General features: G+C 40.6%; 3 protein-coding genes across 4 annotated transcripts in view; 1 reads left to right on the top strand and 2 right to left on the bottom strand.

The window, feature by feature from the left end:
- Positions 1–2551, top strand: part of LOC133554899 (dynein axonemal heavy chain 12-like) — a 55934-nt gene extending 53383 nt beyond the window's left edge. The window contains exon 75 of the mRNA XM_061904165.1: positions 2055–2551. Within this exon, the coding sequence (XP_061760149.1) occupies positions 2055–2245 (191 nt within the window). The 3' untranslated portion in view covers positions 2246–2551. The remainder of the gene's footprint in view (positions 1–2054) is intronic.
- A 7449-nt stretch (positions 2552–10000) lies between these two features.
- On the bottom strand, positions 10001–23409 carry asb14b (ankyrin repeat and SOCS box containing 14b). 2 transcript variants are annotated; one of them, XM_061904163.1, is made up of 11 exons: positions 23363–23409; positions 22989–23080; positions 22779–22906; positions 22647–22699; positions 17450–17581; positions 17217–17375; positions 16901–17146; positions 12335–12503; positions 11705–12239; positions 11470–11623; positions 10001–11383 (listed from the first exon to the last, which is right to left on the bottom strand). In XM_061904163.1, exons 3-11 carry the CDS (start codon positions 22904–22906, stop codon positions 11211–11213), a joined length of 1749 nt encoding a protein of 582 aa, XP_061760147.1. In that variant the 5' UTR covers positions 22989–23080; positions 23363–23409; the 3' UTR covers positions 10001–11210. The 2 variants fall into 2 exon arrangements, with proteins under 2 accessions (XP_061760147.1, XP_061760148.1); XM_061904164.1 differs by lacking the exon at positions 16901–17146.
- Positions 23410–31826: 8417 nt separating this feature from the next.
- Positions 31827–68068, bottom strand: LOC133554897 (dynein axonemal heavy chain 12-like). The gene is given in 71 exon segments (XM_061904162.1): positions 31827–32639; positions 32803–32870; positions 32968–33059; positions 33191–33328; positions 33397–33601; positions 33677–33780; positions 33904–34092; positions 34161–34394; positions 34470–34607; positions 34697–34837; positions 34924–35177; positions 35252–35547; positions 35628–35786; positions 35869–36009; positions 39816–39988; positions 40073–40265; positions 40341–40533; positions 40613–40827; positions 41196–41341; positions 41438–41585; positions 41657–41898; positions 41985–42125; positions 43536–43625; positions 43717–43848; positions 43924–44100; positions 44196–44276; positions 44760–44922; positions 47923–48056; positions 48216–48410; positions 48624–48785; positions 49003–49195; positions 49375–49553; positions 49722–50018; positions 50112–50367; positions 50459–50625; positions 51006–51144; positions 51251–51402; positions 51485–51892; positions 51995–52183; positions 52291–52374; positions 52452–52592; positions 52691–52874; positions 52977–53086; positions 53194–53313; positions 53412–53657; positions 53771–54010; positions 54096–54248; positions 54326–54498; positions 54607–54763; positions 54946–55065; positions 55177–55323; positions 55397–55532; positions 55611–55732; positions 55835–56029; positions 59957–60157; positions 60254–60439; positions 60519–60759; positions 60840–61033; positions 61324–61458; positions 61543–61668; positions 61754–61889; positions 61998–62176; positions 62248–62339; positions 62431–62584; positions 63218–63406; positions 63540–63735; positions 63839–63997; positions 64071–64140; positions 64209–64398; positions 67830–67856; positions 67948–68068. Coding segments are annotated over 71 exon segments (11814 nt in total). The 5' UTR covers positions 68044–68068; the 3' UTR covers positions 31827–32448.
- Positions 68069–72089: the final 4021 nt, after the last annotated feature.

The raw sequence follows: 72089 nt of genomic DNA, 5'->3' as shown, positions 1-72089 counted from the left end.
GCCGGAGTACCCGGAGGGAACCCACGCATTCGCGGGGAGAACATGCAAACTCCACACAGAAAGATCCCGAGCCTGGGATTGAACCCAGGACTGCAGGACCTTCGTATTGTGAGGCAGACGCACTAACCCCTCTGCCACAATACTTACCAATTCCATCCATCCATTTTCTAACGCTTGTCTCTTTTGGGTTCGCGGGGGGTGCTGGAGCCTATCTCAGCTACATTCGGGCGGAAGGTGGGGTACAACCTGGACAAGTCGCCACCTCATCGCAGGGCCAACACAGATAGACAGACAACATTCACACTCACATTCACACACTCGGGACAATTTAGTGTTGCCAATCAACCTATCCCCAGGTGCATGTCTTTGGAGGTGGGATGAAGCCGGAGTACCCGGAGGCAACCTACTCAGTCACGGGTAGAACATGCAAACCCCGCACAGAAAGATCCCGAGCCCGGGATTGAACTCAAGACCTTCGTATTGTGAGGCAGACGCACTAACCCCTCTTCCACAATACTTACCAATTCCATCCATCCATTTTCTAACGCTTGTCTCTTTTGGGTTCGCGGGGGGTGCTGGAGCCTATCTCAGCTACATTCGGGCGGAAGGTGGGGTACAACCTGGACAAGTCGCCACCTCATCGCAGGGCCAACACAGATAGACAGACAACATTCACACTCACATTCACACACTCGGGACAATTTAGTGTTGCCAATCAACCTATCCCCAGGTGCATGTCTTTGGAGGTGGGATGAAGCCGGAGTACCCGGAGGCAACCTACTCAGTCAAGGGTAGAACATGCAAACTCCACACAGAAAGATCCCGAGCCCGGGATTGAACTCAAGACCTTCGTATTGTGAGGCACATGCATTAATCAATCAATTAATCAATCCATGTTTACTTATATAGCTCTAAATCACAAGTGTCTCAAAGGGCTGCATAAGCCACAACGACATCCTCTGCTCAGGACCCACATCACGGCAAGGAAAAACTCAACCCAATGGGACAATGAGAAACCTTTGAGAGGACCGCAGATGCGGGGACCCCTCCTGGGCGACCGGTGCAATGGACGTCTAGTGGATCTAGCATAATATTGTGGGAGTCCAGTCCATAGTGGATTTAACATAATAGTGAGATTCCAGTCCATAGTGGGACCAGCAGGACACCATTCCGAGCGGAGACAGGCCAGCAGCGCAGAGAGGTCCCCAACCGATGCACAGACGAGCGGTCCACCCCGGGTCCTGACTTTGGACAGCCAGCGCTTCTAGCGTGGCCACCGAAGCCCCCCCCCACGAAGGAGATCGGGGCATTGCAGAAAAAAGAAACGGCAGATCAACTCGTCTAAAAGGGGGGTCTATTTAAAGGCTAGAGTATACAACTGAGTTTTAAGATTGGACTTAAATGCTTCTACTGAGGTAGCATCCACCGTGCTACTCTACTTACCAATTGGTTACTGATAAATATGACAAAATTGATAAGCACAAAAGTGTTTACCTTTTAATTTAAGAAGGAGTTTGCATTTTGCCCTGTGATTGGGCATAAATGTAGCTGTTGGACTGTGGTACTCCACGTCACTGGTGAGAGTGTTTTCTTCCCTCAAAAACATCTGGGGCTTGAATCCTACTTGCCACCCTCTAACACCGCCCCTGGTAGCAAACACAGTAAGTGCCCTCTTTGCTGTTGTTAAGTTCTTGATGGAACAAGTGTTTGTTGCTATGCACTTTGTTAAATCAATGGGCATAGAAAAGAAATTACAGTAATGCTTAAAAGGACCAGAATACTGCAGTATTATATGTTATCATAAATGTGCCTGTTACTACTAAATGTTTTTAGAAGGCTTTATGAACGGAATAAATCGTATCCCCAGGATGTGCATTCTCAGCTATAGCAATTTTTCACTATTTAGAAAAGTGAAATATGTTTTTTGTCCCACATAGGGATTGTTGATGATAGGCAAAATTGCAAACAGTGCAGTTTTTCTTTGACGCAATGCTATTTTTCACTAATATTTTCTGTCATTATATTTACTTTGCCTTCTTTTACCTGCCATGCAGCTAAAGACATCCCAGATGAATTTGACGGTCGCTATCTTTCTCCTCTTTACAAGACCAGCGAGAGGAGGGGAACCCTTTCCACGACAGGACATTCCACAAATTTTGTCGTTCCTATAATTTTGCCCACCATCAAGAGCCCTAAGCACTGGATCAAACGTGGTGTAGCGCTACTGTGTCAGCTTGATGACTGATACCATCACCATACAGCTGATTCTAAAAGTTATGCATTTTGTGATTTTGTGATTGCAGCCATTGTATCATATGGTTACGATTATGGTTATGGTGTTGGTTTATTTCAGACATACATACAGTTACAGTATGGTTCATCACATATTTCCAATTTTGGCATTAGAACATGTTTGAAAAGAAGTCGGAAGAAGCAGAGCTTCTTTAATCTTACCCATTTTCTGTTTCATTACAATTTCCAACACATTTGTTGGTTAATTTCCTGTGCCCAATCTGTAACATAAACACATGAATAAATAAAGTACTCAATTTATTTAAGATGCCCTATGTTGCTCTCATGTTTTTTTGTTCATGTCTGATAATTGACTGTAATATTTTTTCCTACATGCTTGTAAAAAATTAGTTAGATTGTTTTTGTAGGTTTTGTACCGTCATTTCCAGTCTATAAGTTGGTACTTTTTTCCAACGCTTTGGACCATGTGCTTTATACAAAGCTGCGGATACATCTCTCAGATTTCTTGGATCATTCTTAAAAGCATGCATACTTTTCTCTGCATATTCTTCGAAATGTCTTTTTGTCATCCATGTATCTCTTGTCGTGTTTTCCGTCTCAGTGTGTGAAAACTGCGAAATGATCACTGTTTTTTGTCAACAGTACTTATGAATATATTCTACATAGTATATACAGTATACTGTATATTACATATATATATATATATATATATGTATATATATATATATATATATATATATATATATATATACATATATATGTATATATATATATATATGTATATATATATATATATATATATATATATATATATATATATATATATATATATATATATATACAGTGGGGCAAAAAAGTATTTAGTCAGCCACCAGTTGTGCAAGTTCTCCCACTTAAAATGATGACAGAGGTTTGTAAATTTCATCATAGGTACACTTCAACTGTGAGAAAATGTGAAAAAAAAATCCAGGAATTCACATTGTAAGTATATTAAAGAATTTATTTGTAAATTACGGTGGAAAATAAGTATTTGGTCAACCATTCAAATCTCTCACTGATGGAAGGAGGTTTTGGCTCAAAATCTCACGATACATGGCCCCATTCATTCTTTCTTTAACACGGATCAATCGTCCTGTCCCCTTAGCAGAGAAACAGCCCCAAAGCATGATGTTTCCACCCCCATGCTTCACAGTAGGTGTGGTGTTCTTGGGATGCAACTCAGTATTCTTCTTCCTCCAAACACGACAAATTGAGATTATACCAAAAAGTTCTGTTTTGGTTTCATCTGACCACATGACATTCTCCCAATCCTCTGCTGTATCATCCATGTATCCATTTTGGTACAAACTCAACTCATCTTTGTAGCATATTCAACTGAATATGGGTTGAAAATAATTTGCAAATCATTGTATTATGTTTATATTTACATCTAACACAATTTCCCAACTCATGGAAACGGGGTTTTTACTTTCTGAGATATTGTGTGTGTATATACACATATACATACACACACACACACACACACACATTATATACATATATATATAGCTTACTAGTAGTTGTTTCTTTTATTCGTGTTCAATGGTTATACTTTCTGAGATATTACTAATAGCAGATTACATATTTTTCAACTTTTTATTGTTCAGATCCTTCACCACATACATTGCTACTATTACTTCACTCATGTTGGCTCTGTTGATTCAGTTCATATCCTTTCACATCAAAATCAAATCCTTTTTTTACTAGCCAGTCATGTTTTTGAGAACGATAACTTTAAAGGATTTGTTGAACTCTTCCAAGTTATGCTTCGTGATGTTGTGGTTTGTTTAGAACGTTTTCTTTTAGAAATTAATAATTGACAGTTTGTCCGACTTAATGTTGCTCTTGCATTTATCTTCTATAATTATCCCTGATGTGAGAGGAACACAAATGTTTGTGTGTTAGACTGCAGAGAATGATGGACGAACTCATTTCCTGTGCAACATTTCTTTTTGAAAAAAAAAAAAAACATGTAGTCATATCTGGTTCAATTTCATTCTCAAATTCCTGACCTTTATCTTTCTTTTCAGCAGTCTTCAGTGTTTCTTTATGAATGTCAATAAATGGTGAAGCTCCTAAATGCAGGTAATCTTTTTCAGTGATTCTTTGCAACCTTGTCGTTAAATGTACTGTGGATGTTGTTCATCATATTTGTTTACTACTTATGTCCTCCATTATTAGTGGTGCAACGGATCAACATTGATCCGTGATCCGTTCGGATCAATATATTCGCTTCGGCACACAAGTGATCCAAGATTTGATTTACGAAAAAGAATGTTTTAAGTTTGCGTGTTCAGTCCATGCACCGCGTGGTCATGGCGAGCGGAGTAACGGAGGACCTTGAACGCCCCGCAACATTTAATCAATGTTTTTGTAGGTGCAGACATGAGGCAATATTTGCTTGTGCAAAACGATGGTTTTAAACACTTGCTGAAAGTGCTTGAGCCACGTTACGACATCCCGTCGTGCACCGACTCTTGCGATAAGATTGTGACAGATATTTATGAGCAGTAGAAGAAAAACGCTGTGGATGAACTATCCCGAGCATCATCTGTTGCGCTCACGACAGAAGGTTGGACGTCCAGGGGAACTATGTGACGATAAGCAACACACATCAACAGCAGTCAAGTTTTCGTCTACAGTAAAGCAGTTTGTGTGCCATAAACATCAATGTTGTGACACTCTTAAATAGGTCAATACTGCCATCTACTGTACATGCATATGTGACAAAAACATCTACGGCTTTTAAGAGTGCAGTGCACAACTGCGCACACAAGGAGACGAAGCAGAAGAAGAGGAAGATACAGCCGTGGTAACGCCAACGACTAGTAAGATAAGGAAATACGCTTGTAAGTTCCAAGCCGCAGCTGCGATTGGACCTGGATAGCCTCCGGGAAGAAGTAGTGGACTACCAAGTGCTTGGCAGTGAAGATCATCCTCAGGAAGCAAAGATTGACCGGTTTTGGGTCATGCTAGGGAGAGATGGAAGATTCCAGACTCTAGAGCATTTGATGAAAGCACTTTTGTCCTTGCTACACAGCAATGCATCATCAGAGAGGGTGTTCAGCATGGTTAGAAAAATAGTGACAGAGAATAGAACAAGGTTGGACAATTCAACCCTCAACTCAACAATGAGTAGATTGAGTGTAATGTGTGTGTATACAGTATGTGTAAAAAAATTAACACTAAGTGATTCCTCTCTATTTGACAGGTATAGTGACAAGTATTATATATATATATATATATATATATATATATATATATATATATATATATAGCTAGAATTCACTGAAAGTCAATTATTTCACATATATGTATATATATATATATATATATATATAAAGTCAAGTATTCATCCATCCATTTTCTACCGCTTATTCCCTTTTGGGGTCGCGAGGGGCGCTGGCGCCTATCTCAGCTACAATCGGGCGGAAGGCGGGGTACACCCTGGACAAGTCGCCACCTCATCGCAGGGCCAACACAGATAGACAGACAACATTCACACTCACATTCACACACTAGGGCCAATTTAGTGTTGCCAATCAACCTATCCCCAAGTGCATGTCATTGGAAGTGGGAGGAAGCCGGAGTACCCGGAGGGAACCCACATATTCACGGGGAGAACATGCAAACTCCACACAGAAAGATCCCGAGCTTGGGATTGAACCCAGGACTGCAGGACTTTCGTATTGTGAGGCAGACGCACTAACCTCTCTGCCACCGTGAAGCCCATAAAGTCAAGTATTTCATATGCTGTATATATAAAGTCAAGTATTTCATATATATATATATATATATATATATATATATATATATATATATATATATATATATATATATATATATATATATATATATGAAATACTTGACTGAAATATATATGAAATATATATATATATATATGTCTTGATTGGATTATCCGGAGAATAGTGCTCGATACCGTGGTAGAGCGCAATATGTAGTTGTGGGAAAAAATCACAAGACTACTTCATCTCTACAGATCTGTTTCATGAGGGGTTCCCTCAATCATCAGGAGATTTTAATGGAAGATTCACATACAATGGTTTATATAGAGCACAGAGTGGGTGGGTACAAGCAGGCGTAGGGTGTGGTGATTGGCTCATGTGTTACCTAGGAGGTGTTTCCGCCTGTGGCGGCATGTTGAAATGATTTCACTGCGCTTGTTGAGGGATGATAGCTCTGGATGATATATAATAAACAGTTTCTCTTTTAAGCATAAGTTGCATCTTTTATTACCACTGTTGTAAGGTGTGCTGGATGCAAGAATTTGCCATGTTATTGAATATTCAACATTATTGTCTTTGAGGTTCCAAATGTGTTTGCTGAGTTCGGTAGAATTCTGCAAAGTCTGGTTTCTAAAGGAGGCGTTGTGATTATTCCATCTTGTTTTGAACGCTCCTTCGGTTAATCCTACGTACGTGTCGGATGTGTTAATGTCCTTGCGTATTACCTTTGCTTGGTAAACGACTGATGTCTGTAAGCACCTTCCGTTGAGAGGGCAATCAGGTTTCTTGCGACAGTTACATTCATTATTGGTTTCAGAGTCGTTTAGTCTGGGGGTAGGCAGTCCTTTTGCAATTGCTTTGTTGTGGTTTGAAATGATTTGTTGCATGTTATTCATACAGCTGTAGCTCAATTTAATGTTGTTCTTGTTGAATATTTTTCTTAGGGTGTTGCCTTTGGGGAAGTGTTTGTCGATCAGAGTGAGGAACTTGCGGCCGATGTTGGTTGAGACGTCTTTGCTGAATGGCGGATTGTACCAGATGATGTTGTTTCGTTTTCTGCTCTTTTTTGGTTGGTTTCCTGGGGTGGGTTCATAGGTGAGGGTGAAGTTGTATCCGCTTTCATCAAGTGCTTTCTGGTACGGGGGGGTTGTTTGGTCGAATTCAGCTTTGCTGGATGACAGCATCGATAGCCTTTTATTAATTCCGGTAGGTATTCTTTTCGTGGTGGTGGGTGGGTGGTTGCTGTCGTGGTGCACGTATTGGAGTGTTGTGTTGGGTTTCGTGAATGGTTGGTAGCTGTTATTTCTCAGGTTGAAAGTGACGTCGAGGAAGTTGACGGTTTGCTTGTTGGCTTCAATCGTGATCCGTAGGCCGTTTTCTTTGAAGATTTGGCATATGCGCTTCTTGGTGTTCTCGCTGCTCCTTGGCGAGGCGCGGCACACTGCCAGTCCAAACAACCCCCCCGTACCAGAAAGCACTTGATGAAAGCGGATACAACTTCACCCTCACCTATGAACCCACCCCAGGAAACCAACCAAAAAAGAGCAGAAAACGAAACAACATCATCTGGTACAATCCGCCATTCAGCAAAGACGTCTCAACCAACATCGGCCGCAAGTTCCTCACTCTGATCGACAAACACTTCCCCAAAGGCAACACCCTAAGAAAAATATTCAACAAGAACAACATTAAATTGAGCTACAGATGTACGAATAACATGCAACAAATCATTTCAAACCACAACAAAGCAATTGCAAAAGGACTGCCTACCCCCAGACTAAACGACTCTGAAACCAATAATGAATGTAACTGTCGCAAGAAACCTGATTGCCCTCTCAACGGAAGGTGCTTACAGACATCAGTCGTTTACCAAGCAAAGGTAATACGCAAGGACATTAACACATCCGACACGTACGTAGGATTAACCGAAGGAGCGTTCAAAACAAGATGGAATAATCACAACGCCTCCTTTAGAAACCAGACTTTGCAGAATTCTACCGAACTCAGCAAACACATTTGGAACCTCAAAGACAATAATGTTGAATATTCAATAACATGGCAAATTCTTGCATCCAGCACACCTTACAACAGTGGTAATAAAAGATGCAACTTATGCTTAAAAGAGAAACTGTTTATTATATATCATCCAGAGCTATCATCCCTCAACAAGCGCAGTGAAATCATTTCAACATGCCGCCACAGGCGGAAACACCTCCTAGGTAACACATGAGCCAATCACCACACCCTACGCCTGCTTGTACCCACCCACTCTGTGCTCTATATAAACCATTGTATGTGAATGCTTCCATTAAAATCTCCTGATGATTGAGGGAACCCCTCATGAAACAGATCTGTAGAGATGAAGTAGTCTTGTGATTTTTTCCCACACCTACATATATATATATATATATATATATATATATATATATATATATATATATATATATATATATATATGAAATACTTGACTTAGTAAATTCTAGCTGTATATGTACTCCTCCCCGCTTAACCCCCCACACCCCCCACCCCCCGAAATCAGAGGTCTCAAGGTTGGCAAGTATGCTGTTGGATCACAGTACGTCTACTATAGTAGCCGTAATGCGGCGAAAATCCATCAAGCAGTGCGGCTCCTTAGCTTATCGAAGTTGTATTAAGACATTTTGACACATTTTTGAGCGCGATGTGTAACGATGTATATTCTCAAAGGAAAATGTTATGTTTTGATGTTGTTTACTGGCGTCATCTTGCAGTCTACTTGTATTTTATGTGTGACGACCATCTACTGGTAACACTTATCATTACACCATATACCAAATAAAATAGCCTGGCGGTTGGTACGCACAACCAGAATGATTCTGTACTTTAGGCGCACCGGGTTATAAGGTGCACTGTAGATTTTTCAGAAAAAAATATTTTAAGTACACCTTATACTCGGTAATTAAAACATTATAGACTGCAGATGGATATTAGCCGTTAGCTAGCTATGTTTTAAAGCAGTGTTTATGGCTTCACATTTATTTTGTGTTTTTGGTGTAATATCAGGAAGAAAAAAAGAGAATAGCATTATGTCTCAGAGGCATTATAGTATTGTTTTTAATTCATTAGAAACATGGTACTGTATTAATATACTGTACAATTGGTAGCTACTGCGGCTCCTGGGGTATACCAACCGTTTTATGGGTGCCACCTCTGAAAAAAAGTCTGGACACGTGACTGGGCAGAGCTCCAGTTGGAGGTGCCAGCCTTTATTTGAGAAAATCCGGTGTTATCAGAAATCTTTAAATCTGTCCAAAAATCCCGCAGTCTAATAACGTCCAGGTTGCTAGGCAACTGCTTTAAACTAGTGTTGGGGCCAGTTAGCCTCAACGGTTAAATTTGCTTGTTTCAGCTAAACAGGATTCAGGTTGAAGATGTCAGCAAGCTCTCCTGTAGCTGTGATCACAATAAGTGGTCAGGAAAACTCCAAATTTACTCAAAACTCCAGTAGTGAGGGCAGAGCTTTGTGCATTTTGATTCCTTTCCATTTGACAGGTATAGTGACAATAGAGAATTATAAAAATGAATAGAGACTTTTTTTTTTAACGATATGTCTATACTAGTATTCATATCAAATTAATTGCCATCTTTAATTATGTAGACTAGTGTCATTATTTACACCTGACTTTTTTTTTTTTTTACCTATCTTGTCTAGCTAAGTGGGCAAATCCTCTAGATTCCTACAGCCGCTGTAGAGCTTTGGACCATTTTAAAAGACACTGTGATGGCTGGTGAGAGTGTTGGATCCTGAAGCATCAGCAGAGGCAAGGAGCAGGTGCAATGAACAATAATGTATTGCTCATTCAATTTAAGAGTCACAGGACAGGAAAACAAAACAAAAAAACTAAGGAAGCGGTCCAGGGTGAATAATAGGCACATGGTGGAAAAAAAGCAAAGAAAACTTACAGAAAGGATTGAATGAACTCTTATGAAATGAAGCAAATATGTTTATTTTTTCTTCTCTAAAAAGGTTTGAAAAACCAACCCGCAACTCAAAAAATATATTTGTTGGTTGCATTTTCATTTACATCAGTTTGACTCCTTAAGTTCAGACACAAAAACAGACACCTCCATTTTTCTTGTTTTTAGTAAATCAATGTTTTTTTGTGAAACTTTTCATAAAACAGCCATCCCGCTGATTCGGGGTTGCAATTGATTTGTTTCTATTAATCAAAATAATAGTCTCAATTTGAAAATGCACACTTATTACAAAACTGGAATTTGGCCTTTATCGTTTTTGTGCCTGAACTCTGCAGATCAGATATGCCTTGCTATTGATTTGTGACCATGCGGTCCAGTGTACACCTCTTCATGCCCAAAGTCAGCTGGGATATGCCCCAGCTGAACTTTACAGAAAAAACAATATGAATGGCTTAACTACTAAAAGCCTACCTGTATAATTAAACAATCAATCAAAGTTTATTTATATAGGCCTTAATCACAAGTGTCCCAAATGGCTGCACAAGCCACAAAGACATCCTCGACTCAGATCCCACAAACTCAACCCAGTCGGATACAACAAGAAACCATGGACTGGTGCAATGAATCTTGCGCAATGTGGTACGTAACTGATTTCTTACATTAATTTAAAAAAAAACACAGCGATTGTAGATTTGTAGTTTTGTTCAAACTTATTTTGGTTATAAATACACAATCCACTCATAAAAAAAATTATGTCCAAGAATAATGTCTTTGCACGCAGTTGGCCCGATCAATCAATGCCCATTCACAGAGCAACGCGTAACTACACACTTGGGCAAGAGTGTATCCCCAGGTGCATGTCTTTGGAAGTGGGAGGAAGCCGGAGTACCCGGAGGGAACCCACGCAGTCACGGGGAGAACATGCACACTCCACACAGAAAGATCCCGAGCATGGATTTGAATCCAGGACTGCAGGAACTTCGTATTGTGAGGCAGACACACTAACCCCTCTGCCACCGTGAAGCCCACGTTGTCATAATTCCTCTGAAATCTGTCCAGAACACGGTCAACAAAGCAAAGGAGTGGATGGATCCCTTTTTAATGGAGGGGCCACAATGATATGTAAGGTTTTGAGTATGTGACCATGTTTTTTTTAATACAATAGTATAATGTAACTGAAATACAAAATGATTTGATACCGTGTATAGTATGTTATCAAATAGCTACGCTGCCCCTGTTGTACACATCAAACTCCTTGTAAAGTAGGTAATCTTTCAGGGGAGTTGGTAGCGGGAGGAAGTTGATAAAAATTGAAGCTCTCAAGCCTAGGCAATGAAGATGCTCCCGAAGCTGCAGCCGGCACAGGTGCTTTAGGTTTCGTGCATTTCCTGAAACACAATACATATAGGAATCACAAAAAGTCAACAATACATATGTGCGGAAAAATAAAGGGAGGAATCAATAAAGTTCAAACTTTGAATGTTGCAAATCTCCAGCCATTGCGTCTGATTCTGTAAAGCCTCTCTGAGCTTGGCACAAAGGGAGACGTGATCGGTGTAGTCAAGCATGATCCGCACCACCTGAGCAGATAAGTGCCTAAGCCATGACACAGTTATCACCTCACAGAACTAAAAAAAAAAACACAATCACATTACATGCTTACATCTCAAAAGTAGTAGTTTCCTGACTTTATATTTGACCCATCTCACCACCATATCTTTGATGACCGGTGTTGTCCAGGGAGCAAAGTTGTGGCAACTGTCACCATAGGGACAGTCAAAGCAACGCTTCACATCGTAGCCATAATTCAGAATCATTCTCAACATGACCTCATCGTTTATTGCATACTGCAGTGCCGAAGGAAAATGGGTGGTGTTGACTCTGGAGTAGTAATTCACATTTGCCCCAAATCTCAGCAAGGTATTGATGAGCTCATAATGGCCGTGTCTAAGAGCCACCTGCAAACAACTGATAGGGTCCTGGTTCACCATTGCCCCGGCCTCCAATAGCAAACGGGTGGATTGAAGATCATCGTTGGACACGGTGAAGAAAAGTGCAGACTTGCGTTCATCATCGTAGTTGCGTCGTACTCTCGGATGCAGCATTAAGTTTGGGTCAAAGCCAGCTTTGAGTAGCAATTCCACACAATGAGAGTGCCCTCCAGCGGCTGCAGAGTGAAGCGGACTCATGCCACTCTCCTTTATAGCGCAAGGTTTGGTCACTGGGATAAGGTGCTGCAGTGCCCTATCAAAGAATAGTCCTAATGTCACAACAAAGCACTGGTTCATACTATAAACCAGAAAGGCACAATTTTGGAGGAGATTGTAAAGATTGCTTACAGTATGTGTCCATGATATGCCACACGGTGAATAGGCAGGTGGCCACTGTGCAAAGGCACGTTAACTTCTGCTCCATGATCCAGCAACAAGGAGATTATGTCGGGGTTTCCTGATGCTGCTGCGTCAAACAAGACCGTGCCGTACTCTGATTCACACTCCACGTTTGCACCTACCAAACAAGACAATATCAGTAAGTTTTCCAAGAAAAGGCATTGAATACATAATAAATCTGAGAATTTCCAGGTCCATCTATCCATCCAATTTCTACCACTCGTCCCTCTCGGAGTAGCGGGGGTGCTGGAGCCTATCCAATCTGTATTCGGGCAGAAGGCGGCGTACACCCTGGACAAGTCTCCACTTCATCGCATCATTTCCAGGTCCTATTACCGTAATATACAGAGTGACTATAAGCCATTACTTTTTTCCCATGCATTGAACTCTACGCTTTTTACAATATTGTTGCTAATTTATATATATTTCACAAACTTCACCTGCCGCATAAACAGATACAGTGGGGAAAAAAGTATTTAGTCAGCCACCGATTGTGCAAGTTCTCCCACTTAAAATGATGACAGAGGTCTGTAATTTTCATCATAGGTACACTTCAACTGTGAGGGACAGATTGTGAAAAAAACTCCAGGAATTCATATTGTAGGAATTTTAAAGAATTTATTTGTAAATTATGGTGGAAAATAAGTATTTGGTCACTTCAAACAAGGAAGATCTCTGGCTCTCACAGACCTGTAACTTCTTCTTTAAGAAGCTCTTCTGTCCTCCACTCATTACCTGTATTAATGGCACCTGTTTGAACTAGTTATCTGTATAAAAGACACCTGTCCACAGCCTCAAACAGTCAGACTCCAAACTCCACTATGGCCAAGACCAAAGAGTTGTCGAAGGACACCAGGAAAATAATTGTAGACCTGCACCAGACTGGGAAGAGTGAATCTAAAATAGGCAAGCACCTTGGTGTGAAAAAAAATCAACTGTGGGAGCAATTATCAGAAAATGGAAGACGTACAAGACCACTGATAATCTCCCTCGATCTGGGGCTCCATGCAAGATCTCATCCCGTGGGGTCAAAATGATCGTGAGAACGGTGAGCAAAAATCCCAGAACCACATGGGGGGACCTGGTGAATGACCTGCAGAGAGCTTGGACCAAAGTAACAAAGGTTATCATCAGTAAAACACTACGCCGACAGGGAATCAAATCCTGCAGTGCCAGACGTGTCCCACCGCTTAAGCCAGTGCATGTACAAGCCCGTTTGAAGTTTGCCAGAGAGCACATGGGAGAATGTCATGTGGTCAGATGAAACCAAAATAGAACTTTTTGGTATAAACTCAACTCGTCGTGTTTGGAGGAAGAAGAATACTAGGTTGCATCCCAAGAACACCATACCTACTGTTAATCATGGGGGTGGAAACATCATGCTTCGGGGCTGTTTTTCTGCTGAGGGACAGAATGTTTGAGCCATGTTAAGGAAAGAGTGAATGGGGCCATGTATCGTGAGATTTTGAGCCAAAACCTCCTTCCAACAGTGAAAGCTTAAGTGGACCAAATACTTATTTTCCATCATAATTTACAAATACATTCTTTAAAATTCATACAATGTGAATTCCTGGATATTTTTTTTTCACATTCTGTCCTTCACAGTTGAAGTGTACCTATGATGAAAATTAAAGACCTCTGACATCATTTTAAGTGGGAGAACTTGCACAATCTGATTAAATACTTTTTTGCCCCACTGTATTTATAAAACTGCAATTTGGTTTGGATGTATGTTGTACTGAGACCATTCACAGAATCACATTCATACAGTGGCACACATACAAGACAGGCTAAAATGCACCTACGGTATATGTATTGGGGGAGAGAGAGAGAGAGAGAGAGAGAGAGAGCAAATTTGCTCGAAAATGTGTTAGCCTTAGCATTAACACATAAAACTAACACAGACATATAAAAATAAAATAAATGAATAAGATAAATTAGTGCATGATGTTTCTGGATCCATCATGTGCATTACTAAGTCCGACAGCTTCTGGCAGAAAAGACTTGTTTGCTTTAACGCTCCTTCTGACATTTGATTTGCAAAAGTCTGTTCATAGTGCTGTATAGTTCTATTAAAAACAGAACTTCAAGTAAGATCAAGACAATTATGGGAAATACTTCTCACCGCCTGTACAGCACTAAGAACAGACTGAGAGGTATTTCCCATAATTGTCTTGATCTTACTTGAAGTTCTGTTTTTAATAACCTCCTTTAGTCTAGCCAACTTGATGCCCACGACTGACTCAGCCCTTTTGATGATCTTTGCCAGCTAGTTTTTGTCCTTCACTTTCACTCCCATTCCCCAACACACCACGGCAAAAAGGTGGAGCTGGCCCACTAGTGACTGGTAAAAAAATGTTGAGAATTTTGTTGGAGACATTGAAAGACTATTAAATGAAATACAGTCAACTGAGACCCTTTTCAAAATATTTTTGAGTGTTTTATGTGCAATGACAATAAAGCCCATTCCATTCTAGACCACTCAAGCTCGCAGTCCAAATTGACACCGAGGTATTAACGAGATGTTACCTGCTCCACATCTCTGCCAGTGATAGAGATTGATAGAGATTGGCGTGCCCTTGTTACAGCTGAAGTTGATGACCATTTCTTTACAAAGTCATCCACCAGTGTTCTATACTCCTCCTCATGTCCTCTCTAGACACACCCCACTTTGTACATGTCATTTGAATATTTTTGCATGTGACACAGCTTCAAATCCCCAGTGTAGATAATAAACAACAAGGGAGAAAGTACTGTTCCTTTAGGGGCCCCGATGTTACTGATCACATGGTCAGACACACCTATGCCGCCCCATATACTGGGGTCTGCCTTTCAGGAAGTTGGTAATCCAGGTGATTATAGGAACTTCCACATCCATGCTCTTCAACGTCTCCCCTCGCAGCCTAACCGAGGCTTGATGGTGTTGAAGGCCACAGAAAAGTCAAAGAAGATGATGCAAACAGTAGTGTTTGGTCTGTCTAGGGACGAGTGGGCTATTTATATAGCCTGCGCTGCGCATACATACTGAAGGAATATGATGGTGTGAAAGATCTCAGTACTTTATACACCTGACAGCTTACTCTGTTTTTCCCTCTTGCACTGCTGTTTGTATTTTCTATTTATGTATTTATTTTTAACATGTAATTTATTGTTTTTCTTATATTATTACTGCACCTAACAGAGTAGCCACCATGTTAGATAACAATGAGGTGTTCTATTCTATAACACAAATTAAATGATTCACATTAAATCAAACTCAGTCACGCATTTATTCAATCAGCCATTTAGCATTTTATGGGCTCAATCTCACCATCTCCATAATTGCCAACCCTCCCGATTTTCCCGGGAGACTCCGGAATTTCAGTGCCCCTCCTGTAAATCTCCCGGGGTAACCATTCTCCCGAATTTCTCCCGATTTCCGCCCATACAACAATATTGGGGGCATGCCTTAAAGGCATTGCCTTTAGCGTCCTCTACAACCTGTCGTCACGTCCACTTTCCCTCCATACAAACAGCGTGCCGGTTCAGTCTCATAATATATACGTCCTTTACACTCACATGAGTAAATGCAACGCATACTTGATCAACAGCCATACAGGTCACACAACTTTAACACTGTTACAAATATGCTCCACACTGTGAACCCACACCAAACAAGAATGACAAACACATTTCAGGAGAACATCCGCACTGTAACACAACATAAATACAACAGAACAACCACCTAGGACCCCTTGCAGCACTAACTCTTCCAGGAAACTACAATATACACCCCGCTACCACCAAACCCCGCCCACCTCACACCCCTATCTCCCAAATTCGGAGGTCTCAAGGTTGGCAAGTATGACCATCTCATACGCGACAGAATGCACACAACACAATCCTAAAATGGATGTTAATCAACCCAGCCACTGAAAATGGGAACAGCCGTAGAACGGAGCACAAGTCCACCACCAAAGCAGCATAAAAAAAAGACGACTTTAGCAGTTTTAGCAGGCAGGAGGAGAAGGACAAACACCACGGTCAGTGACCACTCCGAATGCTGTGTTACAGGCACTATATTTTGTTAAATTTGAGAGATCTAAAGTTTTAATGTGTACGCTTGTGGCTTGTAGACTTGTGCCGCCAATATATCCGCAAAATAAAATCGGTTCAAAAATTCGGTAGGTCCATTCATCCATTTTCTACCGCTTATTCCCTTCGGGGTCATGGGGGGCACTGGAGCTTATCTCAGGTACAATCGGCGGAAGGCGGTGTACACCCTGGACAAGTCGCCACCTCATCACAGGACCAACACAGATAGACAGACAACATTCACACACTAGGGCCAATTTTAGTGTTGCCAATCAATTTATCCTCAGGTGCAATCTTTGGAATTGAACCCGTGACCTTCGTATTGTGAAGCAGACGCACTAACCCCTCTTTCACCGTGCTGCCCAAATTAGGTAGGTGTGTCTTATACTTAGGTGCACTCGATAGCCAGGAAATTGTGGTGCTTGACTTCATGTTGTATACCTTTCTGCAACAATAACTCAATCACACTAAGATGTCCATTTTGTGCAGCCAGAGCCAGTGGAGTTTTCCTTTTAGTGTCACATGCATTTGGGTTGGCACCAGACTCAAGAAGCAGATAGACAAAATTCTCCAGGCCTAGAAAGGCAGCCTCGTGTAGTGCCGTCCTGTTAAGAGGCCCTATCTGATCCACTTGAGCATTGTAGCGAAGCAGTAGTGTTGCCAGGTCATATTGGTCATTAAGAATAGCTGAGAAATGAGGAGTGAGAGAAACGGTAAATGCCAGACAAATGCAGAAAATGTGTGTTGCGTGGAATACCTGCCACTAAAGGAGAATCCTGCTCATCGTCCTGGAGATTAGGATTACATCCATTCTGTAACAAAAATGTGGCATTCTGTCTGCGGCCGTAAACTACAGCTAAAAACAATGGTGTCTCTCCCTTAAGTGTGCGGCACTGGGCTGTCCCTGAAGGAGATGCTGAAACACATTTGACATCAGAATCATGTTACTCTGGGGTTAAAAAGTCATCCTTAAATAGAAAACCTAACCACCTGAAAAGATTATATCAAGTATGTGTTTACTCTCCTGCACTGCAGCTTCATGCAGAGGAATCCATCCATGTTCATTAACTCGAGATAGAATCTCTGGGTGGGCTGTTAGTTGCTGAATTGCATCCTCATCACCTGCATAAAGATAAAACATTTATACATGCATACTGTATCTCCAAAATGTTGGAATTCTATATTGATATAAAAATTTAAAGGAAAATTCAAGTTTATACCAGTTTAGTACTTTTTTTTTTTGCTCGCAGATTTTGGCACACTTTTTACAAAAATCTATGAGACAAATAAGTTCTTATTCATCCAAGTCATTGAATTCTTAGGCCATTCAATTAAAGGCCTACTGAAATGAGATTTTCTTATTTAAATGGGAATAGCAGGTCCATTCTATGTGTCGTACTTGATCATTTCGCGATATTGCCATATTTTTGCTGAAAGGATTTAGTAGAGAACATCCATGATAGAGTTCGCAACTTTTGGTCGCTAATAAAAAGGCCCTGCCTTTACCGGAAGTATGTGCGCGTGACGTCACGAGTTGCAGGGCTCCACACATATTCACATTGTTTTTAATGGGAGCCACCAACAGTAAGAGCAATTCGGACCGAGAAAGTGACAATTTCCCTATTAATTTGAGCGAGGATGAAAGATTCCTGAATTAGGATATTGATAGTGAAGGACTATAAAACAAAAATTTTTAAAAGCGACGGCTCCGGGCGGCGGCAGTGTGAGCGTTTCAGATGTAATTAGACACATTTACTAGGATAATTCTGGAAGATCCCTTATCTGCTTATTGTTTTAATAGTGTTTTAGTGAGATTTTAAATATTGTAAAGACATACCTCGAGGTCGGATGGCTGCGGTGAACACGAAGTGTCTCAGAGGGAAGCCAAGGAGCCAAGCTTACAGCTGCCTTTTAAACAGCTGCTGCAGGACGATGAATAATACAATGATTTCTCCGGTATGATATATATCACAATTTCCCCATCCAAAAACATGCTGGTTGACATAAAGAAAACATGTTCGCGTGACTGCTCCGCTTCACAAGAAACAAACACCAGCTGTGTCTCGGTGCGAAAGACAGCTGCAATACACCGCTTTCCACCAACAGCATTGGTTTTCATAGTCTCCATTATTAAATGAACAAATTGAAAAAGATTCAGCAACACAGATGTACAAAATGCTGTGTGATTATGCGGTTAAAGCAGACAACGTTTAGCCGCGAGTGGTGCAGTGCTGATATTTCCTGAAAGTCCGTGACGTCACGCATACGCGTCATCATTCCGCGACGTTTTCAACAAGAAACTCGCGGGAAATTTAAAATTGTAATTTAGTAAACTAAAAAGGCCGTATTGGCATGTGTAGCAATGTTAATATTTCATCATTGATGTATAAACTATCAGACTGCGTGGTGGGTAGTAGTGGGTTTCAGTAGGCCTTTAATGACAACTGGAATGTTCAGTTTTGTCATAGAATATGTTTACCTCTCATTTGAGCAGGCTTCATCAGATACACTTAGATTGGTCAGATATAAATGATAAATGGGTTGTACTTGTATAGCGCTTTTCTACCTTCAAGGTACTCAAAGCGCTTTGACAGTACTTCCACATTTACCCATTCACACACACATTCACACACTGATGGAGGGAGCTGCCATGCAAGGCGCCAACCAGCACCCACCAGGAGCAAGGGTGAAGTGTCTTGCTCAGGACACAACGGACGTGACGAGGTTGGTACTAGGTGGGATTTGAACCAGGGACCCTCGGGTTGCGCACGGCCACTCTCCCCACTGCGCCACGCCGTCCCTAAAGTATAGTATATATATAGTCAAAATGCTGATGCCAAAGCCCCAACTAAGGGTGAAACTCAAAAAAGTTGAATATCATGCAAAGGTCCTTTCATGTCAACAATTCAACTTCACATGTACAACTAACAAGTGACAGTGAACTCCATTCATCCAACAATTGTCTATCGCTTGACCCTTTCGGGGTCGCGGGGGGTTCTGGCGCCTATCTCAGCTACAATCGGGCGGAAGGCGGGGTACACCCTGGACAAGTCGCCACCTCATCGCAGGGCCAACACAGATAGACAGACAACATTCACACTCACATTCACACACTAGGGCCAATTTAAGTGTTATCAATCAACCTATCCCCAGGTGCATGTCTTTGGAAGTGGGAGGAAGCCGGAGTACCCGGAGGGAACCGACGCAGTCACGGGGATAACAAGCAAACTCCACGCAGAAAGATTCCAACCACAGGATTGAACCCAAGACCTGTGTATTGTGAGGCATACGCACTAACCCCATTACATGTAAAGTGAGATATGTTTATTTGTTATAATTTTGATGATTATTGCTTACAGTTTTTGAAAACCTAAACATCTTTTTGATATTTTTACTTTGAAGTTTTCATACAATGTGAGGTGTAAAAATCAACATTATATCTAAAGATTTAATGTTAATAATGGGGCAACATGGTAGAACAGATATTTGTGCATGTGCCTCAGAATACGGAGATCCTGAGTTCATTCCCGGGTTCGGGATCTTTCTGTGTGGAGTTTGCATGTTCTCCCCGTGACTAAGTGGGTTCCCTCCAGGTACTCCAGCTTCCTCCCACCTCCAAAGACATGCACCTGGGGATAGGTTGATTGGCAACACTAAATTGGCCCTAATGTGTGAATGTGAGTGTGAATGTTGTCTGTCTATCTGTGTTGGCCCTGCGGTGACGTGGCGACTTGTCCAGGGGGTACCCCGCCTTCTACCGGATTTCAGCTGAGATAGGCACCAGGCCTGTATCCCCAAAAGGGACAAGCGGTAGAAAATGGATGGATGGATGCATCTAAAGAAGGCTTGAATCCATATATTAGTTTCACCCTATTAAAATAATTACTTAAATAAACAAACTCTTGCACTCTATGCAAATTGTTTGAGTTGTATATTTACACTCTAACAAGCTCGACCTGGCTGATAGGGAGCATTTTAATAGTGATCATTTTTCTATCTGGAAGGTGTAATTTTACAGCGATTAGTTTTGCTGCACAATACTTCAGTGGTAATGAGAGGGAATGCAATTTTAAAAACTGTGGTTGACATTGACAGAGTGATCCCTCTTTTGCATCGTAACAGTTTTTCACCATAATAGGCCCAAACCATCTTTGCCTGAGTACACTATCTTCTTTTTAGAGAGTAAATAGCATCGAGACTAAATCTGAGCAATTAAAGTCTATTAGCATAAATTGATTCTGCCTGTTAGAATGAGGAAAAATGTCTTTGAAGACAAACTGAACAGTCCAGTAGCGATCGAGTGAATGCCCAGAGACTATCAAGACAATTAAGCTTGTACCATTACAAACCTTGTATATGAGGAGGTTAGGAATATCAATAATGACAATATAAATCTGTGAATTTTTGCTTTTGATGGCTTCCAAAAGCAGAGAACCCCACCATGCCCTTCTGGGACATCAAATATTGTTGGAGATAGGGTCAGAGTATGGCGGGACCGCATAAAGTATTTGATTGAGAATGACATTTTAATCATGTGTGTTAATTTGTCAATGACTTCCATCAGAAGTTATTGTGACCCTGAGCTATGGCAAGCCTTAAGTCATTACTTCTTGTTACAAGTTGCCATGGCACAGCTTGCCAAATTGGTTGTTTATTGCCATATTTGGGAGTATTGGCGTAGTGGGTAGAGCGGCCGTGTCAGAAACCTGAGGGTTGCAGGTTCGCTTCCCACCTATTGACATCCAAATCGCTGCCGTTGTGTCCTTGGGCAGGACACTTCACCCTTGCCCCGGGTGCCACTCACACTGGTGAATGAATGATGAATGAATGATTGGTGGTGGTCGGAGGGGCCGTAGGCGCAAACTGGCAGCCACGCTTCCGTCAGTCTACCCCAGGGTAGCTGTGGCTACAGATTCCCACTTCGCTGTGAGTGCTTTGAGTATCCAACAATAGAAAAGCGCGATATAAATCTAATCCATTGTTATTATTATTATTATTGGAACTGCCTTAGTGCCGATTTTAGCATAAATATAAGATTAATGCTGCTCTAGCCGAAAAGGCTAATGTGAGTACTTGTGTCCGTCCCTGTCCTATATCTTGAATGTGGCCGTCATGTAGTGATTGAAAGAGCGCAAAAACTTGCTCAGCGCACAGTGAAATGGTGCAACTAACATTCAGAGCTTTTATTTATACTTGTTGTATACATTTTACTCTTACTCATTTCTTGTGTATTTTTTCTGGATTGTTAAAATGCATTTGTGCTACAAAGTTTTTAAGGTGAGGGAAATTTTAAATAACAATTTCACAGTCAAAGCATATGGGACCACCTTAAGGAATGTTTACAATGGAAACTAAACAAAAAACATTCTAGTATGTGTAATGTATAATATATAGTATATATAATGTATAATATATAGTATGTAATATTTCAGAATAATTACCACCAGGTAAGTAATATATTTGTGTAAATTTGAATTATTCTGTTCCACATTTTCTTATATTATTACTGCTACCAGTGATTGTTTCCGTTATACAACAAAATAAAAAAGAGTTACACAAAAAAGAACTATAATAACAAACCAGTCTTTTGAACAGCTCTCCGAAATGAACGGCTCCCTTGAGACACGGCTCCGTTCAAAAAGCCATCAATCCCATCTCTACTGTTGAGTTATCAGGGAGATAGTCAGGGACACTTACTGTAAGCTTCCTTAAGTGCGTTACCCAATGTGTGATTGTGCCGTAGTTTTTGTCTTTGCACCGTTATTGTAGTTGGTGTCTAGTAGGATCAAGATTGCCACTCACCATTAATACATTTAAGTAGAGAGCCACAAAATATGGGCCGCCAGTTTGGGACCCCCTTACACACTACAGAGCTGAGCGATCTTGAACAAATTCACAGAAATTGTGTCAGAATATTTTTTCCACTTTATGATTTTCTCATTTTGGTTATTTTGTTCTCACCAGTCAAAACATGTAATCAATAATGAATGCTCTTTCTAATTATAGTTATTTTTTTGCAGCAACTTTAGTTTGTTTAAAAAAAAAAAAAACTGTCCTTGGAGGACAACAACAATTGTATTTTGCCAGATTGGGTATTTTTCCCAGTATATTTGTAACTAGTTGAGCTTAATAAAACATCAGCGGTTGTGCTAAATCAGCAACATGTGAATAAGGAATATTATCTTACCCTTCTTGATTGCTTTGAAAATCTCATCAGGGTCTTGACTTACTTTCAGTTCACTACAACAACAAAGTGATTAGTGAGTCAATTGAAATGATAAAAAAGGAGTACATACAGTGACAATTTAGCAACAATAACCTTGGATTCAATCCTTTCAGCTTTCGATATTCTAATAAATTTTGCTCGATTATATATTGGGTTGCTTCATCTTCATCCAAGTCATCATCAGATGATTCAAAATGATTGGCTTTTTCTTCTGAGGTCATCTGTTCATTCACGAAGAGTCAATGTTAAATTGGTTGTTGGGGAAAATACATAGTATAGACATCCAGTAGAATGGTTACTTACGGCAAGAAGATCAGCAGAGAAATGGGGAGAAAACAGCTACACCAAACCGGGGATTGTTGCAACAATCCGGATCCTGTTGTAGGAATACATGTCTATGTAAAATACAATTTAATCAAAAAAGTTAATAGTCACAAACAAGTGAAATTCACAGATCAGTGTTTTTTTTTTTCATTTTGATGTGAGTTAAAACTTCAACTTCTGGCCAACATACAAGCTGATCTCCTGCACGGGAGTCAGCACCTTCTCCCCCACATGCAGATAATGCAGGTTATATTTATTATTAAAAAAAAGTGATATCCATTCCTATTTCATAAATAAGAGAACATAAACGTCCTTTGTCCATCAATAGACTTTTGAACATTTGCAATGTTTACCTTCAGTAGAGTAGGTGTGCTTCTCTTCTCGAACTTTGACAGCAGTGCACCCCTCGCACACACTGTAGCTATTCTTAGTTCTGCTACTATAAATAACTGATCATGGGAGCAACACAGCTTGCACCTGGTTTTAAGCTAACGCTGTGTATTAGACTACTCTATCTATGACATAAACAAACATGGCAAAGTATCCCCATTGTATTTGCTATAAACACCGAATAGCCCTGCAGGTGTATATTTATATTAATGTTCCTTTACTTAAAGTATATGTCAATTTTTAGAGCATTACTCTGTAAACTTACTGATTTTTATTCAGTTGTTCGATTTAGTAAATGAATTAAAAACAATCAGAAAACAGACATGACCCAAAACTTTAGTCATTTCAAATTGCAACTCTCTGGCTTTAAGAAACACTAAAATAAATCAAGAAAATAAATTGTTGTAGTCAATAACACTTTCCTTTTTAGATCAAGCAGAGTGGAAATTATGGAATCACTTAATTCTGAGGAAAAAAAACAGTGGGAGAGGGGTTAGTGCACCTGCCTCACAATACAAAGGTCCTGCAGTCTTGGGTTCAATCCCAGGCTCGGGATCTTTCTGTGTGGAGTTTGCATGTCCTCCCCGTGAATGCGTGGGTTCCCTCCGGGTACTCCGACTTCCTCCCACTTCCAAAGACATGCACCTGGGGATAGGTTGATTGGCAACACTAAATCGGCCCTAGTATGTGAATGTGAGTGTGAATGTTGTCTGTCTATCTGTGTTGGCCCTGCGATGAAGTGGCGACTTGTCCAGGGTGTACCCCGCCTTCCGCCCGATTGTAGCTGAGATAGGCGCCAGCGCCCCCTGCGACCCCTAAAGGGAATAAGCGGTAGAAAATGGATGGATGGATGGTATAACAAACAAAGACTCCAACACACCACTGGTACCTTGTTGCACCACCTCAAGCTTTACCAGTCCACATGGAAAGTAGTCACAGTGCTTCACTTTTTCTGCATTTTGTTATGTTACAGCCTTGTTCCAAAATGGAATGTCTTCCTTTTGTCCTCAAAATCCTACTCACTATAGCTCATAATGACAATGCAAAACATTTTATTTAATCGTAAAATGAGGGCGGTACTCCATCCATTTTTTCCCCTCTTGTGTCTGTAAGTCCCCTCCCCCGTCATCAGTTGCAGGTGTGCTGCCAGTCATCCAAGCCCACCTGAGTTTAATCAACCACCTGACTTAAACCCTGGATCTCCACCCAGCCAGTGCCAGTTCGTCCGTTGCCTGCGGTACAATACAGCCTGAGCTCACTTACTCTGACCTTTGCCCTGAACCCTTTTTGATTCCTGTTTTTTGTATTTCCTCAGGTGGTGGACATATTTTTCACCTGGTTTTCCTTGAGCTGATTTTTCATTACTACATATTTATTTTCTCCAGTGGCTTTAGTAATTAAACATAGATTTTTTTACTGATCTGCATTTGGATTATTTTTTTGAGATCACAACAAAATGCAAATTTATCCATCCATCCATCCATCCATCATCTTCCGCTTATCCAAGGTCGGATCGTGGGGGCAACAGCCTAAGCAGGGAAACCCAGACTTCCCTCTCCCCAGCCACTTCGTCTAGCTCTTCCCGGGGGATCCCGAGGTGTTCCCAGGCCAGCCGGGAGACATAGTCTTCCCAACGTGTCCTGGGTCTTCCCCGTGGCCTCCTACCGGTTGGACGTGCCCTAAACACCTCCCTAGGGAGGCGTTCGGGTGGCATCCTGACCAGATGCCCGAACCACCTCATCTGGCTCCTCTCGATGTGAAGGAGCAGCGGCTTTACTTTGAGTTCCTCCCGGATAGCAGAGCTTCTCACCCTATCTCTAAGGGAGAGCCCCGCCACACGGCGGAGGAAACTCATCTCGGCCGCTTGTACCCGTGATCTTATCCTTTCGGTCATGACCCAAAGCTCATGACCATAGGTGAGGATGGGAACGTAGATCGACCGGTAAATTGAGAGCTTTGCCTTCCGGCTCAGCTCCTTCTTCACCACAACGGATCGGTACAATGTCCGCATTACTGAAGACGCCGCACCGATCCGCCTGTCGATCTCACGATCCACTCTTCCCTCACTCGTGAACAAGACTCCTAGGTACTTGAAGTCCTCCACTTGGGGCAGGGTCTCCTCCCCAACCCGGAAATGGCATTCCACTCTTTTCCGGGTGAGAACCATGGACTCGGACTTGGAGGTGCTGATTCTCATTCCGGTCGCTTCACACTCGGCTGCGAACCGATCCAGCGAGAGCTGAAGATCCCGGTCAGATGAAGCCATCAGGACCACATCATCTGCAAAAAGCAGACACCTAATCCTGCGGTTACCAAACCAGAACCCCTCAACGCCTTGACTGTGCCTAGAAATTCTGTCCACAAAAGTTATGAACAGAATCGGTGACAAAGGACAGCCTTGGCGGAGTCCAACCCTCACAGGAAATGTGTTCGACTTACTGCCGGCAATGCGGACCAAGCTCTGGCACTGATCGTACAGGGAACGGACCGCCACAATAAGACAGTCCGATACCCCATACTCTCTGAGCACTCCCCACAGGACTTCCCGAGGGACACGGTCGAATGCCTTCTCCAAGTCCACAAAGCACATGTAGACTGGTTGGGCAAACTCCCATGCACCCTCAAGAACCCTGCCGAGAGTATAGAGCTGGTCCACAGTTCCACGACCAGGACGAAAACCACACTGTTCCTCCTGAATCCGAGGTTCGACTATCCGACGTAGCCTCCTCTCCAGTACACCTGAATGAACCTTACCGGGAAGGCTGAGGAGTGTGATCCCACGATAGTTGGAACACACCCTCCGGTCCCCCTTCTTAAAGAGAGGAACCACCACCCCGGTCTGCCAATCCAGAGGTACCGCCCCCGATGTCCACGCGATGTTGCAAAGTCTTGTCAACCAAGACAGACCCACAGCATCCAGAGCCTTAAGGAACTCCGGGCGGATCTCGTCCACCCCTGGGGCCTTGCCACCGAGGAGCTTTTTAACTACCTCAGCGACCTCAGCCCCAGAAATAGGAGAGTCCACCACAGATTCCCCAGGCACTGCTTCCTCATAGGAAGACGTGTTGCTGGGATTGAGGAGGTCTTCGAAGTATTCCTTCCACCTATCCACAACATCCGCAGTTGAGGTCAGCAGAACACCATCCGCACCATACACGGTGTTGATAGTGCACTGCTTCCCCTTCCTGAGGCGGCGGACGGTGGTCCAGAATCGCTTCGAAGCCGTCCGGAAGTCGTTTTCCATGGCTTCTCCGAACTCCTCCCATGTCCGAGTTTTTTCCTCCGCGACCGCTGAAGCTGCACACCGCTTGGCCGGTCGGTACCTGTCCACTGCCTCCGGAGTCCTATGAGCCAAAAGGACCCAATAGGACTCCTTCTTCAGTTTGACGGCATCCCTCACCGCTGGTGTCCACCAAGGGGTTTTAGGATTGCCGCCCCGACAGGCACCAACTACCTTGCGGCCTCAGCTCCGATCTGCCGCCTCGACAATAGAGGTGCGGAACATTGTCCACTCGGACTCAATGTCCAGCACCTCCCTCGTGACATGTTCAAAGTTCTTCCGGAGGTGGGAATTGAAACTTTGTCTGACAGGAGACTCTGCTAGACGTTCCCAGCAGACCCTCACAATGCGTTTGGGCCTCCCAGGTCTGTCCAGCATCCTCCCCCACCATCGCAGCCAACTCACCACCAGGTGGTGATCGGTAGAAAGCTCCGCCCCTCTCTTCACCCGAGTGTCCAAAACATGAGGCCGCAAATCCGATGACACAACTACAAAGTCCATCATGGAACTGCGGCCTAGGGTGTCCTGGTGCCAAGTGCACATATGGACACCCTTATGTTTGAATATGGTGTTTGTTATGGACAAACTGTGACGAGCACAAAAGTCCAATAACAAAACACCACTCGGGTTCAGATCCGGGCGGCCATTCTTCCCAATCACGCCTCTCCAGGTTTCACTGTCGTTGCCAACGTGAGCGTTGAAGTCTCCCAGTAGGACAAGGGAATCACCCGGGGGAGCACTTTCCAGTACTCCCTCGAGTGTTCCCAAAAAGGGTGGGTACTCTGAACTGCTGTTTGGTGCATAAGCACAAACAACAGTCAGGACCCGTCCTCCCACCCGAAGTCGGAGGGAGGCTACCCTTTCGTCCACCGGGTTGAACTCCAACGTACAGGCTTTGAGCCGGGGGGAAACAAGAATTGCCACCCCAGCCCGTCGCCTCTCACTGCCGGCAACGCCAGAGTGGAAGAGGGTCCAATCCTTCTCGAGAGAAGTGGTTCCAGAGCCCTTGCTGTGCGTCGAAGTGAGTCCGACTATATTCAGCCGGAATTTCACGACTTCGCGCACTAGCTCAGGCTCTTTCCCCCCAGTGACGTGACGTTCCACGTCCCAAGAGCTAGCTTCTGTAGCCGAGGATCGGACCGCCAAGTGCCCTGCCTTCGGCTGACGCCCAGCTCACATTGCACCCGACCTCTATGGCCCCTGCTATGGGTGGTGAGCCCATTGGAGGGGTGACCCACGTTGCCTCTTCGGGCTGTGCCCGGCCCGGCCCCATGGGAACAGGCCACCAGGCGCTCGCCATCGTGCCCCACCTCCGGGCCTGGCTCCAGAGGGGGGCCCCGGTGACCCGCGTCCGGGCGAGGGAAATCTGGGTCCATGATTTTTCTCCTTCATAAAGGTCTTCGAGCTGCTCTTTGTCTGATCCCTCACCTAGAATCTGTTTGCCTTGGGAGACCCTACCAGGGGGCTTTATACCCCCGGACAACATAGCTCCTAGGATCATTGGGACACGCAAACTCCTCTACCACGATTAGGTTGCAGCTCAGAGAGGATTATAACAAATAAAAAAAATACAAAAATCATATGTACGCAAGCATTCACACAGCCTTTGCTTAATACTTTGTTGATGCACCTTTGGCAGCAATTAGAGCCTCATATCTTTTTGAACACAGTGCCACAAGCTTGGCACACCTATCTTTGGGCAGTTTTGCTCATTCATCTTTGCAGCACCTCTCAAGCTCCAACAGATTAGATGGGAAGCGTTGGTTTTCATCCAGGATGTCTCTGTACATTGCTGTACTCATCTTAGCATAGTCAAGGAGATGACCAAGCACCCGATGGTCACTCTGTCAGAGCTACAGTATTCTTCTATGGAGAGGAGAACCTTCCAGAAGGATAAACATCTCTTCAGCAATGCAAACATCAGGCCTGTATTGAGTAGTGGCCAGACGGAAATTATTCTCGGTAAAAAAGTTTGCCAAAATGCGCCTGAAAGACTCCCAGACCATGAGATATAAAATTATCTGGTCTGATGAGACAAAGATTGAAGCCTTTGGCGTGAATGCCAGGCATCATGTTCGGAGGGAACCAGGCACCGCTCAGCACTAGGCCAATACCATCTGTACAGTGAAGCATGGTGGTGGCAGCATCATGCTGTGGGGATGTTTTTCAGCGGCAGGAACTGGTACACTAGTGAGGCTGGAGGGAAAGATGAATGCAGCAATGTACCGAGAAATTCTGAATGAAAACCGAGGCTTCCCATCCAACCTAATGGAACTTGAGAGGTGCAGCAAAGAGGAATGGGCGAATCTGCCCAAAGATGTGTGTGCCAAGGTTGTTACATCGTATCCAAAAAGACTATTTGATGACATTGACCTAATATATTTTTCTTCAAGGAACATTTTCTCTTTACAGTTTTTGCTCGACGGCCGGATGCATGTTCATCTTGTAAAATTATGTCAACTGATAGAAAAAGAAAATTGTTTAAAATTTCAATATCAACTTGAACACTTATTGAAGATGTAATTACATCCATCTCCCCAGTGACATTACCTGATATGCAGCCCCGTGTCAGCAATAACTGTAGAACTTTGCATGTTTCACACAGTCGTTTTCATAAATCTCATTAAAACGGCACCAAACAAAAGTTCCAGCATCATCACTTTGCCCAATGCAGATTTGCGATTCATCAGAGAATATGACTTCCATCCAGTCATTCATAGTTCACAATTTGCTTTTCTTTAGCCCATTGGAACTTTGTTTTTTTCTGTTTGTGTCAATGTTTGTTTTTTCTGTATTTAAATCCAATTTCCTTTCTGGGATTTCTTACAGTTCGGCCACAGACGTGATTACAGTTTTAACATATTTGTTTTTTTCATTTGTTCTGCTGTGCATGTTGTTTTTAAGAAATATTGCTTTAAGTGTTCTGTCATGACGCTTTGATGTTTTCCTTGCATGCATAGGTAGACCCTTTTACAACCTCCCCATGTTGTTTGTACTTGGTACAGAGTTTAAACACATTGCTAACTGACCAATCAACATACTGTATTTTGCAACATTGCGTGATTATTTACCTTCTTGAAGGAGTTTGATAATCCTCTCCTTTTTTGTTTTAATTGACATCTCTTGTTTTGGAGCTATGATTCACGTCAATCCAGCTGGTGCGACAGCTCTCCTAAGTGTGAACGATCCTTTTTGGTTGCAGCCTAATCAATCAATCAATCGATGTTTATTTATATAGCCCTAAATCACAAATGTCTCAAAGGACTGTACAAACCATTACGACTACGACATCCTCGGAAGAACCCACACAAGGGCAAGGCAAACTCACACCCAGTGGACAGGGAGAATTCACACCCAGTGGGACGCCAGTGACAATGCTGACTATGAGAAACCTTGGAGAGGAACATATTTAATCTGATGCAGATGTTAACTTTAGAAAAAAAAATGTACAGCGTGTTTCCATAATTATTTCCCGATAATTGAGTAATTCCATTTTCCATGACAACCACAATTCATATTCTTGATTTATGCTAGTGTTTCTTGAAGGGGTACTACATTTTTTTGGAATTTCGGCCTATTGTGGCCCATCATTCAAAGTCATTATGATAGACATTAAGACAAATTGATTTTTTTAATTCATTCTAAATGTCAAATTAAAGTCCACAAATTGTTATTTGTGTTTATGTTGCATAAGTATTTGTGATGGACAGGAATGTTGACAATGTTTATATGTCTAAGTCCGGTGTATTGTATGAATAAAAAAGACTCAATGATTATTTGAATTTTTCACCAATTTGAGTGGATTATTATTGGCCTTCCCTGCAACGAGGTGGCGACTTGTCCAGGGTGTACGCCGCCTTCCGCCCGATTGTAGCTGAGATAGAAACCAGCGCCCCCTGCACCCTAACCCCCCCCCCCCCCCCCCCCCCCCCCAAAAAAAGGGAATAAGAGGTAGAAAATGGATGGATAGATGGATAATATTGGCCTGTGAATTACAAGATGGCTTAGCGGACGGTTTATGAAATGCAATAGCGGCGGTCGTGAGTAAAGACGTATTACTTCAAACTGACACTAACTCTTATTAGCGTGTGAGACTTTAAAGGACTTGGAGGAAATATTATTACAAACTTTTGTGTGGTGTTGCTTCCTTATTTGTGATAATTCCAAAATGATAATTATCTACACGTGTTCTTTCCTGTACTTAGCAGCGGCACTTAAACTGAATGTGACAATGTGTCATTATTACGATGGATAAATGGATTAAAAAAATAAATACAAAAAATACTGATCGCTGTCTCATTAGTCCAGAACCTTAACGTCCTTCCTAGACAGAGCCAATTAGGAATCGATACCAAAAAATACAGGTGTACAGAATACATCTCTAATGCAGAGTCAGCCTCATGCACAGACAGCTAGTTCTGGAGATAAGAACCTCTGATCCAAAGAATCCACGGGTGTAAATAGGAGTGTGAATGATTGTTTGTCTAAAAGTGGCTGTGACTGACTGCCGATTAGTCCGGGGCAGTGTTTGTAACAACATCTTTATTAAAAAACTTTTAATAAACGTATTATCTAACGAATAATGTAATTACTTTTAGGTCCGATACTACATTGTTAGCGATAAATTGATGTAACGGGGTATGTTACTTTTAATGTTGTTTTATTTATGTCAACAAGACAGTATCATAAGTGCAGCATGTTCAATGAAGGAAATATCTATTTACGAATGAAAGCAACAAGCAGCATTGCACTAAAATGAACTTGATGTTAAATAGGAAGAGGCACCATCATAATGCAACACAGCAGACCACAACATATGCACATGTCCACGATGAATAATAAATCAATGATGACCTCCAAAGACATGCACCTGGGGATAGGTTGATTGGCAACACTAAATGGTACCTAGTGTGTGAATGTGAGTGTGAATGTTGTCTGTCTATCTGGCCCTGCGATAAATTGGGGACTTGTCCATGGTGTAAAATGCCTTCCGCCCGATTGTAGCTGAGATAGGCGCCAGCGCCCCCCGCGATCCCAAAAGGGAATAAACGGTAGGAAATGGATGGATGGAGGGATGATTGAAGCGACAAACTTGCCATCCATACAATACACCGTTTGTTGACAGGAAGATTTGACAGCCATCGAAGCACATTTAATCTGTTTAATAACCAGAGGTAACACAACCCAATGAAAATATTTTTTTAAATCTGGCATCAGAGCGGACACACTGCTGCTGCAAGCACAGCTTTTGATTGATTGATTGATTGATTGATTGATTGATTGATTGAAATGTGTATTAGTAGATTGCACAGTACAGAACATATTCCATACAATTGACCACTAAAAGGTAACACCCAAATAAGTTTTTCAACTTGTTTAAGTCGGGTCCACGTTAATCATGGTAAGCTCCATTGAAACCCTCAATGATTTCACACATCACTCGGCACCAGGGCCCACCTTTTATAAGCAAAGACACATGCACAGTGTGCTCTATAAGAAACGTCTTTCAACTGCAAATGCCAGATAGTTGTTTTTTAAAGTAATATATGAATTACTTTCCCTAGTAATTAATTACATTTATTTAACATTATATTTTTGGTAATGAAATGAGTAACTATAATTAATTACTTTTAAAAGTAATTTTCAAAACACTGGTCCAGGGTCTGTCCCGCCTCTTGTTAAACATCAGCTGGGATAGGCTCTAGCTTGTGCATAGCCAAAATAATAAAATCGGTATAGAAAACAGATCCTGGATGGCCAGTGATACAATCAGTCATCAAGCTGACAGAGTAGTGCCACACCACGCTTGATCCAGTGTTGAGGGCGCTTGGTGGTGGGCAACATCATTGGAATGACAAAATTGGTGGAATGTCCTGTCGTAGAGAGGTTTCCCCTCCTTTCGCTGGTCTTGTAGAGAGGAGAAAGATAGCGACCGTCGGATTCCTCTGGAACGTCTTTAGCTGCATGGTGGAGAAAATAAGACAAAGTAAATGAAATAAGGGAAAACACAGTTTTAGTAAGAACTACCATTGAGTTCAGTAAAATGAATAAACTGAATATTGTGTACTGTGGCTATCTAAAAAAACAGTATAATACCAGTAAATATTTTGAATGCATACTTACTTGGTTTTATCCAGATAATGGGCATCAACACAAATAGGATTTTGGGACATTGCTCGGCTAAAGCTCCACTAATGATAGAAACAATACAATATATTTTTATGAAGATTCACATCAGATCATATTGCACTTCAAGGAAGAATGAGAACCTGGTGTGGACAACATTACCTTTCTTTGTCCCATCGAGCTCCATCAAGAAACAATCCATTAATGTAGACTCCATCTTCAGGAGGCGTTTCTGAGTCATTTATTGGAAGAACCTGTATGACAAAATGACAACATCACACATTGAATAGTTAAACAAGTCCTGTCAAGAAGAGGGACTCTATGAGCCATTATGTTGATAACTAAGTGACTACCAGTGTCAGAGATTAAAAGTATGTGTATTGACCTCAAAGTCAAAGCCCAGCTCGTCAATTGGAATGTTATATTTCCTGGCATAGTTCTGTGTAGCCCCGGTTAAAAAGGCCTGGGTGAAGAAGAAGCCTGGCAGCCAGAACACACTGGGCTTACCAGAGTTATACCAATCCTATAAACACAGAGAATTAAAGTAAAACCCCAGACAGGATATCTTAGTATCATTTATTTGTGCCTCACCTGCAAAAACTTGAGCCTTGTCAGAAAGTCGTTAACGTAGCTGCCCAGGGGCTTGAGGCTCGGGTACGAGCGTTTGGCCCATTTTTCTGGGACTTTGCCCACTATTAAACTATTTGCAATTCCTTCCAGCTCTGCATCCATCACCACTAAACCCTTTAGGGCCTTCAGCAAATTCTGAAGACTGACGCGGATCACACTACACAGCCTGGAGAGGGAAAAAGCAAAACTGGAAGTAGAATAGTTAGTGCAGTGGTTCTGTAAAAAGTGTTTATGTTCATACGTGTTGTAGCGCTCCATTTCTTGGACAAGCACAGTGTTCATGCTCTCCTTGTAAAGCACCGGGTACTTCAAGAGAGCTGCTTCAAGGTCAAAATTATTTGGAAGCTGGTAAAAAGAAAGAAATGCAACAACACAGTTCAGTTAAGGATAACAGAAGAAGTGTATTGTCTCTTCAGGCTGCTAAAACTCTTGTAAGTTAAGCACATAAAAATATATATTCTTTCATACCTTAGTGAGAACATCATTGGCAATGTCATACAGTGCGTTGTCACTCCCAGAGCCACCTCCTCCTTTAGATCCCCCTCCTTGAGTGAGCAGCAGTGAATCAAACAGCAACTTGGTCTGCTGCAGATCCTTAGAAATGTCCACATTTTCATTCATCCCAAATATTTCTGGGTGTTGGCTGACTGGAAGCTCCTGATGGATAGAAAAGGTATTCAAGTTCGGTTGAAAAATTTAATGAACAAGTGTGATTGAATATTTACCTTAATAAAACGCAAGTATTCTCCATAGGTCGATTTGGGAGGTGCAACATAGTCACCACTCGGTGAGAAAGGATAAGAGGGTTTCTCCACCACATCCTTGTTGTAGAAGTCAGCCAACATTGTGTTCAGTAGGCGCCGATCCCAGTTGTCTGTCACGCGGCCTCCATAGTTGCATTCTCCGGTCAGATAAGTGATGGCCTCAAAGGGCACCTCATCATATTCGTTGATAAACAACTACACAGGGATACATTACATCCATTTAGATGTGTGCTATGGTAGCATTCTTATCACTGGGCGTCAAATGATTACCTGTAGCTGTCTGATACTTATGTGAAGGTCAGTTTCATTGAAGCCGTAAGGAATATTCCAGCCTAGGGGACCAAATTTCCTTCTCTCCTGAACAATCGCATGGAAGAAACACAGCCCATAAAGGAGCTTTTCCCAGATCTAAAGGAGAATACAGAGTTACCCCAAGTAAAGGGACACGGATGTAAAATGTGACAAAAATAAACTTCTCAACAGTGCAACAAACTCACCAGTTCCTTATTAGGACAGTTGTTGAAAAATGTTTGATCACAGACAGGATCTGACATGTACGACTGTAGTATGTTTAGTCGAAGTCCAGTCGGAGGTTCATTTGTCATTTTCACTCCATTTTGCAGTAGAGTAACTGGAAACTGGTAAAAGAGGGAACAATAAATAGAGCAGCTCTTGGCCCAGAACTGAACTCAATAACCCAGTTGGCCATGCTCAGAAACATCACCTTTGGCGAAGGGTAGCTAGTGAGCCAAAGTCTGAAGTCTAGGTGGCATATCGCAGGACTAAAGTCCTCACAGATCTTTTCCAGGGTGGACATCCAGGACACTGCCAGGTGACAATTCTGCAAACACACCCATGTCCCATCCTGCATAGCTGTGGATATCATTTTGGAAGCAATGGGTCCTTGGCCCTGACCCAGAGAAATAGACTGAAACTTGCTACCACCCATGTCCTTGTCACCTGCAAACTTCAGTAAGCCTGTGAAGGATTAGCGTCTCGTGAATTGTAGTGTCAACATGGCATGAAGTTTCAGAAGAAACCCGCAAACTTACTGGCCATGGGATCAGCACCAGGAGAAAGCACAAACACCAGTGGGATAGTAGAGTTGGAGTCCAGATAGCTCTTACTTAAGTCAAATGGTGGGGGCTGAACAAAATTTTTCCCAAGTTTAGTTATGACAAATTTGTTTACAGCTGGCACTATCTTATCTGGCCTGAGACAGCGGATGATGATCATCTTCTGCAGTTCATTAAGTTTATCACACCAAGGTGCAGGCGCCGATATGTTGCTCGGTTCTTTGCTGTCAAAAATTGGCTTGAAGAGTTCTGGACCCTCAATGAAAGCATTTCTGTGAAATGAATACATTTGAAGTAGAATAAGTTGTTCAGTAGGAACAAGCAAACAGAACACTTTGGTAAAGTTTTTTACTTAATTCCTTTTAGAGCAGGAAGCTCGTTGGCTCTGCAAATCTCATCCCAGCTCTTGTCCTGCAACCAGCTTGGATCAGGATTAGCAATGGTATTCTGCAGACCCACGCCTCCCGTCATCAAAAAGATTAAGTCAGTGTACTCAATCTCCTGTTTTTTCCTGATGGAAATGTTTTTTGTCTTATTATTATTAGAACAATGATCAGAAATTAACCATTTACTATTCCACAAACGATACTCACAGAAGTAGATTGCAGCAGAGGAGAAAGGAGAAGAGGAGTTTGTCCTTCTCAAACAGTGATCGACACACGTTGCAGAATAAGTTATAAGTGAAGTAATCAATTAAGTACATGAGTCTCTTTTCCAGGATCTTGGACTTTTTACTGATTGGAAAAGGAAACGCTTATTAATGTAATACAGCCCTGTTAAGTTTTGCTTTAGCCTTAAAAATAAACATTCAACATCATATAACAACTTTAGGTGATATATAAAAGTATGAGTGTCCAAGGCATTGGAGTAACATGTACCCCTAAAAGTTGTGTTTCATTAAAACATTAAGATACAGTGAAACCTCAATTCACAAAATATTGGTATACTCTCCGCTTTAAATACACATTTTTAGACCAGTTGATCTGCGCCCTGACATGTCTACATGCAAGAGGATCCCCTATCTGCCCCACTATGGACTGGACTCTCACATTATTAACTGTATCCACTCGACATCCTTTGTAGCGGTCACCTGGGGGTTCCCCTCATCTGCGATCCCTTCCAAAGTTTGTCGTTGTTTTCATTGGGTTTCGTTTTTTTCTCGCCCTGATGTGAGATCATAGCCAAGGATGTCGTTGTGGCTTGTGCAGCCATTTGAGGCATTTGTGATTAAGAGCTATATAAGTAAACTTTGAATGATTGATTGAATATTGGTATGTCAGATTTAAAAAGTTATTGGTTTAATTCCTATCTTACTGACAGGATGCAGTGTGTCTCCCATAACAATATGATCTTTGAGTATATTTAGGTAACATTCCACAGGGTTCGGTTCTTGGCCTTGAACTCTTCAGCATCTGCATGCTGCCGCAAGATGACATTGTACGCAAATATGGAAATGTAGCCGTATATCTAACTTGGCTGCAGCCATGAGAAAAATCCTGTGTTTAACCAAGTGCTTCATCAGATTGGAAATATTCCAGCCACTTGCCTTGATTTTTATGTCACAAATAGTGCAGAGAGCGCAATCTGCATCGGCGTCACATTTGGAAAATACGAGCCACACGTTGAGCGTATAACTAAGAGCATTTCCGCTTCGAAATTGCCTGTTTTCCTCTCAAGTGCTAGCAAGTACTGGCCACTTGCAAGTGCAAATTCAAACAGACATGACAGCACGCGCTGTCATGATGCGGAGTTGAACCCGCGTTTCCTTGGCGGCTGGAGTTGCGTGCGCCTCTACTGACAGTGTGCCAAGAAGAGCCTCTGCTGACAGCGCACTCAGACACGCCCACACTCGTGCTAAGTGCAGCACACCCACGCAGCGACAAGCCTGCAGCCTATCAATAATCAGCACACCTGGGTTTGATGAGAGGGAGCAGCATAAAGACCAGCAGACCCGAAGAACCTTTCCAGAACGTCGCTAACCTTCCAGCAAGCATCACATCTGGCATTCCCTGTTTTTCCAGTGATTTTCTCGCCCTTGTTTTTGCTCTATTTTGCCTGGTTCATGTCCTTCATTATTTCCTCAGTGACTCCCCTGTCCTCCGTGATTGTGCCTTGTCACTCAACTCCCATTCGGATTCCTGACTGCTCTCCTCGATCCACGACTTCCCTGCTCGGACCCAGACCACGCTGCCCTGGTCTAGCCCATGACCTCTTGCCTGCCCACGACCTGCATCTTTGCCTTGCCCTCTTGGAGAATGACGAAAGATACAACCAACATTTACAGACAACAACCCTTGGTAACATTTACATATTTAATATTACACATGGAGGTGAACAAGGGGATGGGTCAAATGCAGAGGACAAATTTCGCCACACCTAGTGAGTGTGTGACAATCATTGGTACTTTAACTTTTTTTAACACTCACTTTGAGTAGCATAAACATGCCACGTATTCATCAAAGATTTTTAATAAACCTTGTAAACCGCAGTCCTGCCCTGGTTGTCGCCTCCTTCCCTTCTCTAGTACATAACACGCGCAGGATCTTACGTGAATCGGTGCCTGGTAGTACCGGCTGGTTTCAGTCGGTGCCAAAAAAGCACTGGATCCGGTGTCCACCCCTAATGACAAAGCATGATTGTAATGTAAGACATTTTTTTTTTGTAGATGTAGTAAACCAGATGTATAGCATATTACTTTTATTTTGAAGCCAGAAAAATGTGTGATTAGTTTGAGAAAGTGTCTTGATATGTACAAATAATTTTGCTACAATAATTATTCCACAAATCAGGTTGCTCGACAACCACTGAGCTAGAATTTTAGCGACGTAATAAGCCGCCGGCTTACGGCGCTTTCATTTTGGGGATTTTTTCAGCAAAGGGGGCTTGAATATCTCTTTGGAGATTAATAAAGTATCTTTCCGTCTATCTATCAATCTTTCTTTAATTGGGATGAGAAGGAAAAAGCTGCCACAGCGGACCTTTATTCCAGTGAAAGAGAAGGTACTACCTGGACACAGGCAAATGAAAGATTGCCTTCGTCTGCTAGTTCGTGCCATGCTAGCGGAGACCACGTGAAGCCACTACTCGTTTATGACTCCGAAACTCCCAGCGTGTTTAACATCGCCACAAAAATTCCTAGACACAAGGTAAAATTATTTTCCGTTTTTTGTTTTGGAGCACACCAACAAGACTTTTGTGGTTTGCGTGCGTGTTCAGTGTTGACAGTTGAGCTTGCTGTAATACTTTTCTGTTGTTTGGAGAAACAACAGACTTGAGCTTTTACCATAAAGTTACAGTATGTCGGTTAATATATATATATATATATATATATATATATATATATATATATATTAGATCTGCAAATATTTGGGTGTCCCACGATTCGATTCAATATCAATTCTTGGGGTCACGATTCAATAATATATCGATTTTTTCGATTCAACGCGATTCTCGATTCAAAAACGATATTTTTCCGATTCAAAACGATTCTGTATTCATTCAATGCATAAGTTTTCAGCAGGATCTACCCCAGTCTACTGACATGCTAGCAGAGTAGTAGATTTAAAAAAAACAACTTTTATAATTGTAAAGGACAATGTTTTATCAACTGATTGCAATAATGTAAAGCCACTGTGACACTATTGCTGTTTTTTTTTTAGTTTTCTTAAATGTCTAATGATAATGTCAATGAGAGATTTTTAATCACTGCTATGCTCAACTCATAACTTATATTGATACTGTTGTTGATAATATTCATTTTTGTTTCACTACTTTTGGTTTGTTCTGTGTCGTGTTTGTGTCTCCTCAATTGCTCTGTTTATTGCAGTTCTGAGTGTTGCTGGGTCAGGTTTGGTTTTGGAATTGAATTGCATTGTTATGGTATTGCTGTGTAGTGGTTTGTTGGATTGATAAAGAATAAAAATAATAATAATAATAGAAATTTAAAAAATCGAAAAAAAAAAATTGAATCGATTCTGAATCGCACAACGTATTCGATTTGTATTCAAATTGATTTTTCCCCACACCCGTAATATATAAATATATATATATATATATATATATATATATATATATATATATATATATATATATATATATATATATATATATATATATATAATATTGTCTTTAAAGTGTGAGGAACCATTATTCATGTTTACATAGATTTTTATGGGGAACTCTACTTCACTATACAAATGTTTAGGTTGGCGAACTATGTTGAAGAACCAATTGATTTTGTAGATCGAGGTTCCGCTGTGTATAGCAATATATGATAGTGTAGAATTTAAAATTTAAAACTGTCATATCAAGTTTTGTATGTGTTCTCCAGGCACGCCATTTTTTGATTTACAAAATAAATGTGAGTGTGAGTGTTGTCTGTCTATCTGTGTTGGCTCTGCAATGAGGTGGCGACTTGTCCAGGGTGTACCCCGCCTTCCGCCCGATTGTAGCTGAGATAGGCGCCAGCGCCCCCCGCGACCCCGAAAGGGAATAAGCGGTAGAAAATGGATGGAAATGGATGTTCATGGACTTCACTCACCTGTCTTGGATAGAGTTTGTATAGAGGTTGACAAACCAGGTGAGCGAGTACTGATACATTGGGTCTATGTTGGTCAGGTCAGCAATGGTGAAGAATAAGACGGTGGAGTGCTTGGCAATGGATCTGTAAAACTCTCTCGACTCTGCTATCCTAATCTCAGTCTCTTCTGCAATCTGGGAAATTAAATTAAATGTCAGAATGTGGTAGAAAAAAACTCACATCCTGTTTGTTGAGCACATGCTTTCGTTAGCACATGCCTTTTGTTTCTTGGAAATCTCGTTGGACATGATCTTTGCAGAGTCTAGAATCTGAATAGCGGTCTCATCTTCCAAAATATTTCCCTCTGATGATGAAAGTGTCTCAAGGATTTTGTCCTCAATTTCCTTTAATTGCCTGTTATTTGCAGCTGACTGCAGAATTAGAGTATTTCTCTCCTCTTCCAGCTCAGGTCTGGAGAGCAGATGAAGCAGAAGAAAAGCTCGACAACAGAAAACAAATAAGTCAATAGAGGAAAAGCTACAGTACCTTTCCTTTGCAACAACAATCCCTAGCAGTTGGTCCTCTAAACCTTCTGGGGTGATCATAAAATTGAGCAAAGAAACCTTGGTAGCCAGTTCAGGTAGATAATGAGGATTCCTCAGTTTAGTGGTGATGTAAAATCGGAAATCTTGGGAGTACTCAATCACACTTTCCCCCAGTTTTATGCATTCCACACCACCTTGTTAAAAAAAATAATGATTATACTTTGTATATCCTGAGTTTGGAATCTTTTGGCAGATGTGTTCCATTCTAAATACCTTGCTTGAAAGTTTGTTTGAGAAGTAATGGTTCCAGTGATGGGTCCAACTCTTCTGGTACATTTTCTAGCAGCAAAGGGCTTCCAAACTGAATACAGTTTTCTAAAGTTCTCATGTAGTCATCATCTGTCAATTTGATAACATTCAACTTGTTTTCATTTTCTGACTTCTTAACCCATCTGTTGGCCTGACCCTGGGGGTCAATCATCAGGGGCCTGAAAGTGCAGGAATAAATTAGGACAATCTTGTGATAAATTATTTTATGCTTTCTTGCAACTGGCTTTGGCTAGAGACACTGACTATATCTATTATTGCTTTGGTGTTTCTCCACTTATATAAGTTATTATTCTTATCAATATTTCATCCGAAATAATAATGCTTTTGTCATATTAAGAGTTTTCAGAAACAGGATTCCCCAACCACTGGAACCCAAACTAGGCTGTGGAAAGCCTTCAAAGGCAATGAAAACAAATTTGAAAAAAATAAATAACACTAACTATCTTTAGACTTTGAGGTAAAAAAAACCCTCACAAGAAAACTTTGTATAGAAACACTGTGTTGCTTTTCATGGAAAGGGTCTCACCATCGACGGGAATTACTGGTAATGACACCATTGTCGATGGAGAAAGAGTCGGTGGGGAGGCCAGCAATGTTCCACGCCCTAATCTTAATGGGATCTCCCAGGGTTTTACTCAGAGAGAAATCATCTGATGACGGTATCTTCCTAGACTAAACATGCCAGGGAAATTGAAAAGAAAGGTGAGGAGAATCCACAAAAAAATGTAATAAATTATACTGATTGTCCATATTGATAAAGGATTTTACTTGACACAGCTTGATCCAGTTACTGGTGCAGTTCTGTCTGAAACTGGCAGTAAAAGCGCCCAAGTAGGCCATAACACCAGCAGAAATAAGGACATCACCAGTCAGGTTGTCATATGTGTTTTGCAGATCATTAGCAGCTTTCGACCATCTGAGAATCATATTTTAGTTCATTGGCAAATTGCTCTCTTTGTGATTCTTGTAATAGACAAAAATATTCACCTTATTTTTTCTCCACCCAGACCACCAATGAGTTTTTCAGCTCGCTCCAACTTCCTTTGACACAAATCTCTCTGGGCTTCCAGTTTGCCTTTTACCTTTGTTTTTTCTTCAGACGTTCTCTTAAGGTCATCCAAACGGTCCTCAACCTCCTTCAGTTTGGCTCTCTTCTCTGATAGCGTTGCCATGGCAGAAGCCAGGGTCTCCTGGGCCTTGGCTTGTTTGGCCTTTTTGGGAGCCACAATCTGAAAACACACACGCGAGAATATTTAAGAGGTACACATATCTTTCAACAGAGCGTAAGCAAAATGATAAAATATCAATACCACACCTTCACCACCCTGTCATATGACTCCATTGCTTTGATCCACTTGCATAGGCCCTCTGCTGCTGAGGAGGCTTTTGCCACTTGAGCAGGATTAAAGTCAGGATTGGTTATATAGGTAGAACGGATTTTTTGGATAGCATCGTCCTGTAAAAAAGAAAGAAGAGTTATCTAGGTCAAGGATCCCAGATGTCCTTTATTTAGCGGAATTCCTCTATTCTTCTAGCCCAGTGATTCTCAAACTGTAATGGTATACAGGCTCTATCTAGTAGTGGTACTCCAAAGAATCACTTGATTAAATATAGGGATTTTCCGATGACAATACAGCACTTTTTGTAGGTATAGATTTCGGAGAGTATCTGTAACTAAATCTCTGATACCAAACTAATATGTATTTTGTAAGAAAAATTGGGTGCATGACTTAAATAGATCACAAACAAGCCAATAAGTCTGTTAGCATGCTATTGTTGCTAAATGGAAATTAGTTCTTCACCTCTTTTTGCCGGAAATGGAAGACCAAAGCACTAATGGAAGACTGTGCTACCAAAGCAAACATCATGACGGTGGTGTGGCAATTTAACAAACACCAGCGGCCAACTAGTTCCACGGCAATATGCAAACTTTGCAATAGCTCTGTTTCAATACTGCGTGGCGCAGTGGAAGAGTGGCCGTTCGCAACCCGAGGGTCCCTGGTTCAAATCCCACCTAGTACCAACCTCGTCACGTCCGTTGTGTCCTGAGCAAGACACTTCACCCTTGCTCCTGATGGGTGCTGGTTGGCGCCTTGCATGGCAGCTCCCTCCATCAGTGTGTGAATGTGTGTGTGAATGGGTAAATGTGGAAGTAATGTCAAAGCGCTTTGAGTAGTAGAAAAGCGCTATACAAATACAACCCATTTAATGAAACTCTTGAAAGCCCGCCATGTAGATGAACACAATACAGTTATAAAGGCGAGGCAAAAACAACAAACCCTGACGGATTCAATACAGCAATCCAAACGTTGAGTCGGCATTTGCAGCAAACTAATGGAATTCATAGTATTGGATGATCAACCGCTCTCAGTGGTGATGAATGTGGAATTTCTATGCCTGTCTTAACGTAAATACATGACTGAAACAGCCTTTCCAAACCTGTTCAAGACTGTTAGTGTACTCATCTAAAAATTACAAGGTGCAGACTGTCATCTCCTTAACAAGATATTTGCAGCAGTGGTGTCTCGTCTTTATCAGTGATTATCTTAACAGCACATTGGGTTGACCAGGGATCTCTAGCATCTAATATAAACGACTGGTAAGTTTTCTTGCATTTTTACAGAATTTCTATGCAGGAAATGCCTTACAAAGAATTTTAAAAGTGGCAAAATATCTTCAACTTTAGGGGGTATCAAAAGGGCTCTCTTGACCTCCAGCTCATCATTTTCAATTCCTCATTTTTTTTTTTAATCTTGCTGGGATCCCTGTATAGATTTAATTGTAACACTTTGTATCTGTCACACCTCCGTGACAAATACAAAGTTTGGACTTAATGCATTGAGAATGGTGATTTCCAAACACTTACAGCAATATTGTCTTTGTCGTATTCTCTAAGATCACGTAAAAAGTTCATATCACCCAATAGCTTCTTGCTCGGACCCCAGTAGTCGAGAATCTAGGAAATAAAGAAAAACAATTATCATTGTATTATTTGATGTCAAATTTATTGTAACGATCATTTTAATATATTTTTTAGCAAGACTAACTTTTTTCCCAGATCCAGCAGGATCCGTAATCTTATCAGGTGTTTTTCCCATCATGACGCACACGGCTGACATCACTAGTTTCACTCCTGAGGGAGGGTTTTTCATGGACTTCACAACTGTGACGTCAGCAGGCTGCAATGAAAAAGATAGCTCACTCAAATGGCTATGATGCAAAGACACGCCAAGCTTAATTTTGAGGGTTCTCACCTTTAAGGTGTCCAAGGCCACGGTTGCCTCCTGCAGGGCAGGAATGGCCTCAGCTAATTCACTGTCACACTCATCCTTTAGTGCTTGAGCCTCAGCAGCTTGGATAGCAGTGGCCTCCTCTTCCACACGCACAAGTTTACTTGTAGCTTCCACCTCCGCAGACTCTACTGCAATCACCTGTTGGTCAATACACTGGGCTTATTATATTTGTGCTGAGTTTTTAGGTTGTACTGCAGGTTATTGTAAGTCAATGATTGCTGTGTTTACTGTACCTTCATCATCCTCTCATTTTCAATTTGGGCCTCTTTTAGTTTGGGCTGCAATTCTATCAGCTCCACTTTCATCTCACCAACCTTCAGAGGTGGAATGTGAAAATGTGTTCAACCAACTGAAAGTATCAGAGTATTTCATCCATTTTCTACCGCTTGCCCCTTTTGAGGTAGCGGGGGTGCTGGAGCCTATCTCAGCTGCATTCGGGCAGAAGGCGGGGTACACCCAGGAAAAGTCGCTACCTCATCACAGGACCAACACAGATAGACAGACAACATTCACACTCACATTCACACACTAGGGCCAATTTAGTGTTGCCAATCAACCTATCCCCAGGTGCATGTCTTTGGAGGTGGGAAGAAGCCGGAGTTCCCGGAGGGAACCCACGCAGTCACGGGGAGAACATGCAAACTCCACACACATAAGGGTCCCCAGCCCGGGATTGAACTCAGGACTACTCAGGACCTTTGTATTTTGAGGCACATGCACTAACCCCTGTCCCACCGTCCTACCCAGTATCAGATTATTCAATTTGAAAAATTAACCAAGTCAAAGTGCTGTTTTACCTGAGATTCTGCAAATGCCAGTTTTGCCAGACCATTGGTGTATCTCCTTTTTGCCTTCATGACTGCGTCTCTTTTCTTAGTAAGGAGCTGGCTGAAAGCTGCCATTAGCTCCAGGTAGGATGTGGGAGTAACATAATTATGGCGACCAAGCTCAATAAGGAATCTGGGGGAAAAAAAAGAGTGTGTTTATAGTATTACATTGAACGTTAGTTACATACGAACCTCCTAAAACGAAAGTGTTTTAGGAGGTTTTTACAAATCTTTTCAAAACGACACAAGATGTAATTGTTTTGTGCATTTAAAGAAAAATCTCCCAAATCTTCTTTTGTTTTTCCATAAATGCACTTCATGAAGGGTACCACTAATGATGAAGAGGAAAAGTGTAACGACTCGGGATGTATACTGAGTACCGGTATCGTTTGGTACCGGTTGGTAATTGGGTTGGTCCTGGAGAACTGGTCAGATTCTGGACAAATGATATGGCTATTGGTATTTTTCAGCTGACTGTAGAAATTATGGCCCCCTTCACACTGCACATAAAATCCAATTATTTTGGGCCCTCAAATGACACAAATCTGAGTTTTTTTGCCAGTCTAAACGCTCCAAAGTGCTTTAAATCTGATCTTTTCGCATCAGATCCAGACCACATCAGAAGGTAGTACGAATCCGATTGAATGTGATCTTTTCAAATGTGATTTCAGTCTAAACAGCAAAGAATGAGACTTTTTTGTCAGCTTTTGGTGGGTTACATAATTCATGTGGGCTTGCGTGCAGTGATCTCTCCAGATTCTCTCAATCAGTCAAACTCTATTCATAAAGCGCTTTTCACACATAAAAGAAATGCAACGCATAGTGCTTTTACAAAGTTACAAATAATATCCCGGTGACCCATATCCCCCATTATCACATACGTACGCACGGACACAGATTTTAAACACAAACACACACACAAAATACACACATATGCAACTATATGGACAAATGATGTATGATGTGTGTATATATATATATATATATATATATATATATATATATATATATATATATATATATACACACACATATATTTATATATACATACACACATGTGTGTGTATATATATATATATATATATATATATATATATATATATGTATGTATATATACTCTATATATATATATATATATATATATATATATACATATCATAATCGGTGGGGGCGGTGAATTTTGTTTTAGGTGGGGCTGAAAGTTTGTAAACCAAACCCCTGTAGGGGGGTCATCCTCCCCCAGAAGATTTATTTGTCATTTTCACATACAACTATTGAGAATCTTTGCTCCTTCTCACTTTGGACTTGACTCGGGACTTGCCTGTCTCGACTCGGGACTTGAGGGCAAAGATTTGAGACTTTCTTAAGACTTGCAAAACAATGACTTGGTCCCACCTCTGGCTTAAAGTCAGCTGACCTGTCATCTTTAAACAATGTCGTGGGTGACGTAGGTTACACTTGAATTTCTATTGCGACATCCAGTGGACATATTTAGAACTGCAGATTCTGAAATGTAAAAAAATGCAGCTATTTTTATTATTTAGCAAACTGATCTTGCGGGCCGGATTAAATTTGTTTGTGGGCCTGAAAGGGCCGTACATTCAAGACCCTTGATCCATGATATTTCTCCGAATTATCAAGCAGTAGAAAATGGATAGATGGATGGATGTTATTTTGTTTAACTGCAATATTTTCCTCTTGGAGAATCTCGACCTCTTTACGCATTTCTGTTTGCTCTTTCCAGAGATTCACCACCATCTCCTTGAGATCCTAAAATTCTCTTTTTGCTTTGATAATCTGAGTTTGCAGACTTTCTATGTTTTCTTGCAGACATTTTACATCTTCTCTGTGCTCTATAGTTACTTTTCTCAGATCTTCTCTGTGTTCTAATCTTGCTCTTTCCAGGTCCTGCTCACAGGTCTTTTCTGAAGTCATCTATTTTTGTGTAGCATTAAGTCTTGCTTCCCTTTGTGTCCTGTATCCAGAAACTCATGTGATCCAGTTGATGCCATAGATTTCAGAAGTTGAGTTTTTTTTTTATTTATCTTTGACATCTTAGCAGCTCGCTGACGGCAGTTGCCTCTTTAGCGACTTGTGACACTTTTAACTTTTATATTCAACAAATTCCAACCTTGCACCATTCAAAGATCAACTGGAAGTGTCAGCCTGTAAACTGTTTGCATCAATCTGCATGGTCGGAAAAACTTTAAAACAGCTTCAAATTCTCGCTGTTAAATCTCAGCGAAGCTTCTGGTTGCCAGGCAACCACTTTGAATTGCGGTTGAGGCCGTTAGCTTGAGGCTAACTGCTATTCCAATTCGTCTTTTTTTCAGCAACTCTGTGCCTCTCACCGAACCAAAAGCAATTCAAGATGTCAGCTAACTCTGGCATAGCTTCGATCACAATCAGTGGTCAAAAAAGCCTAAAAAATATCAGAAACCCCGGTAACAAAAGCAGATCCTTTTTCCTTGCGTCTTTTCCCGTTTACAGGAAGTGACGAAATGAATGCCATACATGAATATTATTTCCAGCTAAGTGTAATTGTAATGAATAGTGATGGATCTGTGTGGTCTTACCAAGTTGATGACATACCAACTGAATTGCACCTTTCACTGCAAACATTGTTGACTTGTTTAAAACTTAAAAAGCAGGTGCTGATTAGAGACTTCCCTACTGTTAGATGTTATATGAAGTCGGTGGCGTACAACCTCCTGTGCTAGTAAAACTACTGATAAAAAAAAGCATTTATTTACGTCTTTATATTACACCAAACACATATAGTACCAATAAGGAATATTGGTATCGTATCAAAAAAATCCTAACGATACACATCCTTAGTGACCACAGATGCAAAAATAGACCTTTATTCACTTTGCTCAATATAATATGAGCATTACAATAGAAAAATATAAATCAGAATCACAAAATAAATTTACAAAACAAGAGACTAAATGTAACCCATGAAATTTAAGGCGTAAGCCATTTATACTTTTTTCTGTATCATTAGTCCTCAGCAGGACCATGGGTGAGCTGTAACCAACCCCAGTTTATATACTATAATATATCACATTTATCAACTTCAATTTACATTGTTTTCCAAAAATTTAAAATATTTTGAAATTGTATCACTTACCTGTGTGAAAGCTGACTGGCAGAGGTGTGGAAAGTTTTGCAGATTGGTACTACTTCTTTCTGCTCATCTTCTTTCATCTCCAGCGGCTTCAGGAAAGAGATGGCTACCCGCTCTAGAGCCTCCTCTGGCCAAGGCTGTCAGGATGCAGAGATAAAAAATGTACAACAGAGGCATACAACTCCTTACTGCTGGCAAGGAAATAAGTCTTTTGGCTTACGAAAATTGACCGTTATTATATTTAATAAATAGTTAACATCAAGCACAGAATATAATTATTCCTTGATGTCCAGTACCTGGAACCAATTAATGGTGCAACAGTTAACAAGAGAAGGAAACTGTCGCAGGCGATTACGTAAGGCTTGACCAATCGGACTGAAAGCCGCAATAATGTGAAGGTTTTCCTTGCAGCGTGCCACAAAGAAGGAGAACAGAGTCAAAGGGCTCAACTCTACACCCCTATTCTTCCCTTGGGCAATGGGACGTACTGTCTGTAAAAAGGAAGAGAAAAGTTAGATTGACTGTCAAATTAATATAGTTTAATAATATAATGTAACACTTGTGGATGCACTCTGACTTTATGTATGTGATATGATATGAGGATGAAGGCATAGAAATATATTCTAAAAGGGCATGATGGATTTTCCAAAAACAATGTTGTACACACAATACATGTTCAAAATATTTAAATTTTAGCGTTTTACCTCAATAATATCCTGTTTCTCATCCATGGCAAACAAATTGGGAACTTCTCCTGAGTTCAGGACACTGTTTATGTCTTCTAGAAAAGCTTCACTTTTGATCTGAGCATCAGTGAGCAAAAACACTATTCTTTGACCTTTCACCCCAGCATTCTGGAGCAGTTGCTGCATGATCAGGAAAAAATAGGGAGATTTTTGTAAAAATGTATTAGAAGACACTCACACACCTAACAGCAAAAGACATGTAATGTGTACACGTTCTAAGACAGGGGTGTCTATGGCGTCAGAACAAATTTATTGCATGTAAAAACACACTTTGTGTGCGCGCAAACACTTTGGGCACTGTTCTGACACCATAGATGTCTTAAACCATAAAGCTGACCTTGAGGTCATCTCTCCACTCAACCATGCCATAGTTCTTTGAGATCTCAGGCTGGAAGAGAGTCATCTGGGAGATGAATGTAGCCAATCGAGTGATGGACTGGCGTCCACTGCCACCCACTCCTACTAGTAGGGCATTCCCTCCTGGCTGCTTCAACACACGGCTTATACGGGACAGGTGCTCCAAGACATAGCTACATCAAACACAATTGATTTCATTTTTAGCAGATTGCTGCATAATTGCTAGTTGTACATATATTCTAAAATGATTTTCTTTCTTGAAAATACCAAAAGTTTATGCATGCAGCAGTCTGAATATACTACAATGTATATCATTTTGTTTATTTGAATTTCCATTCCACAATTAATTTACCGGAAAATGACGAGATTCATGCGGCTCTTGTTCATCTGGTTGTATTCAACGAGACATGCCTCCACGACTTCAGCAAAACTCTCTATGGAGGTGACCTCAGCATAAAGGCGCTCATCAGGCTCCATGTCAGGGTTCATATAGTCTCCAAACATTAACATCTGCAGGTCTTGTTCCACCAACTGCCATACAATATGATGGAACAGGTCAATTTTATTTCAGTAAAATTAAAAAAAAACAATAAATCTTATTTATAAAAAGCAACACTTTTATGCAGCTACAAGAATTCAGACAGGACTGAGTAACTCCAACTCTCTGACAAGAAGGAAGGAAAAAGCTTTTCAACATACTTTACTGCCTTGTTTCAGATGGTCAAACACTTCGTTAAATGCTTCTTTGAAGTGATCCTTAAGGATGGTGGTCATGAGCTGATAGAACCAAGCACGGTCCTTGTCATCCACCAAACGGTCGTAGAAAACACGGAAAACTTCATGGACAAACAAGCGAATCATTGTGCGTTTGTTCTCCAGAGATTTACTTTTCAACAGCAGGCAGCCTTGGATAACACGTGAGAAGTCCCGTAGGTTAAACGTGTAGTGAGACTTTGCTGGCGTCGGAAGCAAGATCTCCATGGCTTTTTTGTAAACCTTTGTGAGGACATTTGGAGAAGTCATGTTTTATTTAGACACTATTTTATTGCAAGGGAAATATGAGATTACTTGCAAATCTGGAGCACTCACTTCGATAGTGGCTGTCACTATTTGGCTGCCAACAGTGAAATATTCAGGAGGAAATTCGTTGGTTTTGAGATAGAACCCTACGATGGAGGAGAAGATGCGGACCATAGTTTCATCACTAAAAGAATTGATGCTGAAAATGTTGAAGTGGCGCAGGAAGCGAGATGTTACAGCATTTCTTCCACCACCAGGAGGACCCATGGCTGACATAATGTGGATGTCAACTAATTTGATGCTGGAAGTATCTTTTAAGTCATACCTGCCAGAAGACAACTGATTATTGTGGTATTCAAGCCTCTTTGATTTAATGTATTGTTTATATCTGATTGCTAGTAGTGGGATGCTCATACCACTTTTTGTGACCTAAAAACTGTCGAAGAAGCTCCACAGGAGGCTGAGCTCCAAACTGTTCCAGTGCTGGCATATTTACATCATCTATAAATATGATACATTTCTTTCCCATGGGGGGGCCAAACACACCCTTCCGCCTTTTATCTAATTTGGCCATAATGATGTTCTGAAAAATTCCAAGAGTGTACAATTACATAAACTCACAATGACAAAGACACATCATTTTTCAAACTTGGATGTGAAAATCCCAAAAAAGTATTTGTCTTTTAAAGTGATGCTTGCCAATAGTGTGTTTTGATCGCACTTTGTTACAATTGACCCAGACATGTAAAGACCGTCTTTCAAACTACGTTTTTTTCATGCAGCCAACATATGCAACTATGGATTGTTATATGTATCCTAACATGATGTGTTTTACTTAATATAATGATGGATTTGGAGAACAACCATTGAATAAACCCATTGTAAAAAGCCACCTGTGGCTGTAAGTGCTTGGAAGGAGTATGGCAGCAAAGACACTCATAATAATCAGTGGTTCCAGCTAACCTGTGTTTGGTTAGCAGTGGTGCGGGCAGAAAAATTGATTATGAGGGGTATAAAGACATCTCTGTCTAAATTGGTCATCATCATCTCCTTCACATATACTGACTTTCCAGTGCCAGTAGGACCAGCCAAAAGCAAAGGCCTGTGCAGACAAAGAGATTCAATCCATTAACAAATTCATACTCCTGGCATCCAAGACATCCATACAAGGTTCTAATTTATGTCCCTCTGACCATTAAGATACTAACACTCCATGGTTGATGCACATTTCCATTAAGAAGGTGTAGCGAACTGAGTCTATGGTTGGAACAATGATGTCCTGCACTTTGGTGTTTATGTCTCCAAGGCTGACATTTTTGATGGCATCATTCCAGTGAACCCATTTGCCTTTTCCTTTAAACTGAAAAAGACATTGGATTACAGTCGGAATGAGATATTTTCACACATGACAAAAACTTCTGACTGATGCAATCTGGTAGTACCTCGTAGAAATAATCATACACTAGCCCTTTCTCATCTACTGGACATTCCCATTTCCCCACAACTTCAGGAATTGGGTGACCCTCTATCCTTCCACACACAACATCTCTGAGGAACTCGTTAAACTTGTCCCGGCTGTTTGAATCACAGCTGCCACCCACAGACCACATCAAGGAAAAGAAAAAGGCTGCCTTAAATCAGAAAAAAGACAAATGAAATTGATGCAAAACAAATATGTTGCTCAGGAAAGTTCAAGTAACATGTATTCATAATAATTATCTTAATTTTACCATGATCCAGGTGCGAATAATTTTATTGCCTGTCTCTGTCTCAAGTGGTTCAATTAGCAGCATCTCAAACAGTCTACATAAAGATACCACTGTGTTCCAATTAGTTGTTGGGCAAACTTCCTGTTAACAAAACAATTAATAAAAGATTCAGTTAATAAAAATTAACTCTACTGGTCTTTGGGTTGTTGTGTTTGAAAGAGTTGAGGGTTTTGTTTTGCTTACTCTGCAGTTTTTACGCAGCATCCTGAAAGAAGGTGGCATCAACCAGTAAAATAGTTTGCGTAGCAGGTTTTTATGTTTTGGACTTTGCAGAACTTCAGGAAGTGTGTTCATCCAAGAGGTAACTAAAGGCTCCCAGCCTAACTGAGATGGTTCCATGTAGATCATACCACATCGACTAACGGTGGCAGGCTGCAATATCAAAAGAAAATACGTTCTTCAGTTTTGGTGTAAATGCTAAAACTGCCAAATACTAATAAATAATACACATAATACATTCTGTTTTACTCCAAACGTACAGAGGCCTGTGACAGGTCCATCGATTCAAAAATCAGACTCATCTGATTGGACATCTGGATAATTTCCCCGCTCATCAGACATAGCTGGGGTGTGACGATAAACATAGATCGTAACAATAAATATCACAAAACATAAGCAAATATAATTAATGTGCATGCACCTTTTTGTTGTCATCCAACACAGTGTTCATACTCTCAATCCAAAGTGTATCAATGGGACCATCAAATACTACCCATTTACGATCTGGAGTTTCAGATGATGCGTACTCACGAAATGTGTTAGCCACAATCCCATCAGTCCACTAACAGTAAAGAGAACATATAAGTTATTGACAAGTACAGAAAATTAGCTCTGACATAATTTGAATACACAAAGATACAGTAATAGATGGAGTTCCACCTCATGAGAAACAAGATCAAACTGTCCAAACAGCTGTCCCATGGTGATGGACTTTGGGTTTAAAGTCCTGAAGATGACCATTTTTTCCTCTCCATATCCCCTTTCGTTCATCAGAATCAGTGTGTCGGCTAGAACATGAAGCACTTTGGTCTTTCCTGAAAATGGCTCTCCCACCAGCATAAACCTGAACCACAAAATATGTACCTTGATATAGGGTTGTGTTTGGCGAGTTTCGGCAAAAACTTTCTCTGACATAATGTTCAACATTAAAACAAAACTAACATACCCATGCCGAACTATCATCATCTCATATGTTTGGATCATTTTTTCTACGAACATCTGTGTTGGCTGTAGATTCTGTTTTTCACAGCACTCTGTAGCAGCTTCCAAAAATAACTGACAGACAACAATGTAGTATACAATACATAGAGTGCATTATTAATTTAGAATCTGCTTTCAAGTGCAGATTAACAAACAATAAAACACATAGAAATATATGTTACTTGATAGTCAGCCTTTGGAAGGAAGATGCCAGGAAACAAATCACTGGTGATTCCATTGAATAGTGGAATGTCATGAGAAAGAAACTTGGGCTCGTTTACATCCTTTATAGACCTCAGTAACTAGATGTCAGGAAAAGAAGAATAAAACATCAATTAACAGACCAAAGTAGTTAGGACTTAAACCTGAATATGCATATTGAAAACTTCAGCACACATACCAGTATGTCCTCATTTTCTTCTGGATACTTGAGTTTAAGGTTTCCTGCAGCCACGAGTACAGCTTTGACAGCCCTCATACCGTAATCATAATGGAACTGTGAGGAGAGCTGCTCCGAACAGAGCCTGTAAGTCATTGCAATCTTGACTGACAGAGGCCTGGCATTGAGGAATCCATATGAATAGAGAGAGATCTCTGCTATCAATGCATAGTTGGGGACCATCATGGTCACTGTTCGAAACAACACCTAAGTAACACAAAACAGTGAAGAAATCTAAGTTAAAATAACTGCAATCCTTATATACCAAATCAATATAAAATGCATCATAAAACTTGCTCATTGTATAATTAGGTAAAAACCTTGAGATTGTCAGGGAGTTCAGAACGTCCTGCATAACCTGGGTTCATTGTGATGGACACAAAACAGTTGGGATTAAGTTTAAGCATGGTTCCTTCAAAGTCAAAGTATTCCAACTTAAACTCGATGGCCCGCTGGATGCATAAAACTTGCTGGGCCACGACCGACAGGACCTCAAGTTCAATACGATTGAACTCATCAAAGCACGCCCAAGCTCCAGATGAAGCCAAACCTTTAAAAAACTGGGAAATAGGATCACAGCACAAACAGGTTTGTTAAATACAGAAATTAAAATTGGACACAAAGTATTTTTCCATATGATTTTACTTTGCCCATAGCCAGATAATCCAGTCCATCTGAACAGTTGAAAACCACACATTGCACAGCTAAGGCTTTGGCTAGATCCTTGGTGGTTTCAGTCTTTCCAGTTCCAGCTGGACCCTCGGGTGCACCACCCAAATTTAAGTAAAAAGCCCCAATCTTTAAAGACATGAATGGGAACATTTATTGACATATAAGAGCAACACACAGTCATCTTAGTCACTTTGTCATTTTACCAAAGTTCTGTAACATCTGTCTGTCAGTGGGGTGATGACCAGCCGAGAAGAGTTCCCCAGGTACTCATAGGCATATTTAACATCACAGTTCATGATTCGAACACAAACATTGTTGTTGCTCCAATAATATCGAAGCTGGGCGAGCCATCGGAAATCACTTTCATTTGTCACACCTGTCCAAAATGCATATAAATTATTTTTTATATTAAAAAGCATATTTTCTGTGTCCTTGTTAAACAAAGCAATTTTACAGTGAATTTGGTGCATTTGCCATGAAGTACCGTGTTCAATGAGCTCCATGACTACATCCCTGGCATGGACATCAATTGTCACCAGAGCTCCCAAAGTAATCCGTGTTTGTTTGGGCAGTTGTCCTCTCACTAAACCCACAATATCATTCAGCTGTTTCTGGAGTTGTTGGTAGTAGTTGTTCACACCCTACAGAGGCCACCACTGACATGAGTATCAGTTATAATGAGTAGAAGGTGTCACATAAATTAAAAGTGTTAAGTAAAGTCAGTGGGGAAATAAATGGTAAGATCACATTTTACTTTCATGTCAAAAATGTGTTATTCCAAATTGTCTATTCTGAAAACACCCCAGTTAATACCAAACCTTACCTGAGTCCCCATCCTTATGGCTTCATGCACCTCCAAGGTCCAGAACATTTGTGAGGTACATATCACCACTTGCCCAGGCCACTCTTTGACCCACTGGTTGCGTAGGGTTTTAGCATAGTCCTGTTAAAACAACCATTGCATGAGAACTTATTTTGCCTACATTCGCTCAACTCTTTTACATAGTTTCTATTAGACTTGGTAAATATTTCAGTTGAGGTAGAGCGATCTCACCGTTCTGGAGCGGTCCACTACATCCCTGACACTGCGAATCATCCATTCTTCCACTTGTACTAGCCACTTCTCCACTGATCCCTTGGCGTCAGCTGTGGAGATGAGCTGAATTAACGCAACCCGCTCTCCTTCACTGCTGTACATGGCCTGGGTAAAAACCGTCACTGTCTATCAACCAACTGCTGCTGCATTGTCTCAACTGCGCTGTTTGAATTTGTACCTGGATATCAAGATTTGGTAGGAAGTCTAGTTTGGCAATACCCTCAAAGCACTTCCTTAGATGGGGTTGTACACGTAGTGGGTCCTTTGTCTCGGAAAGAATTTCCAGCATTTCATCATTGGATAAAAAGAAAAACCTGACACCAAAGCAACAACTCTAAACATTTTAGAGTGACAAAATAGGCAAAAGATAGATATGGAATTATCTTGTTCACCTCGGGAAAAAAAGACGCTTTTTCTCCAGATAGTCATTTAGGCCCTTCATGATGGTCTCCAAGTGGCAGTTGGACTCTATTAGTGTGTCTAGTAGACCAGGCATTGAGGTTGCCTGTAATAGCTGGAAGGATTACAAGGCAAATTGTTTTAAACGAATATTCCATCAATAGAACATACTTTAGAGACAGACACAAGAGTCAAGATAAATGATGTCAACGTCTACCTTTGAGTCTTTAAGACAGTGCCGCATGATCTCCTTCCAGTTTTTGTCAACAATTTGGAATAGTCTTCCTTCCTCAGGAATTTGCTGCATTATGTCCTGAGAAGAGAAGATTGGCTCAAGGTAGAGCCATTGTGCCTGCACTTTCAGCCACTCATCAATGGTTTCCTGAATGCGAAGAAGACGTTCCTCCCAAATCTAAATCAGAGAGAAATCTTAATCTTTTTGGGAAAGCCATTTAAAGCAAGCGTCATCATACCTACTCGGGGTGTCTTTTAAAGGTTGTCTATTCAACCATTATGGTAGAGCCAGAGTATGATTTGACTATCAACCTCAGAGTTGGATACTGTACCCCACTTCTCTCCCTAGGAGGGAGGCGAGTTGAGTACTCGAGGCTCATGTGTGTTGGGAGGAGGTTATTAGGTGGGGGCGCAGGGCCGGTCGGAAACTAAGCTTGTTGTGCCACTACGTGTATAGGCAGACCAAATTACACTCTTGGCGCTTCTCGGGCTCGCTAGAAATTGGATATTATCCTTCCACAGGTTTACCTCTGACTTTTACTTCCTCCAGATCTGGGGTGTCAAAACTTTTTGACTTTAGAGCTACATTGGGCTAAAAAAATTTGGCCGTGGCCAAAAGCAGGCTGCATTTAAAGTAACACTATTTATGTATATACACACATTTGTAGCCTATACATGTATATGTGTACTTAAATAGATATGTTCATATAACAGTACATATATCAATAATAAACTATATATGTATATACATAAACATACATACAACGTTTGACTTCTACCTTATTTACTTTTGTGACAACCTCCTTAAAGGTATTTGATCAATCTGAAATTGAACTCAAGACATATCGCGGGCTAGCCTTTACATAAAACTTCAGAAATCTCACGGGCTAAACTGAAGATGTTGAAGATGGACTTGGCCTGTGGGCTGTAGTGTAGACACCAATGCTCTAGCTCATGAGGGTCCAAACTACCACCAGTGGGTTAAGTGCAGCCCTTTGGCATTTTCTGTTTGGCCCGCGAGATGTCATGAGTTTATAATAAGTAATCAGCCCACGAATGATTGGTGCTAACTTGCCACCATCTTGTGGACGATGTGAGTGAATCAGGTCGATGACGATGAATTGTAAATGGAAGTGAAAACAGCACAGCATTTACTTTTATAATTCAATCAAAACAACCTTCCTTAATCAAGGCACAAAAAAAGCAAACCAACACAAAAACTCGACACACATGGTCACACATAATATAAATCCCGTTTCCATATGAGTTGGGGAAATTGTGTTAGATGTAAATATAAACTAAATACAATGATTTGTAAATCATTTTTAACCCATATTCAGTTGAATGCACTACAAAAACAAGATATTTGATGTTCAAACTCATAAACTTTATTTGTTTTTTGCAAATAATAATTAACTTAGAATTTCATGGTTGCAACACGTGCCAAAGTAGTTGGGAAAGGGCATGTTCACCACTGTGTTACATCACCTTTTCTTTTAACAACACTCAATAAACGTTTGGTAACTGAGAAAACTAATTGTTGAAGCTTTGAAAGTGGAATTCTTTCCCATTCTTGTTTTATGTAGAGCTTCAGTCGTTCAACAGTACGGGTTCTCCGCTGTCTTATTTTAACGCTTCATAATGCGCCACACATTTTCGATGGGGGACAGGTCTATACTGCAGGCGGGCCAGGAAAGTACCCGCACTCTTTTACTACGAAGCCACGCTGTTGTATCACGCGGCTTGAAATTGTCTTGCTAAAATAAACAGGGGCGTCCATGATAACATTGCTTGGATGACAACATATGTTGCTCCAAAACCTTTCAGCATTAATGGTGCCTTCACAGATGTGTAAATTATCCATGCCTTGGGCACTAATAATAAATGATAAATGGGTTGTACTTGTATAGCGCTTTTCTACCTTCAAGGTACTCAAAGCGCTTTGACACTACTTCCACATTCACCCATTCACACACATTCACACACTGATGGAGGGAGCTGCCATGCAAGGCGCCAACCAGCACCCATGAGGAGCAAGGGTGAAGTTTCTTGCTCAGGACACAACGGACATGACGAGGTTGGTACTAGGTCGGGATTGAATTAGGGACCCTTGGGTTGCGCACGGCCACTCTTCCACTGCGCCACGCCGTCCCTAATACACCCCTATGTCATCACACATGCTGGCTTTTGAACTTTGCGCCTGTAACAATCCGGATGATTATTTTCCTCTTTTTTCCGGAGGACACCACATCCACAGTTTGTAAATATAATTTGAAATGTAGACTCGTTAGACCACAGAACACTTTTCCACTTTGCATCACTCCATCTTAGATGAGCTCGGGCCCAGCGAAGTCGGTGGTGTTTCTGGGTGTTGTTGATAAATGGGTTATGCTTTGCATAGTAGAGTTTTAACTTGCACTTACAGATGTAGCGACCAACTGTAGTTACTGACAGTGGTTTTATGAAGTGTTCCTGAGCCTGTGGGGTGATATCCTTTACAAACTGATGTCGGTTTGTGATGCAGTACCGCCTGAGGGATCAAAGGTCTGTAATATCATCGCTTACGTGCAGTGATTTCTCCAGATTCTCTGAACCTTTTGATGATTTTACGGACCGTAGATGGTAAAATCCCTAAAGTCCTCGCAATAGCTCGTTGAGAAATGTTGTTCTAAAACTGTTTGACAATTTGCTTACAAAGTGGTGACCCTCGCCCCATCCTTGTTTGTGAATTACCCAGCATTTCATGGAAGCTGCTTTTATACTCAATCATGGCACCCACTTGTTCCCAATTAGCCTGCACACCTGCGGGATGTTCCAAATAAGTGTTTGGTGAGCATTCCTCAACTTTATCAGTATTTATTGCCATCTTTTCCAACTTCTTTGTCACGTGTTGCTGGCATCAAATTCTAAAGTTAATGATTATTTGCAAAAAAAAAAAAAAGTCTATCAGTTTGAACATCAAATATGTTGTCTTTGTGGCATATACAACTGAATATGGGTTGAAAATGATTTGCAAATGATTGTATTCCGTTTATATTTACATCTAACACAATTTCCCAACTCATATGGAAACGGGGTTTTTACAACCTGCTCATGGAACTTTGTGAATATTATAAAAAACACCACAAAGCACCTTAAAAAAAAGCTAAGTTACACCATTTTAAATATATTTAAATGCATGATGGTGAAACATGTAAAACCCTCCCTCTACACTTATCCACATTATGTGCATTTTAGCTGCTTGATATTTCTGATTTATTTCAAAATTTGAAGGAAGTGTCATGGAAATAAAAAAGGTATAAGTTGAACTTTCTATGTTCCCGGATTTGGAGATCGCTTGCCAGTACGCAAATGTTAGAACAAAGGTTACTCAAATAGTAAAAGGTAAGTGTTGTTGTTGTTGTTTTTTTAGTAACCAGCAAGCACAGTACAGTTAGTAGAACAACTGTGTTTTTATTACTGTGTATTTGATAGGTACCGTCTGAAATCCAACTATTTATTTTATTTATATATATAATAAAATAAATATATATAGCTAGAATTCACTGAAAGTTGAGTATTTCATATATATATATATATATATATATATATATATATATATAGTATTTCATATATATATTATATATATATATATATATATATATATAATATATATATATATATATATATATATGAAATACTCGAGTTGGTGAATTGGAGCTGTAAATGTACTCCTCCCCTCTTAACCACACCCCCCACCTCCCGAAATCGGAGGTCTCAAGGTTGGCAAGTATGCGGTACATGCTGCTCTAGATAGTCAGGTTTGATTGTCTTGTCGGCGCTCTGCCAAAGCTGAAGCAAGGCCGATCGAAGGACCACCCTAAACCATTAAACTTCACTGAATGTTTATTGGGTTTATTTGTTTATCTGAGTGTTCAGCCTTTAGTCCTTGAGTTGGGAAAAGTTGCAAATTAGATATGTATATTAGTTGTGCTTTTAATAAAAAAAACAAAAAACTGCCATATATTTAAGGCAGGACTTAACGGATCAGATTTGACTTTAAAAATCATTAGTCTAAAATAGCCGTAACATCTACTATGTATTACCAAACTGATATGATATTAACCTTGACCTCTTTTTCATGAGGCTTGATGAATGGTGAGCTCCTCATTGTCTGAGTTTTCACAATCTGGTCATCAAGCATTGCCTGAATGTCATCCAAAGCAGCAATGATAGACACACCAGTGTCTCTGTATGGCTGGTGCTGGAGAGAAACCCCATCCCAAGCAGTGACCATGTTTTCCAGGGCCTTCTCCATGGAAAATTCCTGTAAGATGCATTAATCAAAATGCAAGGTAATTCAAATGTTTGTATGTTCAGCTGACACACAAAAAAATTAAATGCATGATTCAGTAATTCTTACTTTACTGGCAGCAGCACTGACTGACTCAAACTCTTCCAGATAAGGAGTCAAGTTTTGACAGAGAACTTTGCGTAGTGTTGTACCAGAGTGAGGAGTGAGGTCATAACCAACTTTGTCTGACATCTGCTGCCAGTGGCGATCTCTGAGACCCCGATTACACAGGACAGACACCAAGGGGATATACTCCTACACATTGAATTAGAACAAACAACACCATAACAAAATATGTATACTTATATTTTGAAACAATAGTTACACTACATACCCTGAACTCTTTTATTTGCTCGAGTACAGTGGAGCATAGGACTATTGTAGAATTGGAATCCTTGTTTGTATCATCTTCTGAACGTCGTCCTCTGGTTCCAGTAGGCTTCCTAATTTCTTGTTTACCCTTGCTCTTTTGTTGTTGGAAATACTTCAGCATCTTAAAGATCTCCCTGAAGAACTCATCAAGTTTTACCTCCATTCCTTCACCATCTAGTTCCTGGAAAGAACCATCCATCCAGCTGTTCACAGAGAAGATAACAGAAGTAATAGTTGAAAACGACATTGTGAAATAACAAAAGGCATAGAGCTAAAATCTGACCTGTTCTCTGCACGCTGCCATTTGTATATGAACCCAAACATCTTATGGTACTGTTCAACACTCTCTCTAATGACCTCAACTTCAGGGTAACATGTTGGTTCCCACTGATGAAAAATCTCATCTTTGTTGATGTCAGCAATGGCTTCTTCGGCCTCGCGAAGAAGGGTCTGAACTGCTCTGACCTCTGTTATGTACTGTAAAGAAAATCATATTTTAGAGATTAAAAAAACGCAGACATTTACCGAGCTCCGATAGTTATGTTCTTTTAGAACGACCATACAGTTATTCCCCAAAAAGTTAAATTATAAAGTCTTTGTACAAACAGCATCCTAACAACAGTTGGTCGGGGAATTAACCTCACAACAAATCCTGCTTTCAATAATTGGGCCAGCTCCCATACCAAACCAAGCTTTTACCCATTGAGCTACAGATGTAGCGTGAATGTGTTTTATGGTTCTCAATGGGCCGTAATGATTCAATACACCTGCTGTATCATATCCAGCTCAGAGCAGTGGGGGAATTCGTCCACCCTATGTTTCAGCTTGACCAGGTGTACCATTACGCTTTCTCTTTTAGCAATCATATCCTGCTCTCCTGTCTTCTTAGACTTCTGCAAAAGCTGAAAACCAAGAATAGTTTATCTTGATTATATTTGAGAACAAAACAATCATGATGAACATATACATTTAGACAGGAGCATTACCTCATCGCTGTTTTTAAAGACCTCTTGGATTTTCAATGGCCACGTAAAGACAGTTGAATTGAGTGCTAGAGCTTCGGGTTCTAATATGCGGACATCTAAAAAGTATTTGAGTCTGTCATAGGCTTTCTGTCGGATCACAAAAACAATTGATGTTGATTGTACTTTTGTGTAAGTGTGGCAACGACAAAAAAATGATTGGTCAAAAGATTACCTCTATTTTTCTATTGAGAACTGCAATGCCCTGTGTCTTAGTTAATTCAATGTATTCAATCATGTTGGCCATGTGGTCTGTGGTCTCTGGCTCTTTTAAAGCATTTTCTTGGATGTTTTCAAAATCACAGCAGATCCTTTCATCAAACAAAAAACATGACACATGCTAAGGTGGACAATTTGAATCCAGAGGCATGCATTCTCTCCCAAAAGGGGCAGATTAATGATATTTTTTGTTTACTCACTGCATAATTTGCTCACAATGTTTGGTTGTCATTGTGTCGATGAGTATTTCAGCCCAGGCTTTAGCTTTATTAGCCAGTCCATGATTCAGTTTCTCACAATCGAGCTGGATCATTGCAAAGTGGGCTTTTGTTGGGAGGTTGGCAATCTTCCTTGACAAGTCACAGAACTCATCCACTTGCTGTTAAGTACAGTCACACACTGGTAGCCATCACAGACAGTTTTTAAATTATGCAGAATGTCGTTTCTCACCTGAACATATTCCTCAAATGAATGGGTTTCTTGGACAAAGGTTTCAACTCGAGTCTGAGCAGTTCCATTGACTAACCAGTCATAGTTCTCAACTATAAAATTGTGGATTATAATACAATATAATAGCAATTGGAAAAACATGCTCTATAAATATTAATATATTTTAAATTATGTTTACATTACCGTAATTCTGGTAATATGAGTGTGGTTCTTTTAGATTGTGTGACACAGTTTCCTTTACAGTTAAATGAGCCCAAACAAGTGTGTGATCAGTGACTTTGGCATCCACAAACACAGATGTGGATTTCTCCAGCCATGACTGAACTGTCTGGACTTTCTGGAAATGAACGCACAATGCAAGTACATTTCACACGATAAAGGACTTCTTGAAAAATGTATGAACAAATATTTTAGGTTCATGGTCATTAAAGGGGATGAATGATGATCATGCGGTTAATGCATTTGAACGTGAGCTTTTAGATGACTCTGAACGCTGTGTTTTTAACAGTGGACAACTTGTGACGACACAGATTTATGGACAGACTTATGTGGGCATCCTTGTGCACTTTATGCTGTTGACCAGCCTCCTCCGCCTTTACTGAGCCGAGACAGTTGCTTTCAGTAACTCATGTTATTCCTTCTCATCTCATGCCTTCCCTCTGATGTCAAAGAAAAACAATTCCTACCTGTTTGAACTACCATTAAAAAGATGCCCCCATGTGACATTACTACTTGGGTTGAATAACACAGAAAGCGACATGCAGTAAAGGTTTCATTTGCAAATTTAAGGGAACCCCTCTACTAACTTTTTTGCAGACAAACTCAGAAAATGGGTTAAAAATGTGACTGTGGAGATGACTGTAGAGCAAAATTTTACACCAAAGCATTCGTTACGTATTACCTTGACCACAAGCATTTTTTAAAAAGTAGATTGAAATGATCATAGGTCCACTTTAATTCATAATCTCACCTGCAGTGTACTTGTGATGGCATTAAGGATTTCAAAAACATCTGCTTCTAGTTCCTGTAAGGTCGGGCATATTTCCATCTTTTCTTCATTAAATGTCAGCGCCATTTGAAAGATTGGCAAGAAGTGGGAGTTGCTTGGCTCAAATGGGTAAACAAACTTCTGTACACTCCTCCCAAGGACCGCTTTCAACTAGGAATTTAGAAAAAAACAAACAGTGCTAATTTTTACTAAAAAATAATGCTAAGAGACTATATAAAATTAGGAAAATCATAATGAAATTAACTTTAAAGAGTATTCAATTATGTATGCAACACAACGCCACCTGGTTAGATATTAGGGTGCATGCGCAGTCAAAGAAGGCATCCAGTGATTCTTCTTTAACTGATCCCAATGTTTTTGGACTTGTTAGTAAGTTGATGACTTTAGGGAACCAGGTATCCATGATGCTCTCTTCTGTCGTCTTACATTCTTCAGCCAGGTCTTTATGTAGCACCTTGCAATCAACAGGCCCCAAAGACCTGAACCAATATGATACACCAATGTGTTCAATCTCGACAGGAGACATTACCACAAGTACTTGAACATTGAAGTTTCTGTGTATTCACAACCTTTTTTTCCTACCTATATCCTGAAATATCCACCAAAACCATTGAAGAAAAGGTTGTGTAGCCAATATCCAAGACAGTTTGCATAACTGGGTGTAAAATGTGCAAATGTTCCTTCATCAGGTTCCGGTTTGTAATAAAGGTCTTGTGTCGTGTTGGGAAAAATTCAAGAATGCTAAAAAAGAGAATAATTTTACAAAAGGGACAACAAACTGATGATGAATCATACTTGTAATTAAATCACTCACTCCAGTGGGAGAGATTGCTGTTTTTCTGAGGTAGTGTCTTCACACTCTGGATTCTTTAAGAATGTGTTCACTTAAACAAATACATATTATTTAATCATACATAGATGATGTACAGTACATACATAAAATTGTCAATACCTGTGTGCTTGACGATAACATCATGAAAATTGTCGGTGACTTCGCAGAGGAGCTCCTGCAGGAGTTTGCTTTTCTGAGTATTGTCTTTAAGTTTAGGAGGGATTTTTCCATCAATGGATTTCAACCACTGCTGCGGGATTGGAATTACTGGCCGGCTTTCTACACATTGCTTCAAAAATATGTAGTTCATCTGCAAGAGTGGTCAATATAAAATAAGGTAGTTTTAAAGGGGAACTGCACATTTATTTGGAATGTTGCCTCTCATTGACAATCATTGTGAAAGACATGATGATGGATGGGTTTTTTTTTGTCATCCATCCTAAATACTAACTAAATTGGATCAAAAGTTTGCTTACAATGGAGCTTATGAGAGCTGTTCACTTCTGCCTTTAGAGCCCCTAAAAAATATCCAAACACCTCCATTGAGGTTTTATATACATGACGTAAGTACATGTATATGTAATGTAGTAACAGGCACATTTATAATAACATTTAGTAATTACGTATTTGATCATTTTGAGCATATGCGGCACATTCATTTAAAAAACGCATCACAATGTTCACTTTTTTTCTTCATCACTGATTTTTGCTCACTGCAGACTTTATGAGAGCCATCAAACATGATAAAATATAAAGTCCGCTGTCATTACAATGCCGACTGCTAAGATGCTCATATGATTAATTTTTTTTGAGACATGTCTCATAACTCTTGCAAAGAAACAGCAAGCTAAACAAACGCTTTTCGTGTTGTCCTCGTCAGTTCCAGGTCCTAAATGACTGTTTAAGTGTCCCAACTTAAAGTTAAAGTTAAAGTTCCAACGACTGTCACGCACACACACTGGGTGTGGTGAAATTTGTCCTCCGCATTTGACCCATCCCCTTGTTCACTCCAAGGGGAGGTGAGGGGAGCAGTGAGCAGCAGCATGTGCCTTGCTTAGGAATAATTTGGTGATTCAACCCCTAATTCCAACCCTTGATGCTGATTGCCAAGCAAGGACGTAATGGGTCCCATTTTTTGTAGTGTTTAGTATAACTCGGCCAGGGTTTGAACTAACAACCTCTCAGTCTCAGGGCGGACAATTTAACCACTAGGCCAGTGGTTCTCAATCTTTTGTCAGTGATGTACCCCCTGTGAACATTTTTTTTTAATTCAAGTACCCCCTAATCAGAGCAAAGCATTTTTGGTTGAAAAAAAAGAGATAAAGAAGTAAAATACAGCACTATGTCATCAGTTTCTGATTTATTAAATTGTATACCAGTGCAAAACATTGCTCATTTGTAGTGGTCTTTTATGAACTATTTGGAAAAAAGATAAAAATAACTAAAAACTTGTTGAAAAATAAACAAGTGATTCAATTATGAATAAAGATTTCTACACATAGAAGTAAACATCAACTTAAAGTGCCCTCTTTGGGGATTGTAATAGAGATCCATCTGGATTCATGAACTTAATTCTAAACATTTCTTCACAAAAAAAGAATATTTATGGAACATGTCCACCAAAAAATCTAGCTGTCAACACTAAATATTGCATATTTGCATTTATTTTCACAGTTTATGAACTTGCATTCATATTTTGTTGAAGTATTATTCAATAAATATATTTATAAAGGATTTTTTAATTGTTGCTATTTTTAGAACATTTAAAAAAAATCTCACGTACCCCTAGGCCAGGGGTCGGCAACCTTTACCACTCAAAGAGCTATTTTGACCCATTTCACAAAATAGAGAAGATAATGTGAGCCGCAACCTTTCTCACTTCTATCTGCTGATGGTCACCCAGATAACAATAATAAGGGTTTGCTATGAAGCCATTGCCTTTGACACCTTCTACAACATGTACAAGCAGCTTGCCAGCCCAGTAACATGTTGTATGGTGCTTTCGCTCATGTAAGTACACGACTGCAAGGCATATAGTCAACAGCCATACAAGTTACACTGAGGGTTGTGATACAAACAACTTTAACCCTCTTACTAATATGCGCCACACTGTGAAACCACACCAAACAAGAATGACAAACACATTTTGGGAGAACATCCTCACAGTAACACAACATAAACGCAACATAACAATTACCCAGAATCCAAACCATTCATGACTCTTTCAGGCTATATTATACACCCCGCTAGCACCAACCCCCACACCCCCCTTGCGTCGGTTGAGGTGGGCGGGGTTGGGGGCGCGGGGGTGTATAATATAGCCAGGTATTGTCATGGATGTACGGGATTCTGGGTAATTGTTATGTAGCGTTTATGTTGTGTTACTGTGAGGATGTTCTCCCGAAATGTGTTTGTCATTCTTGTTTGGTGTGGTTTCACAGTGTGGCGCATATTAGTAGGAGTGTTAAAGTTGTTTATATCACAACCGTCAGTGTAATCTGTATGGCTATTGACTATATGCCTTGCAATCTCTTACTTGTGATGATAGAATCAGCGGGATGCATGCATCTTACCGGCACCCAGATAACATGTTGTAGAGGATGTTAAAGGTAAAGCCATTACGGCACGCTCTCAATATTGTAGTCCGAGTGTGATGTCCCTGAGAAGCACCAAATTCCGAAAACCCCCGGAAACAATCGGGTGGGTTGGCGATTATGCAGCTGAGCCACATCAGAGTGGCCAAAGAGCCGCATGCGGCTCCGGAGCCGCGGGTTGCCGACCCCTGTCCTAGAGAAACCCTATTGAAACAAAAATATATTTTTCCCCCATCTTTTTCTTTCTTCATACATTTTTGAAAAGCTCCAGGGAGCCACTGAGGAGGCGCTAAAGACCGCAGGTTGCAGACCCCTGCCCTAGGCATACCTTCAAGTACCCCAAGGGGTACTGGTACTCCAATTTGAGAACCACTGCACTGAGCCGGGTGGCCACTGAGCTGGCTCAATATAACTTGTCGGATTATATTCTCAGCCATCTACTTTCCAGGTGAGAGCCATGATTTATGATATAGAATAATCTTACAAAACATGCACCTGGGGATAGGTTTATTGGCAACACTAACTTGGCCCTTGTGTGTGAATGTGAGTGTGAATGTTGTTATCTATCTGTTTTGGCCTTGTGATAAGGTGGCAACTTTTCCAGGGTGTAGCCCGCCTTCCGCCCGAATGCAGCTGAGATAGACACCAGCGCCCCCCCCCCCCCCAACCCCCCACCCCGCGACCCAGAACGGGACAAGCGCCCCCCCCCCCCCACCCCGCGACCCCAAACGGGACAAGCGGTAGTAAATGGACGGATGGATGGATGGAGCAAGGAGCAGACTACTCGAAGATGTAAACATAGGCACACCTGGAAGTGATCACGATGCCGCTATAAATAGTGTGTCTGCATTACGCTTATAAAAACAATATCTCAAATACATCTACTTGGTTAATATTCAAATCAAAAAATTGTGAGTATTGTTGTTGCTTTTTGAATGGTCATTTATTGGATTTTATATGTGCAATAGTGGAGCTCCTATTGGCTCTGATGTAAGCAATCTTTTATTTACATTTATTTAATATTTAGAATACATTTTAAGCAATCCATTTGTCATCATGTCTTTAATAATGATCGTGAACAATAGGCAAAATTTTTAAAAAAGTGCAGTTCAACTTTAAATTTTGATCATAAAAACTGTAAACTCACCTTTTGCTTCCTATCCTCACTTTGTGTCTGTAAGGCAAGAAGTGAGAAATATTACACATTATGTTGCTGCACTACATTTGCATGAATGATCTGTGGTTATTTAGGAGATATGTCCTACAGTAGAAGGAAATTGGGGCTCTGGTGATGGGCTGCGCACAACTCTCCCCCTATCTTTGTTCCGCCTGTAAGCTTCCACTGTTTGTGACACAGCCATGGAGCTGCCACTTTGCAGGAAACCAACTGGCCTGCACAATGATCAAAAGTCTGAGCTTATATTTTTTACTAGAGATATGACTTAATGATATTCACCTGAAAACATACATTGGCAAATAGAGTCGCTGTTGTTGCACTTTCCTCCATTGCTGCTCCAAAAGTTCATTGTGTGTTGTGTGTTTATACTTGGTTGCCATGCCTGGCAAGAAATAATTTTCAAGAAAATAGAAGAAACTGGGCTAACTTTTGAGGTTCAGTGCAATACTTTCAATTGACATGGCTATACATGGAATATAACATTAATATTTGTCTCACACGTTAATAGTTGAATATTGCCTACCTTTTCGTTAAAGATGCACTCCTCCACGAATTATCTAATCCAATATTCCCTCCGTTTTCTGGGGGGGATGTTTAGTCTTGTCGTTTCCATAGAAACGTCATTCAGGAAGAAGGCGGAGCTTAATGCTTACGTCTCTTTTGCCATTTGTGTCCTTCCTAACCTTCAGTATATCTGTGTGGAATTAAATTATGGAATGGATTCAGCAAATGAACCAAACAATGTATTAACATTATCCACTTCAAGAAACTATTCAAACTTAAAGTTTTTACAATGTACAAAGAACCATGATAAACATTCTGAATTTATATGTCATTTATCCATTCATTTTCTAGATAATCTTACTCATCTCACCATATGGAATATAACTTATCACTAATTATTGTTTATGTATTTATTTATTTTTATTATTATTACTTATTGAGTGTGAATAAATTGAGAACAGGAAGTGAATAAAAGTTTTAGCAACCGCTATGTAAAGGGAAATGGATTAAATAAACTGCTTATTCCTACTCCAAATTGTGTCATGTTGTATGCATGCATGTTCGAAATAAACACAAACTCAAACTCAAACCGTCACAAAGTTGCAGAAATTGACAAATTTGCAGACAAACTGACACATTGTGATCGAGGGTCAAAAATGATTACGAATGGATCAAGTGGACACATTTTACAACTCAATTATGTTGATCGATTATGCATCAATTATAATATACATGCTTGGGTGTGTAATAACTATAATAACCTAAACGTGTCGCTAAATTTTAATAAGTAGCAATAAATAGCGATAAAATCGAAATGTCCTTCAACGTTGGACATAAAGTTGGCTGCATTACACGTTTCTACCAGTAGAGGTCCTCAGACATCTCTTATTATTACTTTATTTTGTCCTCTATCTCAGTGGTTCTCAACCTTTTTTCAGTGATGTACCCCCTGTGAAGATGTTTTTAATTCAAGTACCATCTAATCAGAGCAAAGCATTTTTGGTTGAAAAAAAGAGATAAAGAAGTAAAATACAGCACTATGTCATCAGTTTCTAATTTATTAAATTGTATAACAGTGCAAAATTTTTCTCATTTGTAGTGGTCTTTCTTCAACTATTTTGAAAAAAGATATAAAAATAACTAAAAACGTTTGAAAAATAAACAAGTGATTTAATTATAAATAAATATTTTTACACAAAGAAGTAATAATCAACTTAAAGTACCCTCTTTGGGGATTGTTATAGAGATCTATCTGGATTCATAAACTTAATTCTAAACATTTCTTCACAAAAAATAAATCTTTAACATCAATATTTATGGAACATGTCCAAACAAATCTAGCTGACAACACTGAATATTCCTTTGTTGTATTTTTTTTCACAGTTTATGAACTTAAATTCATATTTTTTGAAGTATTATTCAACAAATATATTTATAAAGGAATTTTTAATTGTTCCAATTTTTAGAATATTTAAAAAAAAATCTCACATTCTCCTTGGCATACCTTCAAGTACCCGTAGGGGTACGTGTACCCCCATTTGAGAACCACTGCTATATCTCACAAAGCGCATTATAACCATACAAAATAGGACGGAAAAAATAAAACATTCAAAAACTATCATTCGTTGTAGAAATTTTTTTTTGCAATATGTGTTTAAGAATAAAATACATGAATAGAAAAATACAACAAAATACAAATGATATTAAAAAAGAAAAAATACATATGCATTTTTGTAAAAATTTATCATTAAATGCAATTATGTCTTATTATTTAAAATAATATTATTACAGCTAACAGAATAATAATATCATATATATTTGGCGTTTCTATAAGTACCTTAAAAAAAGATAATTCAGGCGTGGCTCACATGGTAGAGCGGCTAACCAGAAACTTTAGGGTTCCTAGTACGAATCCAGCTTTCGCCATCCTTGTAACCGTTGTATCCTTGGACAAGATACTTCACCCACCTTGCTCCCAGTGTCGCAGACAGGTCACACTGGTGTATGAATGTTTAGTGGTGGTCGCAGAGGCTGTTGGTGCAAATTGGCGGCCATGCGTCTGTCGGTCTACCCCAGTGCAACTGTGGCAACAAATGTAGCTTACAACCACCCAATGTGAATGTGGAGTGAATGAATGATGGGTTCTCAGTGACAGGTGCTTTGAGTCACTAGAAAAGAAAGCACTGTGTAGATCTAATCTATTATGATTAGTATTGTTCCCAGCATCTAACACAGCCATTTAAAAATCACATTGACACTTACATACAATTTTTGGTATGTTTATTTACAACAATCGGTAAGTGTTACATCAGTCTTTACAGTTTTACATCTCAAAGACATGTACTTCTATTTTAAGAAGCAGAAGTAAACTATTTATAAAAGGACAACTAATTAATTGTCATAATTACTGTATGAGCTAGTAAGAAACAAGTAGTTCTTGTTCGCAGAATGTAAAATGACTGTAAGGAATGATGTGTTTTAGCCCATTGGCAACCACAAACAAACACATTGAGCAAAGAAGAGAATAAGACACAGACGACTCTTGATGACGTTAAACAAGATGTACGAGGGGGAGAGTTTTAGATTGGATAAAGGATTTATTTTTCATGATTGGTTCTGAATTGGTGCTGAAAATTTCAATTTCCCCACAGGGATTGATAAAGTATTTTTGATTCTGATTGTGATTCTAAAACACATAATGTGGGAAATGGTACGCCACAAGGCAGTGCTATTAGTCCTTTTTGCTTGAATATTATAATTAATGTTGTTTTCCTAAAGGCGGATGCATTGGCAAAGGGACCTTCGGGGAAACAAAACATTGAAATTCATATTAATTTGAGTAAGGCAGAGGTCAAATATGAAATATGCAGGAAAAGTAAGTGTGGCAAGAGGTGGGATAAAGAAGACAGTGGTAATATGTTGAAGAGGTTCATTTGTGTATTTAGGCTGCAGAAGCAAGGTGGCCGAAACTTGTCAGGTACAAAACTCTACCTCACCAGTCTATATAAATCAACCATTTATAAAGACAGTGGTAAGTTGAAATGTAGAAAGTGCAACAAGGAGATTACTTTTTTTTTAGGAATCATGTACGATTAAGGCATGTGGAACAATGGAAATAATGGATCCAACTCAAACAAAATTGAGGGATGTCAACAGGAGTCTGTGGAATTTATTTTCCATGAGACACAGAGTGTGGCGTTGTCGCGGAAGCTAAAATAGATATACATGAGTTAGAAATGAGGGAATATTAAAATTGGGGGACAGAAAACAATCAATCAACGTTTATTTATATAGCCCTAAATCACAAGGGTCTCAAAGGGCTGCACAGGCCACAATGACATCCTCGGTTCAGATCCCACATCAGGGTAGGGAAAAACTTAACCCAGTGGGATGACAATGAAAAACCTTGGAGAGGACTGCAGATGTGGGTGACCCCCCCAACACCCACCTAGACCCCCCTCGGATGGCGTGGCGAAGTTGGGAGAGTGGCCGTGCCAGCTATCTGAGGGTTATTGGTTCAATCCCCACCTTCTACCTTCCTAGTCATGTCCGTTGTGTCCTTGGGCAAGACACTTAAACCTTGCTCCTGATGGGTCCTGGTTAGCGCCTTGCATGGCAGCTCCCGCCATCTGTGTGTGAATGGGTGAATGTGGAAGTACTGTCAAAGCGCTTTGGGCTCCTTTAAAAAGGGGTACAAAACCGGGAGACCGGTGCAATGGGCGTCGA

The sequence above is a fragment of the Nerophis ophidion genome, linkage group LG06 (genome assembly GCF_033978795.1).
Source record: "Nerophis ophidion isolate RoL-2023_Sa linkage group LG06, RoL_Noph_v1.0, whole genome shotgun sequence".
NCBI classification, from domain to species: Eukaryota; Metazoa; Chordata; class Actinopteri; order Syngnathiformes; family Syngnathidae; genus Nerophis; species Nerophis ophidion.
This window is presented reverse-complemented; position numbering and strand designations above follow the sequence as displayed.

Bases quoted from the DNA above. Each gene is read 5' to 3' on its own strand.
- asb14b (XM_061904163.1), bottom strand. From the start codon at position 22,906: ATGACCTCAGAAGAAAAAGCCAATCATTTTGAATCATCTGATGATGAC. The intron at 17,376-17,449 runs GTGGTTAGGTTT...AATGTGTTTCAG, and splicing joins ACTTGATATAATCTTTTCAG to CATCTCCTTCAGGGACAGCC. The intron at 12,240-12,334 runs GTAAGCAATCTT...ATTCTTTGATAG, and splicing joins GCATATCATGGACACATACT to GGCACTGCAGCACCTTATCC.